Raw genomic sequence first — 72,089 nt, forward strand, 5'->3', positions numbered from 1 at the left:
CAGCGAGAGTAAGTGAAATTCCGCTAAGTGAGCTTAGGCGCGCTAAGAGCAAGAAGAGACAACATCCTCGTTGGGCGGGCTGGCTGCACGCTTAGTGCATAGATCTCTAACTTATCCTCTTCTAAGGTTTCCCATCTGCTAAGCAAGCTGGCTGCCTCGCTAAGCGGATGAGGCTCGCTCAGCCTATCTGCCTCGCTAAGCGAGTTCATCATTAGCTTTTTGCACCTTCTCTTCTTTGGCCTACAAACTGAGTTGAATTCAACATTAGGTCACAAAAATGGAGTTTCTACTCTATAAAATCACACAAGAAAGAAAATATATACAATTTCCACAAAAAGAACTATAAATTGGAGGCACATTGCTATTTTCTTGCAAATTTTCAATACACTAATAACTCATGAATAGCAACTAACAACGACAACCTAGGGTTCATTTGCGGAGGTCACAGTGGTGCACCTAGGGTTCCTTTGCGAAGGTCACGGTGGTGCTCGAGTTGTCAGGGCAGCTAAAGAAGAAGAATTTTGAGTGAGAGGGCTTTTGAGGAATGAGCGCGCATTTGGAAAAAGATGTCTTGCATTATTTATTGTCTAACGTTAACAACGGTGTATATGTAAACCCGTCTTTGTATGTCACGATTTCTATGACGGTGTTTACATATACACCGTCTTAGATAACTTACACTTAATTGCAAAAATGCCCTTGCCCAACCTACTAAGACGGTGTAGCAATCAAACGTCGTTGTAGAAGTTAAATATTTACATAAATGCCACCGTGCAGCCTACTACGATGTTTATAATGCGACCGACCTTGATGGTGTGTTGTAAAAATGCCTTTTTTTAGTAGTGTCCCTAGCAATGAATTATTTAGATGTTCTTTTCCAGTTCTTTAGAAATTGCCATTTCCCAATGTGCAACCCCTAAAACTAATGCATGGATGATCAAGCCATACAATAACAATAAAGCACAGGAAAGAAACAATAAAAATTGGCATTGCATTAAATAGATAGTAAAGAATGACTACATTACAAGGATATTTGGCTGCTAGGCTCCCAACAATAGGGTTTTAGTCTTTCATTGTCATGAGAGGCTTTACACTTTAAGGGCTGATGTGGATAGAAGAAGAGGGATGGATAGAGGAAGAGAAGAGGATAATGGAAATTCATAAAGAGTTTCCCCTATTTAAGATGCTCAGGCTTAGGATGTATGTATTCATTAGAGAGCTTTGAGTATCAGTGTCTCGGTCGGTAGGTGTGTAGGGATTGGTATCCCGATGTGTATTTCTCTTTTGCATCATATTCCTTTTATAGGCCTAAGGTAGCTTAATTTCCACACGACCTCGCGCTTAGCACGAGCTTTCGCACTAAGCACGCCGTTGGGCTTCTTCGTGGGCCTTCTTTGCGCTAAGCGTGAGCTGGCCGATAAGCAAGGAAACATGTTGGGCCTGTCTTGCACGCTAAGCAAACTATCCCAATCTTCAACTTTTTCTTCAAGGTTTTTTCTTCAAGTTTTTGCATCCATTTTCATCCAAAGCACTTGAAATCTTCTTTTAACTTCAACTAATAAAAAACTACAAAGATATTAATTTCTTTATTATTTGATTAACAACAACAATAAAGTAAAGAAATTGCAATCATTCTTGGCCAAAATTGACTATCAAATTAACTCAAATTTTGCAGTTATCAACATGTTATAATTGTCACCAATTAAAAAAAATAAACAAGTCACTAACACCCATACTCCTCCCTAGGATCAAAAGGGTCATTCAACTAGTTTGATGATTTCTTCTCAAGTTCATCCTTTTTCTTCTATTCAATCCAAATATGATATAACCATAATTATAGATTTATCAAAATAGATTCAGACATTCAGCTTTGTAACAATATAACAATATGAAAACATATGAAAACAAAATCCAAGTAATCCTAACAATTTCATGAAGAGTACCATTGAAAAATACAATCTCACCCATACCTAATTCCCTTAGGCTTGTGCCCACCACCACCAAGGGAAAGCTCTAAAAACTTTCTTCTCTCTATCTTTCTCTCTAATCTTTATAACTTCTTTATGATGAACTAATGAATGAAGAGTGATATTTATTGACTAGGTTAAGAGACAAAATGATAAATAGGACTAATGATGAATGAGAACTCATAAGTCCTACGGTAACTAAGCCTTGTCCATTAATCTCACCTCTTTATTTTCTAACTTATTTTATTTTATTTTAATAATTCTATTTTTTTAATTCTACCAACAAATAAACAATTTTTATAACATCCAAAATTCTGCAATTCACACCCATTAGCTTTTATTTTATTGATTTTAGGCCCAAAAACTAACATTTTTACATTCTTGGCCCATAATAACAACACAAAAAATAATTAACAACTAAATTATTCAAACATGTAAAATGTAATCATAAAAAAGTCACACATAATCTAAATATCACAATTCACATAATAAAATATTTTTAAAGAATTACTCGTAATTTCTCGTAATAATTATTCTTTAAAATCAAACAAGTAATACATAGATAGTCTAAAAATTATATTCCATAATACCTAATCCATAATATTTACCTCTATCATTGGCTTTCTAGAATATATTTTTGGCATAAATGATTATGTCAAATAAGGAAAGAGTTGAAGCAGAGCTCACCTTCAATGGCGTCAGTGGCACAACACAAGGTACACATTGAAAAAGAACATACTTCAAAACTATGCAAGGGAAAAGGAATGAGAGGTGTTAGGGTTTTGAATATAGCAAGAGGATGGTAAGTTTGAAGTACTGAAATTTTTAGGGTGGAGGAAGTAAGAAATGGAATGCATGAAGCAACTGCCTAATTATTGATGCTAATGGTTATGGTCATAGATATAAGGGACCTTTAAGATAAGATTTTTTGTCTTATCTATAAGCACTTGGAAGAATAGAAGGAAGAGATCACATATTAAAAAAATTAATTATTAGATAAAAAATTAATAATCACAAAATTTAGTATGCAAATTTATATGTGCATTAAATATACATTAAAAATTTGAGTGTTATATATAACAATATTAATTATTTTATAATATAATTAACTTATTAGCTCGGTTGGTTAGAACATCGTGCTAATAATGCGAAAGTCACAAGTTCCCTACAGTGTGGAGTTGGACCCAGACCATCAAAACATTGGAGCCATTGTGGGAAACTTTAGAGATCGTGCCTAAGGTCCAGGGAAAGTTACTTATTGTTAATCAACATGGGACCCTACAAGCGTTTACTAAGCCAAGTGTTAGTCAATCGAATTTAGCTTTTAGGCAACCGAATTCAACTAGAGGTCTTTTTGTATTAACAATATGCAAATTATATTAAAAACACTATAAGTGCTGGACAGATTACAAAAATGACTAAACGAAACCATCCATGAAAGCATATTGTTTCCATATAGCACTACTATAAGAAATCTTCCAGCCACAGGAACCCAACTTAGGAACAATACAAAATATTAATCCCCCCTTCAACCATCATAAAAATAGAACAAAAACTTTTCTATGTAGATAATTGAATCTTACCCTATATAGCCAAATCTTGCATATGACAAGATACAACTTCTATAAATGTAATTGTGTACATATTGCACCATTGTTCATGTGATAGATAGATACACCCTTGGATCAACTTGCCATTGCTGGTAAGAGATAGCAAAATCACTTTGATATGTATTTAACCACACCTATTGGTCAAAGAGAATTTTGCGGCGTAAATTCTCTTCATCAAATAATTGTTCTTCAAACACCATTTTATTCATTAGCTTCAAAATGTTCCAGATAACCAAACACCAACCACTAGCCCCTGCCATTTCGATTTTGCATTTTGGAATCCATGAGAGTTATGCCAAAAATTCTCAATAGTTGTAGTCAAGGATACTGTTGAAATAGCCAGCAACCCACCATATCTTTTGTGTAAAATTGCATGAAAACATAATGAGATATATCTTCATCATTCACATTACAAAACACACATGAAATATCACCTTCATGAAGTTGGACGTGCCTTGTATGACCTTCGTAGGTAACCTATCATATAATATTTACCAAACTAGGAAAAAGACTTTGTGAGGAATTTTAATTTGACACAAGGATTTAAATACCTCAATAACATGTGACCCAAATCTCAAATTATGCAAGGCAATGCACGTGGACTTCACCGAAAATTTACAAAAGGGATTCACCAACCAAAGCCAACAAACGTCACCTTGGTGTTTAGCATTGGCGTTGTTAACCAAAGCATAGAATTCATCCACCATTTTCTCCCACTCCAACCATCCTCTCCTCCATTTAAACTCCTACTTCCCATCAACCCATCTACCCATCTTATCCACTCTCGATCTCTTCATTTTGTTCCAAATTAAGGAACAATCTGACAAATTTGTTATGGAAACTGTCTTCCCCAATCTATCTATCCCTCCAAAATATAGTATGTGACCCATGATAGGAATGGGCCTAGAGAGGCCCAAATAGCTAGAAAACTTAGATATTATCTTTTGATGTTGTTTAGTTTTATTTTATTTTCTTAAAAATACTACACTATGCCACTTGTATGGTTGGAATTCTTTGTAAACCTTTATATATAATAGTATATGCAATGTGTAAGGAATTATGAATGAATAATATCAATTTTACGTTTATCTCTTAGTTTTGGTAGAATGATAGGAGTACTGATAACCTAAAGTATCTTGTGCCTATCAAATGGTGTTTTCATCAATTTACTCCCTTCCCACCACCACCAACATCTACGCACAACTCTACTACCCTTCCCAAACCTAGCCGCAACAACAAATGTCACCCTAAGAGCCACCCCAAACCCATTCACTACTGGAAAATAGATATTTAACGACGGTTAATAAACTCATTTAATGACGGTTGTCAATCGTCTTTATATCTAACGATGTTAAAAGTCAAGATCAATAACGACGATTCCAAAAAAAACCATCGTAGAAAATTTATACTTTCTAAGACGGTTGTTTCTAAAGAACTATCTTAAAAAGTCTTACAAAGCATAATTTCTAAGATGGTTCTTACATAGAATCGTCTTAGAAAGTATACATTCAATGACAGTTATTAAGAAAGAATTGTCTTAGAATGTGTGCTTTGTAATGCTTTCTAAGACATTTCTTACATAAGAAACGTCTTAAAAAGCCTACAAAACACACATTCTAAGACGGTTGTTACTAAGAACCGTCTTAGATTATGTTCTTTCTAAGATGTTTCTTTCCTAATTAAGAAACATATTGAAAAAATATTTTGCTACATTTTATTTCATCACTCTAGCTTATAATTATATGCCAAAGATTTAATTTCAAATCACCCTCTGTTTGCAATAATAGAAAAATATATAATTTGAAACTTATTCAAACACTTAAGTATTACTTTTATTTATTTGTCATTAAACATTATTAGTAAGTAATTAACAACTTCAAATGCTTTAGGAATTCACAGATCAAAAGAATAATATTTTTTATAAGACTTGAAAGATTTCTAATAACAAATAATATGTTATTTTCAAATGCTATTTTTGCAAAAAGGATTACCTCATACCTTTTTGCATTGCAAGAAGATAATGATGTAGCACCTTTATTCTACTATCAAGCATTTTGATGCCACTGTGTATTCCAGTAAGGTTAGCACCCACTGCAATAAGAAAACATGGAATATTAGATACATGCAATACAAGTAAAAAAACCCACCTTCAAAAGAATAAGCAAGCTAGAGATAAGATACCTATGTAAAAACATCCAAATAGTTATTATTATTTATTATTAATAAATTGTAGACTACAAAGAGTGACTACAATACAATAGGTTCACCTCAGTGCAGTGCTGCAATGGCCGAAAGACCCTTGCAACGAATCAAGCATTTAGACAAGTCAATTCTATCAATCCCCAACTCAAATTCGATAAAGTAAGATGTAAAACTCAATCAATATCAGAGTAATAATTTAGGCACATCACTTTTGGTGTGCATCACTATCATTTACATCATTAGATGTAATGAAGGGTCTACAAGGGGCTAACCGCTGTCTACTGTGCAGGGTTGGTAATGAAAACAACATGTAAAGGAAAAGTGGTGCAACAATTTCCACCCTTTAATTTATCATTAACTACGATTACAAAGTAACGACTATATAGAAACATTTGAGATAATTGATACATTTATCTGATAAAGTACAATGTGGGTAGTGATGCATTTAACTTAACAGCTCAGTCCAAAATCCTAGGTGTTTCATCTGTGGCAAAAAAAAGGTCTCTCGTTCACAAAATTGAATGATTTGAATGAGTCTTTTAGATACCTGAAGCTTGTTCGAGAATGTATCAATCTTCATTTTGATAATATGCATTCCAAGTTGATATTTTATAGTGAAAAATAGCTCTGGGCAAAGGGAAGGATAGCATCTTGATGGTGCAGCTTCTGAAAGAGAAGGACAGCATGAAATTTTATACTGCAAATTAGATCAGAGGAGCGAAAACAAGTGTAATTATTTTGACCCATTGTTTCTACTTCTGCAACATAATTGATGCTTGTATTCTTTTCCTAATAGATGCATTTGTCAATAGCAATTAAAGTTAAATAAAGAATGCTCCAATCGTCACCTTATTCCATTACTCACTACAACCAAAACCAAAATTAGGAACACTAGAGATAATTGAAATTGGAATACAATAAAAGGCCAACAAACCTCTATAGGGCGAGGTGCACCAAAGGTCGCAAATCCAACATTGTCGAGCGAAAATGTAACCTTCCAGGAAGACTGATCCCATGGATTCCCCATTGCCCTGCATAAATCAGTGCTCCAAATTCATCAACTGGACTGACAACAGGCTAAACAAGACCTAAGAAAAAAAAATATAATCTTAAAAGATTATCATTTATTCAAACCAAGGAGAATGATATTAGAAAAAGAAAGAATAAAAAAATGTGTGTAGACAAACGCCATACAAAAACTTTTTTAAGTTGGTATCGCTTAAAAGGTTTTAAGATTATCACATGGGCAATTTGTATATCTCTATTTGTTATGAACATAATAGAAGTAAGTATTGTTATAAAACTTTGAGGGACTAATTGTTTAAATTATACAAGGACTACTAATTTTCAAAGAAAAAAGCACTGAAATTGTCTATTTTAATTTTTTTTTTATTTATGCCGCCAATATAGAACAAAAAACAGTTGTTGAATCTCAATTAATCCCTTAAAGTTTTATGCTAACTCATACATTGCATAACAAGCATAAACAAAAATATATAAAAGGAGACACCAATTTGTCATACTTGACAATGAAAAATGGTTGTTTATAGCATGAAGAGTCCTCATGTCATGATGCATGGGTCTTACTTAGAGCCGCCTAAGTTTTAATGTTCTCACCACCATCACTTTTTCACGACACACATGCAGACCACGTAATATTATGTGTAACAACACTCCCCATAGCCACATAACTAAGGTAGATTTTATTTATACAAACTAATTAATGTACACCAGTGCCTAGAAGGGTCATTATGCATGCAGCCTTACCTTTTTAGCATTACTAGGTACCACCAATCCAGCTCTTTCTCTGCAATCGGTTCTTATTTCTAAATATGGTTAAAGAAAACAAAAAGTAACCTCATAACAAAGCCTATAAACAAAACTTTTGGGTACACTCCTTCACAGAGGAAGGAAAATAACTCTTCTGGTATTTATGCATACCTATCTGAAAATTTACTAGACTAGTAAGATAAAAAAAAAAAAAAAAACTTATGACTAAAAGAACCTATACTAATGCAACACATACTAAAAATGGAAGAGCTCAATAAAAAGTTTGAGATTAAAATAATAGTTCTATTCAAATAACCAGATTTTGTATCTCTGTCAATGCTTCAAACCCTGGGAAGAGGAAGCATACCAACATAACATCAACCATTTATTATTACTTTAATAAACGCTATGAGATTGCTTGATGCAATCAATCAAAGGGTATAGGGAACTACTATAGCTCATAAAAAGTTTTAAAATAATGTGTTAACATACCCTTTTGGATGTTGCTTTTGCTCAATTTCCAAAGTGGCATTTTAGACATATTCAACTCAAATTCCATCATGGTAGCTCTATAAAACTAACACTACTACAAAAAATACTTTCTACATCAGTTAAAATAGGCAGTATATGTCGGTTGTAAACCGTCGTTGTAGGAAACATTGTAGAAAGTTTGCACTTTCTACGACGGTTCAATAGACGATCGTCTTAGAAAAAGGTATCTTTTTAAGACGATTCTTAGTTAAAACCCGTCTTAGAAGAATACACTTTCTAAGATGGTTCTTTAGATAACCGTCTTAGAATCCATTTTTTTTTTTAAAAATAAAAATATATAGAGAATTCTAAGACGGTTTCTTGGAGAACCGTCTAAGAGTATGTTTTTTTTTTAAAAAATATATTTTGAATTATTGTAACTATATAATTACAATAATTCAAAATATTTCTATAAAAAAATATTACTTAATATTATATTGTTACCAACTATATTATTATTATTATTATTATTATTATTATTATTATTGTTGTTATTTAATGTCATATTGACTAGTGGTTAAAATTAGGGTACAAATTTTTACTACGCTTAACGTCCTGTTAAAATTTATTACCTTAAAATTATTTGAGAAATGAATTGAGAAAGATACTTGACGAAGACAGCATCCCCATGGGGAACAGATTCAAAAGCGTTACCACCATGTGTTACACCTACGATAATGAATAAGTAAATATCAAGCTAGGGACAGTAAATCAAAAGTCACGTCTCAAAGAGGAAAATATTTTATTACTAAAATTAAAAAGTTGTGTCTTTTACATTTAAGGTATATTTTTTACACGTGTGCAAAAAATATAAAAATTTAAAAGATAAAAATAATTGGATGTGGTATGAGTATGACAGATTTTTTTTATAATCAAATAATACAACAACATTTCAAAATAGACACTACTAAAATAATAATATTCTACAACGCGCATTCAACATCGGTGGTTCCAAAAACGATGTTATTTTAGAGGCAATGGCATTTTAGTAAATAAGTGATTTATTTTAACAACGTTTTTGCAAGAAATGATGTTATTTGCGCGTTACAACATCATTTTTGGAACACCGTTGTTGAATTGCAAGTAACATGAATTGTGAACAACATCGTTTTTTAACAAAAACGATGTAACTTATTCTATACAACAACGTTTTTAAACAAACCCGTTGTGGTCTTGGGTTTTTTTTGCTTTTTATTTCGATCTAAACTTATTCTTGCTTCTCTCTCTCTCTTTCGGGCAAAGAACTCCTCAAGGAGGCCTTTAGGTCTTCTCCACACGTTTCTCTCTCCTTCGCCCTCGATCCCTTCCTTTTTCCTCAAATTTCACGCCTCCTTCTCCTTGAAGTCCCCGACCTCCACCTTTCGCGCCTTCTCCGACGTCGAGGAGGACGAAGAAGACGATGAAGAAGAAGACCAAGACTAAGACAACATTTCTACCGACGAATACGACGACGTTTCGGGTGAAGCTTCCAACGAGGCTGACGTATTCCCTCAAATTCAACGTCGATGAGCTCGCCTCCGTCTACGACTTCCGCATTGACAAGTTTCAGGTTCGTTCATCGTTTGTTTTTGTTTCTCTTCGTTTTCAAGAAATTCGAAACTTGTGTGTTGAGGTCTTGATTTGTTTTTGTTGAGTTTCAGCGGCAAGCGATACTGGCTTTTTTGAGAGGCTTCTCGGTGGTGGTTTCCGCTCCGACGAGCAGCAGGAAGACGCTGATTGGGGAGGCCACGGCAGAATGTGAGTACTTATTGACGACTGCTTTTCATGCAGTGTTGGTAATGTTTCTTCTAGAAGTGGACTTGTAAATGTTGATGTGATTGTTTTGGACGACGTTGATTACCTTAGTGACATATCTCGTGGTACAGTCTAGGAGGAGATTGTAAGCATTATTTTTTAACTTTGCATGTTACATAGCTTGCTCAACTTCTCCTATTTGTTCATGCATATTAGGACAATTTCTGCAGGTTATTTATTGATAAACTTCATTCACTAATGTAGGCCCCCTGCCCCTGCCTCATGGAATTTATAGTATTTCTGCAGTCTAGGATGTAGCTTTACTATAGATGTAAACGACCTTCTATCTGTTTCTGTGGAAGAAACAACCACTGGTTATAGGAATGAGATTACCATAACCAATGACCAAAAAAGGCTTTCAGCTGAGGAGATTATAAGAATGATTCATGAAGCTGAGAATTATCAGGTTGATGATAGGAAGTTCATGAAGAAGGCTAATACAATGAATGCTTTGGATGACTATGTTTACAAGATGAGGAATGCATTGAATAATAAGAATATCAGTTCAAAGCTTTGTTTACAAGAAAGGGAGAAAATCAAATCTGTAATTTCGAAGGTGACAGATTTGCTAGAGGGTGATAATCAGCCGTATGAAATAGAGGTGTTTGAGGATCATCTGAATGAGCTTGTGAACCTCTTTGATCGTGTCATTGGCAAGTTTGCTTAGATGTTTTTTAAGTTTTTATTTTTTGCAATGCTGAGATCTGTCATTTTGTTTGTATTGAATGCAAACTTTTCTAATTTATGATGTTGTAGTTTAATATATTTGTGCCTGACATGTTTTAAATTGTTATTATTGTTGACTTTGGCTTTTGTTATTGTTATTGAATTCATCTTTGGATCAGTTCACAAGAACAAGCTTTGCTATGCGTTGTTCATCTTTCTCTGAATGGATCTCAGTCAATATTGTTGTGGAAAGAAACATACGTTCAATATTGTTTCTTGTTTGTGCAATTATTTGTGGCTATATATATCAGGTACAAGTTTTTGCTGACATCATAATCATGTTGGAAAGTTATTCAGGAGTCATTAACTTGCAATTTTCTGTGCTTGGCCAATTGTTGTTGCAGTGTCCACCATTTCGGTTAAGCTACCAGGGGCTGGGAGAGCCCTTGAGCTTTGCAGCATTTGGGCCTTTTGCCACTTGTGCTTTTTATTTATTACATGGCAGTTCAAGGTTACCTCAGCTACCTAATTAGAATGTCTTATAATATTTGATTTTTCATGGTTTTGATATGGAATGATTTGGATAGTGTGATGAACCATTTCCCCTTAAGTGGAACGGTTCTTTCAGCATCAATTCTTGTTGGCTTCACAACATCTCTTATCTTGTTTTGCAGTCATTTCCATCAGGTATATTCATTTTTTGAATTTTAATTTCCAATTTTTAGGAAGTTTGATTAGGTGACATGTTTTTATTCACAACACAGGTGGAAGGAGACAGGGAGGTTGGGAAAATGTCACCTTTGGTACCTGCACTTTCTTTAAATTGAACTTTTTTCTAATCCATGTTAATGCTGTGAATCTACCTATGTTACTTATTTTCCATTTCTCTTTCAGGTTAGACTTGGCACTAAAAAAGGTGCAGAGGTAGTGAAAGGGGCAATCTTTATGCTCTATGCTCTTTTGGTTGCTTTTGGTCTAATCAAGGCACTTCCTCTCACTTGTATAGTATGTACTTCTAAACTCAACCAATTTTTTGCATCTCATTCTTTATTTTTTTCCCTTCTTTAAAGGTGTAGCTGTTATTTTGGACCATGTGCTCATGATTTATTCTTTTGGTTATGAATATGATTGTGCTAGTTCCTTTGTGCATTGACCTTGCCGATGGGAAACCTAGTAGTTAGATTTGTCGAAGACAATTACAAGGCAAGTGAATTTTTCTTATAGACTTGTCTGTTGGTGTATTTCTTATAGTTTGCTATTAAACCTAAGTTGTATTCTCACATAACAAAAATAAGATTTTCATGGCTAAGTACTTCTGTGTGAGGCTTCATGCATTGTTTGGAGTTGCACTGGCTTTAGGACTAGTGCTGGCTCGAAAGAGTGTGGATGACCCTGGAAGACCCCCTGGCATTGTTCTTAGTGCTGCCACTTCTTTTTGGCTTCCTGTTCCTCCTAAACGAGTCTTTGACTTCCTCCGTGATGAAAACTCTAGGAATGAGGTATGTGCAACAAAAAGCTAAGTTTAATAACGTTTTAGTGTGAATTATTGTGTGTTCATAGACCCATTATTAATTAATAGACAACCTCATTTGGATTTATTAATTAATAGACAACCGCATACAATAATAATAATATTGTTTAATTCTAAATCATTACTATACAAAATAATGTGTTTTCGCAAGTAAAATCATATAAAAGGAAATGTGATTTTCAAGAAATGTACCAGAAGTACTCATTTGTTCGGAAGGATAATGTAGCACTCTATATAGCATAAACACTTCTTCCCAGCGCTCCTCCGCATATCAGCTGGTATCTTCCATCGTGATATTTTGAAACATGTAAATGTAAACTCAATTATGTCAATAATTATTTTATTACGAAAACTTTTTTCCAACAAATGAAAAAAATAAATAACATTAGTAAACATAAATGTGTGTGTGAGAGATAATATGCAACATTGAAATATAATTGGGAAGAGAGATGCAAGCCTTTAGAAAAATTAAATATGGAATACCATCGTAGTATTCAAGTAAGGTACTGTCAAAATCCTACCTAAATTGAAAATCAAATAAAAATTTATAACTAATTAAAATCAAATAAACTTGGATCTCTTATAAGTTTGATATCATAAAAACTATTTCAATTAAATAATCTTTATTTGATTTTTTAAAGCCAACCTATCCAAATCAACTAATATTACATATGCAGTATGAATCTCTTTTATAAGATTTTAATGCATTTTAGATACGTGTTTAATGATTGTCCTTTTTTTTGTTCCCTGCAGGTACTTTGGTTTTACCCATTATACGTGTTTAGCATAGTTCTTAGCACAATTTGGCAATTAGCATATTTTGCTTTACACTACTATAATAGAAGCCAATTGCGCAATCTTATTTCAAAGTTTCCTATTACTACTTCATTCTTAATTACATAAATGTACAGGTCTTTATTCTTGTGTAAAAGAACATAAATGAACACGTCTCCATTTTTTTGTTCCTTTACTAATTTTTTCTTAATTACATAATTATTAATTTATTTTTAATTTGTTTCTATTAACACAACCTTTTTTTGGTTGGACAAAATTTTGAAAATTAATAAGATAATAATCTTTTTTATATTATTAATTAACCACGTCTGTAGAAGGTTATTAATATTGAAAATATAAAAAATGATCATTAATTAATCAATTTTTAATTGTAGGTTATTAAATATTCAACATCGTTTCTTAACTGAATACCGATGTCGAAAAGTGCTATTTTACATCGTTTCTTATGATAACACTGATGTAGAAGGTTTACCTTCTACATCGTTTCTTAACTAAACACCGATGTCGAAAAGCGTTATTTTACATCGTTTCTTATGATAACACTGATGTAGAACGTTTAACTTCTACATCGTTTCTTAACTGACCAACGATGTGAAAAAACGCTATTTTACATCGTTTTCTATTATAGCACCGATGTAGAAGGTAGACCTTCTACATCTGTTGGTACGTTAGGCCTGATGTAGAAAATGTTGACTTTCTACAACAGTGGTTGGAGGACCGATGTTGAAACTTTTAACTTTCAACAACATTCTATTCAACATTGGTTGACCACCGATGTTAAATGTCGATTTCCACTGATGTTGAAACTTCCTTTTCCAGTAGTGAGAGTGAGCCAAAATAATATTGGTACTTAGTATAATATTGGTATCTAATATTCACCAACTTTCCACAATTAATATTCATTAAAGAATATGACACTCATCTTTAATAGGCCTGAGTTATTTTTTCTCAATTATTTTAATTTGTTCCTAGCTTCCAGAGAATTCAAACCTAAAAACTTAAAAAAATCAAATTTAATGCCACTTAAACTAATAAATTTATCGATATACAATCAAATTTTAAAATGACGTCATAATTTTGTCACTATTCTTTATGTTAAGGAAAATTGTAGACAAAATGTACCTTACATGGGTCACAGCTGTAGTATATTGTGGTTGGGGTAACTTCAAACTCTTTGATTTAATGGCCCCATTTGTTGCCCATTTTTTAATGAACAATAATATTTAGATACTCAATTATTTAAAATTCTTTGAAAAAATTATACTAAATATTATTTAAAGAATTTTAAATAAAATTTAGATAAAATTATTTAATGAACAATAATATTTAGATAAAATTATACTTGTTGATTTCTATCGTATTTTGAATTTTTTTTCCAGTCAGCAGCATTTGTACAATAGTTTTCTTTAGTCACCCTCTCATCATCAAATTTATACCTAATATTCAATCAAAGCATGCAGTGAAGTGCTCAGTAAAGTAGTAAGAAATGCAATACAAAATAACAAAAATAATGTGAAAGGACTCTCAAAAAGTTGCATGTTATATCCAAGTTCATTGATAAACATTATTAGCAATGTAGATTATCAATCTAATGACAAGTGTCAAAAAAACAGATTCAGCATTTCAATTGTTTACCACTACAACTGCCTCATTTAAAATACAAGACACAACATACTCTCATGCAACTAATAATGGGATCGTTTACAAACTACCAATTGTGAATATGATTTTTCAGTTGAAGTTTAGTTCAAAGTTACCATTTAGGAAATATGTTCCTTATCTATGTCATTTTTATCACAAATATTTTATAATTTTATCTGTAGTAAAAAACTTTTATTGACTTTCATTTATTGAGGTTTTAACTTTCATCTATAGATCACCCTTAAAAAATCAGACCTAAAAGCAGAGTAAACATACCACTGCTCAGATAGAGTCGACCTGATAAAAGCATAATAATGTCCACTATGCACACCACCATTGTGAACCAAAACGCTGTGGAAAAAATTTAAATTTGTCAAATAATGAACATTGCAGACAAAAATATGCATTCACATAAAAAGAAATAATTGCACACTAATAGACATCATCAACACTGAGAAAGAAAAATTATAATTTCAATGAATTTTATTGATTAATACTTTTAAAGGGTAACTTTAACATTAACAGTCCAAGTTTATGTTGGATCGAGTCGTCTCAGAATAATTAAGAAGGGGAGTTGAATTAATTATTACTAAATTGTTAAGACAATGAGGAGTAGAAGAGAAACTTAACAGAAAGTAAAAGCGAAAATTAAATGCACGGCGGAAAGTAAAAGAGTAGGGAAGAAGGAAACAAACACACAAGAGTTTTTATACTAGTTCGGCAACAACCCGTGCCTACATCCAGTCCCCAAGCAACCTGCGGTCCTTGAGATTTCTTTCAACCTTGTAAAAATCCTTTTACAAGCAAAGATCCACAAGGGATGTACCCTCCCTTGTTCTCTTTGAAACCCTAGTGGATGTACCCTCCACTAGAACTGATCCACAAGAGATGTACCCTCTCTTGTTCTCAGTCAAACCCAAGTAGATATACCCTCTACTTGTACCACAAAGGATGTACCCTCCAATGTGTTAAGACAAAGATCTCAGGCGGTTAAATCTTTGATACTTTGTGAATGGGGATACAAAAGAATTCTCAGGCGGTTAGTCCTTTGAACAATTTTGTATTAGGGAAAGGGAAGAATCAAAAGAATTCTCAGACTGTGTCATTTTGAATTCTTTGACAAGGGAGAAGAGAGACACAAAAAGAATTCAGGCGGTTAGTCCTTGGCGAATTCTTTTTGGCAAAGGGAGAAGAGAATGAAAAGATGAATAGCACAAATTTTCAAGGTTTGGAAAACCAGAAAACTTCAGAAAGCTTTTGGTACAAAGAAGAAGAAGAAGTTCAAAGAGATTCAAGGCTTGTAAAGGATTGTAAGAGATTGATTGGAAAAGTATTCAAGATTGAAAGAATTAATTGAAATTGCAAAACAAAGCCTTGCTTTTATAGACTCTTCATGTCTGGTCAAGAAGACCATTTAGAAGAGTTATAACTCTTAAAAAAAACTTAAAACCAGTTTGAAAAAGTCAAAAACCTTTTGAAGAGTTACATCTTTTGATTTATTCAGAAACAATCACTGGTAATCGATTACCAAATAACTGTAATCAATTACACAAAGCTTTTATGTGAAAGGATGTAACTCTTCACATTTGAATTTGAATTTCAACGTTCAAAGGCACTGGTAATCGATTACCAAAACATTGTAATCGATTACAACTTTTTGAAATTAATTGGAATGTTGTAAATTCAATTTGAAAACTTTTTCAAAACAATTTTGCTACTGGTAATCAATTACAACAATCTGGTAATCGATTACCAGAGAGTAAAAACTCTTTGGTAAACATGTTTTGAGAAAAATCATGTGCTACTTAATTTTTGAGAAAAACTTTTCATACTTATCTTGATTAAGCCTTCTCTTGATTCTTGAATCTTGAGTCTTGAATCTTGATCTTGATTCTTGAGATCTTGAACCTTGAATCTTGATTCTTGACTCTAAACTTTCTTCTTGAGTCTTGAATTCTTCTTGATTCTTATCTTGAACTCTTGAATTGTTCTTGATTCACTTGAGTTGTTCTTTGATTGATCTTTGAGCTTTTTGTCATCACCTTTGTCATCATCTTTTGTTATCATCAAAACACCTTTGAATCACCTTTGATTCACCATGAAGCTTTGCTTCTACAGTTTACTATACCAAGATTATTCAAAAATACAATCCCCACTTGATTTGGAAAATGCAGAAGGCCAATGAGATGTGTCGTAACCTACCCTTCGGCAGAAGGGCGACACGTGACTCGCGGGTGCATGTTCCAAGAAAGGAATACGCGCGGAGTCGCCACCAACGTTTATTTGAGAAAAACGTCGAAAAAATCGGAAAAGACGTGATCTACGAACTCTAAGTGAAAGGTTCGGGAGTTGTATTTACGCACGGGGAAGGTATTAGCACCCCACACGTCCGTCACAAGGGACGACAGCCTTTAATCAAATGTGCAAATATGACTTCAATTTATGTTATTTTCCCCTTTTTATGTTCTTATGTCTTTTTATGCCTTTTTACATTTTTATCTTTTTATGGTCGACAAGGGTGTTTCCCTTTACTCCTACGAATTCCTCAATTGCGATGAGAAAATCAGACCTACGTAGTTCTTTTGTGAACAAAGCGTTTTGGTTAAGTTATTTTTTATCCTTTTTTTGCAAGATATGTTTTTATTGAATGAAAGGTCATTTAAGGCGTTGGACCATTAGACAATCTTTCGATTCTTTTGAAAAGTGAGAAAACATTAAGGCATTGGACCATTAATGATTTCTTTATTTTTGAAAGAGGTAACAAAGTTACATATTGATTTTAGGCTTTTTAGAAATCTACACTTAACCAATAAAAGCGGAAAAAACCATTTCAAGGCGTTGGACCTTTGAAAATGGCCTTTTTAGGCAATGACAAAAGTTTGGTTTATGAATTGATTTTAGCCTTAGTTTCACTTTGGTTATTAGTCGATTCGATTTAAGAAAGAGAAATCCCAAAGAAAAACGTCCGATTGATTTTTTTGATTTACTTTACTAAAAGATATTTTTTATTATTATATTATTATTTTACCTCTTTTTGGTTTCCAACGTGGTTACGGCATGACCGAACGATCGGATTTCATTTTAACGGAAATTAACGGATGTTACAATTCAAATGATCAGTAGAAATTTATTTTATTTTTGATTAGGCGAGAAAATGACTTAAGTAAATGACTCAAGCACGTCAAAAGGGGGTACGGAAAGTAAATGAAATGAAAATAAAAGCACGTGAAACAAATGAAAACCACTAAGGGTACATAGAATGAATTGAAAAGTTCGATTTCGGGAATTTACCGGTTGAAGACTGAAGAAAGACGAAGAATGTCGAAGAACGGTTGAAAATTTTCATGAAATCACCCACGAAAACGTTACGGAAGCGCCTCGGCTTGGATTTTCTTCACGGAAACAATTTTTCTCACTAATTTTAAGTGAATCTCAGATAACAGGAGGGTTGAACATTTTTCTCCTTCATTCCTCCCCCTATTTATAGGAAAATAGGGGAGGAGCAACTGCCTTCTGGAGGAACATCCTGGAAGGCCCAACTGGGCCTAGTTGCTATTTGAACCCCCATTTTTACTAAATACACCCGTGCCTTTTTTGGTGATTCTTTTTCTGTAAAGTTACGGAAACTTACGAATTTTGTAACGATACTTGTTTTCTTTTCGTAATGTTGCGAAACCTTACGGATTACGTAATCACCCCTTTTTTGCCTTCCGGAACGTTACGGAACTTTACGGATTGCGCACTAACACTTCCTTTTAATTTCCGACATGTCACAGAACTTCACGGATTGTGCTACAATGCTTTTCTTTTGGCTTCCGGCATGTCTCGGAACTTCACAAATTGCCTAACGATGGGTGCCAAATACCTCGAAGTGGTCAAACGAGGGTCACATCCCAACAACGGATGGTCTCCGGACGAAATTAGAGTATGACAGTTGCCCCTCTTAACTTTTCTTTTATTGGAGATAAAAGGGAAGTAAAGATAAGACACTAATTTCGTTCGAGCGAAACACCATTCGGCCAGTGAACCTCCCTGCCAGCAGAACCTGCAAAAATTTGAAAACGATCAGTACCGACACATCATCCTGATACTGTCGAATTTGTTCCTCTTGGTTGATACAAGACGCAGAATGACCATAATTTGTCTCTGCGTTTTGTTGGACACGATCGAGCCTGGGCGGCGAGACACAGAATGACCATAAATTGTCTCTGCGTGCCACCGGACACGATCGCCTCTGGATGGCGAAAAGGTGCACGGAATGACCATAATTTGTCCCCGAATGACAAAGGACACAAAATCTGTCTCTGCGCGTTTATCACTCGACTTGCGAAATCTGAATGACAAAGGGCGCAGAATCTGTCTCTGCGCGTTTACCACCCAACTTGCTCTTCCTGAATGATAAAGGGCGCAGAATTCGTCTATGCGCGTTTATCACCCAATTTGCGAAATTTGAATGGCAAAGGGCGCAGAATCTGTCTCTGCACGTTTACCACCCAACTTGTTGTTCCTGAATGATAAAGGGCACAGAATTCTTCTATGCGCATTTATCACCCAATTTGCGAAATCTGAATGGCAAAGGGCGCAGAATTCGTCTATGTGCGTTTACCACTCGACTCGCTACTCCTGAATGATAAAGGGCACAGAATTTGTCTCTGCGCGTTTACCACTTAACTTGTTGTTCCTGAATGATAAAGGGCGCAGAATTCGTCTATGCGCATTTATCACCCAATTTGCGAAATCTGAATGGCAAAGGGCGCATAATTCGTCTATGCGCGTCTACCACTCGACTTGCTGCTCCTGAATGATAAAGGGCACAGAATCTGTCTCTACGCGTTTACCACCCAACTTGTTGTTCCTGAATGATAAAGGGCGCAGAATTCGTCTATGCGCGTTTATCACCCAATTTGCGAAATCTGAATGGCAAAGGGCGCATAATTCGTCTATGCGCGTCTACCACTCGACTCGCTGCTCCTGAATGATAAAGGGCGCAGAATCTGTCTCTGCGTGTTTACCACCCATCGAGCGTGCGGATAACCGCATGTCATCAGGCCCGCCACCTCTGGATGACAAATGGAGCAGAAGACGAAGTTAGTCTCTACGTGCTATCATGCTTTGAGTCTTACAGATAACAAAAGTATTTTTTAAAAGTGCGGGACCAAATGGTTCCCGCATGTCATCGGGCCCACCTCCTCTGGATGACAAAAGGCGCAGAAGACGACGTTAGTCTCTGTGTGCTATCATGCTTTGAGTCTTATAGATAGCAAAAAGGTGTGGGACCAAATGGTTCTGGCATGTCATTGGGCCCACCGCCTCTGGATGACAAAAGGCGCAGAAGACGACATTAGTCTCAGCGTGCTATCATGCTTTGAGTCTTATAGATAGCAAAAGTAAGTGCGGGACCAAATGGTTCCCGCACGTCATCGGGCCCGCCGCCTCTGGATAACAAAAGGCGCAAAAGACAACTTTAGTCTCTGCGTGCTATCATGCTTTGAGTCTTATAGATAGCAAAAGGTTTATACGGATAACCGCTTAGGTGTTTTCGCTTGTCACATGACTCCAAGGTTAGTATGGCAGAGATTGTGGGGCGGCCGACAAAAACGAGGCTCTTGCTCCTATGTATCCTCAATGAGGAACTCATACCTACGTAGTTCTGGATAACTTGTGAGACTAAAAATAGTCTCGGTGTTTTCTTCACTAAAATGCGAACATGCTTTAGTAAAGAGACAAAACTTCCAACTGATCAGAGCAACATATTTTTTGGATGAAAAACAATGTGTCTACCGGGGAAGGAGAGTATACTGATCAAAATCTTCTCATAACCATAAATGAGATTTTGGATGTCAGCATTTCATTTCTAAATGACCATTTAGAGGAAACACTGGGTTCAACAAAAATAGAAGAAAATCACTCAAAGTGTATTAATCTCACACAGGTAAGTGTTTCATCCTAATTCCGAACCATAGATATGTCATGACTTGATCTTGCAAATCATTTCCTATCAAATCAAAGATTACATGCGTGATCATGGATCAGTAGGACTTTTTCTTGGGAATGGTGTTTTTTTGTGGGAATTTTGGCTTTGAATGTTTTTGGCCTTTTCCTTTTCTGTTTTGGTTTAGTGTGAGGCGAACAAGTCACCGACGCACAGGATTTTTGGTTGGCAATCAAAGGGAGAGGACCACTTCAGGTCGTGGTTTCCTTTCTTTTTATGCTTACTTGATGATAACTCTGTATTTGTTAAGATGTCGTATGGTCTAAAGACCTTTCTGTATATTTCTTCTGTTTTCTTCTGATCTTTGATCGGGAATTTTCTTTCCTTTTTTTGTTTTCTCCCACTCTTCAATTAGGAATTTTCTCTTTTGATTTTCTCTCGCTCTTTTGATTGGGAATTTCCTTTCTTTTTTTGTTTTCTCCTGAGGGCAAGGATTGACATTCTCACCCTGGGTCAAGGTTTATGGTAAATTGGGATTTTGGCTCAAGGCTTGTAGCACGGCTGGACATGATATATGTCAGGGTTTGGTTTGGTTCAAGGATAAAAGGGATGCCCCATATTATTTCCATGACACAAATGCAAAAAATGATGATTTGGAAATTTTATGCAAAACTAGTCATGCATGCACCTATGCGGACACTCAAGTGTCAAACTTTTATGGTCATGTGATGCTAGGGCTCATGATTCATTTGCTCTATTTAAGTCAACCTAGTGTTTCCAAAATATGTTCTTTTATCAATTTGTGCATTCATCTGTGTCTATTTTTGGGTGTTCAGGAAAATTTTCACAGCATTCACCCTTCAGGTGTATACACATTTTTCAAAAGCTGGTTATGATCAGTGAATTTTTTTTCAAAGAAAAGCTGGAAGTCATCTCTTTTCAAAAGCATGTTGGTTTTTCAGCTAGACAACTTATTTTTCTTTTTTCTCTTTTCCTTTTTATCATGTGTTTATTTCTTTTCCTTGTTTGTTTTTGTTTTTTTCTTTTCATGAGGTATTTTGTTACCTAAACATGTGTATATTTTTGTGAGGTATTTTTGCTATATACATGCATATCCAAGGTATCTTGCTACCTAAACATACATATATAAGTTTTGTGGAGTATTTTTTTGTTACATACATGCATATCCAAGGTATCTTTCTACCTAAGCATATATATATATATATATATATATTGTGAGGTATGACTACATTCCTTGTTTGCGCTTGTTTTATTTAAATTCCTAGGATCATGAGCAACTAGGCGTGTCCTACTACAAAAAGTGATCAAATAACAAGCATAGATTCAAAAGGTACTAGGTTGCCTCCTAGTAGCGCTTCTTTAACGTCTTGAGCTGGACGCATGGCGACTTGTCGGTCACGGACCTAGTACTTTGCTTACCTTTGGCCTTGGACTTGGTCACCTATTTGTCGGCTATGTGTCGTAGGCAATACTCTAACCTTTTTGTGGATGAGCTGAGGGGCTCTGGAGGTGGCGGCGGTGCATTTGTTGCCTGTTGCTGGCCATCCCCAGGCTGTTGTGGTGTCTCGTCCTCTGCCTGCCTGGGGGCACAATACTTCTTGATGAAAGCCCGGTTAATAGGGGACTTAATGACCTTGTTGGGGGTGACGGGCACTCCGTAGAACTGACAGAGGCCCGTAATCAGAGCTGGAAACCCCAGGACCCTGTGGGACTTCTTTGGTTCCACTTGGTGTCCTGCGGGCGCGATCCCTGCAAACAATAGATGACATCAGAAATCAGTTTGAACCATATGCATACTTACCTATGTCGCGATGGCATGACCTTACCGGGGAGTACGGGCACCCTGTAGGACTGATAGAGGCCCGTAACCAAAACTGGAAACCCCAGGGCCCTGTTGGACTTCTCCAAGTCCACTAGGTGCCTTATGGGCGCGACCCCAACTGATACTTCCGCAGGGGGAGATCGGCATTACGGTCGCTGGGCAGAATGTTGCTAAGTAACAATGTCATACATATCTGTGTAAGAGTGGTCATGTTGGTGCGCACGATCCGCACTTGTCTCTTTGCAGCGGCATGGGTGAAATCTTGCCCCAGTATGCATAGTAGTTGCGTGATAGCCTCCCTCTCTAGTTGTATTTGCACAGTTGGCGCTCTTAGGCTGCCTTGCAGCGGCGCTTTCCATTTGTCCAGAGCTAGGCAAGGGACGACGACCCATCGGTCGTGACCCTAGCCTCTACTTGCATCCGTCCCTAAGTACCTGAAAGTAGGAAACAACATCGCGTGGTAAACCGTGGCCACGTTACCGTTTTACCTTGATGGGTTTCGGCCTCCAACTTCATCCTGGCATTTGACCACGGCCAGTTGATTCTGCCCCGGTTATAACAAAATATGCATGTGTATGCGTATGCATGAATGTTTTCAAACGCAACAAATTTTTAGTGAAAGCTGGTTTAGGTTCAGTTTTAATTAAGCGCTTTGGGGCATCCCGTGGACTGAGCGAAAAAGGCTCAGGTTACCATAAACTGCACATGGTTTTAAAGCACGAAGTGAGGACTGAAACCTCAAACTCATGTTCTCTTCTTTTAAAAGACTGTGATGAGAAATATACAGTAGACGGGAATCCCTGGTGGAAACCAAGAAGAATACACAAAAAATAAAAGAACATGCAGTGATATCCTCAATTGCCCCAGATTCTAAGCATAATATCGCTTGACAACATCGGAGTTCACAGGTAAAGGCAGCTCCTCGCCATCCATGTTGGTAAGCACCAGGGCCCCTCCGGAAAAAGCCATTTTCACAACGAAAGGTCCTTCGTAGTTCGGGGCCCACTTCCCTCGATTATCTTTAACAACGTGGGACATTTTTTCAGCACAAGGTTCCTATCATGGAACTTACGCAAGCGCACCTTCTTGTCGAATGCATTCTTCATTCTTTGTTGATACAGGCGCCCATGGCTCATGGCTATCAAGCGCTTACATTCGATAAGGTTGAGTTGGTCGTAGCGTGTTTGAGCCCACTCCGATTCTTCTAAACCTGATTCTGCTAGTATCCTCTGAGAAGGGATCTCTACTTCAAATGGGAGTACCGCTTCCGTTCCATAAATCAAGGAATACGGTGTTGCCCCAGTAGAAGTTCGTACCGAAGTTCGGTATCCATGCAAGGCAAAAGGCAGCATCACATGCCAATCTTTGTATGATAATGTCATCTTCTGAATAATTTTCTTAATATTCTTGTTGGCTGCTTCCACGGCTCCGTTCATCTTTGGTCGGTAGGGTGTGGAATTGTGATGCTAGATTTTGAAATCCGCGCACATTTCCTGCATCATCTTGTTATTCAGATTGGTACCATTGTCGGTAATGATCTTCCTAGGGAGTCCATACCGACAAATCTGCTCCCTCTTGATGAATCTGACAACTACACTCCTCGTGACATTGGTGTAGGAAGCCGCTTCGACCCATTTGGTGAAATAATCTATTGCCACGAGAATGAAGCGATGACCGTTCGAAGCCTTGTGTTCGATGGCCCCTATGATGTATATCCCCCACATGGAAAAAGGCCAAGGGGCGGACATGATATTCAGAGGATGTGGCGGAGCATTGACATTGTCCGCGAACGCTTGACATTTATGGCATTTCCTTACATGGATGCAGCAATCACTTTCCATGGTGAGACAGTAATAACCTGCTCTCAGGATCTTTCTGGCCATAGCATGGCCATTGGCGTGTGTTCCAAATGAGCCCGCGTGGACTTCCTCGATCATGTGGTTCACCTCTTTGGCATCCACGGATCGCAGGAGAGTCAAGTCATGGTTTCTTTTATATAGTATGCTCCCACTCATGAAGAAACCGGCCGCTAATCTCCTCAACGTCCTCTTATCATTGTCGGAAGCCTCCAGTGGGTACTCTTTGCTTTCAACATATCGCTTGATATCGGAATACCAAGGCTTACCGTCCCGTTCCTCTTCCACCTGACAACAATGTGCGGGTTTGCCACGACACCAAAACTCAATGTATGGTAGATCCCCGTGCGGTGTTAGCTAGAACATGGACGCCAAAGTAGCAAGCGCATCCGCCATTTGATTTTCCTCCCGGGGAACGTGATGGAAGGAGATCTCATCAAAGGAATCAGCCAACTCCTTGATATAGGCTTTGTAGGGTATCAGCTTGGGGTCTCTATTTTCCCATTCCCCTCTCAGCTGGTGAATCACCAGTGCTGAGTCCCCGTACACTTTGAGCAGTTTGACATTAGAGTCAATTGCCGCCTGGACGGCCAGGGCACACGCTTCATACTCAGCCATATTATTGGTGCAGTCAAACCCCAGCCTGGCTGTGAAAGGTATACATTGATTGTCTGGAGAGACCAATACTGCTCCAATGCCATGGCCTAAAACGTTTGACGCTACATCAAACCATACAGTCCATTTGTCCTGGTCCTCATCTAGTTTTTCCTCAAACAAGGCCATGATGTCCTCATCCGGGAATTCGGGATGCATGGGCTGATAGTTGTTAAGAGGCTGCTGAGCCAAATAATCCGCTAATGCGCTCTCTTTTATCGCCTTTTGGGTGACGTAAACTATATCAAACTTGGATAACAAGACCTGCCATCGGGTGATCCGTCCTGTGAGAGCTGGCTTTTCAAAGATGTACTTAACCGGGTCCATTTTGGATATCAACCAGGTGGTATGGCTCAGCATGTATTGTCTTAGACGATGGGATGCCCAGACTAAAGCACAACACGTTCTTTCGAGCAGGGAGTAATTCATTTCACAGGCCGTGAACTTTTTACTCAAGTAGTAGACAGCGTGCTCTTTCTTCACGGACTCGTCATGTTGCCCCAGCATACATCCCATCGACTCGTCCAAAATCGTCATATACAAAATGAGAGGCCTTCCGGGTACCGGTGGCATAAGCACAGGAGGGTTCATGAGACACTATTTGATCCTTCCAAATGACTCTTGACAATCCTCGTTCCAGCGGATGGTTTGGTTTTTGCGTAAGAGTTTGAACAATGGCTCACAAATAGCGGTGAGCTGTGATATAAACCTGGCAATATAATTCAAACGTCCTAGGAAACCTCGGACTTGCCTCTCGGTATGGGGTTCCGGCATCTCAAGGATGGCTTTCACCTTTTCAGGGTCCACCTCTATCCCTTTCTGGCTTACGATGAAACCTAGCAACTTCCCTGATTTGACCCCAAAAGTGCACTTAGCGGGGTTCAACCTCAATTGATACTTCCTGAGCCTTTCGAACAACTTCCGCAGGTTGACAAGGTGTCCCTCCTCGGTCTTAGATTTGGCAATTATGTCTTCCACGTAGACCTCGATCTCTTGGTGCATCATATCGTGGAACAAAGCCACCATAGCCCATTGATAAGTTGCCCCAACATTCTTGAGTCCAAAGGACATCACCTTGTAGCAGAACGTCCCCCATAGGGTGACAAAGGTAGTCTTTTCCATATCTTCTGACGCCATTTTTATCTGATTGTAACCGGAGAATCTGTCCATAAAGGAAAACAAAGCGAAATTGGTCGTATTATCCACGAGGATATCGATGTGCGGCAAAGGAAAATTGTCTTTGGGACTGGCTCGATTCAAATCCCGATAATCCACACACATTCGCACCTTCCCATCCTTCTTAGGGACTGGTACAATGTTGGCAACCCATTCTGGGTACCGAGCGACAGCCAAAAAACCAACATCAAATTGTTTCTTCACCTCTTCTTTTATTTTCAAGGATGTCTCGGGTTTCATCCTCCTCAGTTTTTGTTTTACCGGGGAACACTCGGGATTTAGGGGTAATCGGTGTTGTACAATATCAGAACTCAAACCGGGCATATCTTGGTACGACCAAGCAAAGATGTCTTGGTAGTCTCTTAGCAGGGCTGTTAATTCTTTACGAATGGATGTGGTCATACCCGTGCCTATCTTTACTTCCTTTTTCCCACTGTCGATTCCTAAGTTCACTAGTTCTATCTCTTCTTAATGAGGCCCCATTTCTTAGTCCTCATGGGCGACTATCCTTTCCAACTCTGGTGGAAGTCCCACATCCTCGTCCTCTTTATCCTCCGTTTGATTTGTTTCTTGCTCGAAATCAATGGTCGGGTCCCAGGTATTAGTACCTTCGAGGGACTCGTCGTCGGATGTGGCGTTAAAAGTAAAGAAATAAACATGCAAATGGATGAGAATGGGTAGAGACGTAGGAACAGATGAAGAAAGATCTTTTATTTTATAATTCTAGGAACAAAAGACATAAAGCCTTAACAAAAGAAAACTCTAAAGCCTAGGCCCAACTGTAGAGTTTAAAAGCCACAAAGGGTTACATTATGCTTGTTGCGTAAATGTCCGGGCGTTCCTCCACTCGCCAATTTCCTAGTCGGAAACCAGGAGGGCATGGTCGTACCAACTCCGACCAACTTGGCGAATCATCTTCACATATTGCAACGACTTGGCCTTCGTGTCCTAGACCCGTGCTTATAAAGCTCCCACTGATGTGGCAGGGCGGGCCTCCTTTGACTTCTTGTCCCAATCGCGAGCCTTGACCTCCGCTCTTCCTTCTTGTAATGCCTTTCTTTATGTTCGCTTGTGTGGGTTTATAGCCTAACCCAAACTTCCCACGGTTTCCTTTAGCGCTTATCAGGCTGGTTATGCCACCGTTGTCCTTGCCTAAACCCATTTCGGGCTCGTAACCATTCCCCAACATCACTCGGGCCATCATTACTGTCGCATCAGACAGGCAAGGTTGCCCAGAGAAGGAATCTACAGAGGCAATGCTAACCACCTCAAAAGACTGGAAGGCCGTTTCTAATGACTCCTCCGCGGCTTCCACATATGGCATAGAGGACGGGAAACTCACCAAGATGTCTTCCTCGCCCGATACAATAACCAAATGCCCTTTCACTACGAACTTCAATTTTTGGTGGAGTGTAGAGGGAACGACTCCCACCGAATGGATCCATGGATGCCCCAACAGGCAACTGTAAGCGGGGTTAATGTCCATTATTTGAAAGGTAACCTGACAGGTATGGGGGCCTATCTGTATAGGGAGGTCGATCTCTCCCCTAACCTCTCAGCGGGTGCCATCGAAGGCACGGACTACCATGGAACTTGGCTTTAGATGGGAAGCATTAAACGGTAATTTCTCCAAAGTGCTTTTGGGAATTACGTTTAAACTGGAATCGTTATCAATAAGCACCTTGGCTACGACGTGGTCCATGCACTTGACTGATACATGTAAAGCGTTGTTATGCCCTCTCCCCTCGGCAGGGATTTCTTCTTCGGCGAAGGCGAGATAATTGTTGGCGGTGATATTATTGACGAGTCCTCCAAAGCCCTCTACAGAGATATCTTGAGCCATATGAGCTTCATTCAAGACCTTTACTAGTAAAGCCCGATGAGGCTCAGAGCTCATGAGTAATTCCAAAAAGAGAGACCCTGGCCGGGGTTTTGTTGAGCTGTTCAATGACCTTGAACTCGCTCTGCTGAATAATGCGGAGAAACTCGCTTGCTTCCTCTAGCGACACTTCCTTCTTGCTGCAGCCATTCCTTTTCTCCGGAAGACCCTTTACCGGAATATCCTCGTTCGGAGTGAGGGTCGTCTTGTCATTTTGTTCCTCCACCATCTTGGCCTTTCCCTTACTGTTTGCAGGTTGTGTTGGCAGGACGGAAGGTGCAAACACGCGACCGCTGCGGGTCACACCGCTCAGCCCCGTGATATTGGTTACCTTGGCCGACAATGAGCTGACGTTGATGGCTTCTTCTTCCCTTTCACTCGGAGGTGTATACCTCCACGGGACTGCGTGGCTGTTTTGGTATGGGAAAGGAACAAGTTTAGTTGTCGGGGGGTATTGGGGCTTTTGTGGAGCTGTGTCCTTGGTGAAATATATCACCAAAGGTTTAGGCCTTCCAAAACTTCTCTCATCCGCGGACTGCATACATATATGCTGCTCTTCCCTCCCCTTATCATCGACTTCCAGTCGGCCTTGATCTATCATTCGCTGCAACAATTCCTCTATTGCCAAACATGTTTCCATGTTATGTAGCTCGCCGGGATGCAACAAACAAGAATCCTCTTTATGCCCACCGTGGGGAATCACACCTCCCTTTTGTAGGGCCTCAAAGATAAACCTCCTAGGGGTTGTCACGTCCTTTAAAGGTTTAGACCTGCGCAGCCTATCTGACTCAATGGCATTAACCGCTCCCCCTCCATGATTGGCGAGCGGGTTGGTTTTCACGTTGGGCCGATCCTCTTGAAATGTCAGCCATCCAGCATTTATCAAATGTTGGACCTTGTATTTAAGGGCCAAGCATTTTTCGATGGAATGCCCCGGGGTATTCCCATGGTACGTGCAAGTTGCGTTAGGATCATACCACTTTGGGAAAGGGGGTTGGTAGATCTTCCCGGGAGTTATTACGGCCATTTGGTTGGCGATAAGGGACGACAAGAGGTCTTCGTACGTCATTGGGAGTGGGGTGAATTTTGGAATTGGCTTTGGGGAAAAGTAGGCATTGCGTTGGAATTGTCGGCCGGGTGAGTCGTGGTTGGAGCCGGAACTTGGGGGGCCTCCCTCTGGATGGGTGCCTTAGGCTGCACGGGTGCTGAATTGGAGGAGTGCCCAGCACGAGCTGAAAAGCTCGGATGATGTTGCGCATATTGATGTGTTCCATGAGAGGTCTGCGGGGGCTTGACCCATGTGGGCGCCGAAGTGACGGCGTGGGCATCTCCCTCCTTCCTTTTTGCCCCAGTTGCTTTGATTCTTTTAGCATTGGCACTTGTGGAGGAAACGTAATTGAACTTCCCTCTTTTCAACCCTACTTCGATTCTTTCCCCGGCGAATACTAGGTCCGCGAAGCTGGACGACATGTAACCTACCAACTTCTCATAGTAAAACACTAGCAAGGTGTCTACCATCATGGTGATCATCTCCCATTCGACCATGGGAGGGGCAACTTGTGCTGCCAGGTCTCTCCACCGCCGTGCGTATTCTTTAAAGCTCTCACCTTCCTTCTTGAACATATTCTATAGCTGAGTGCGATCGGGAGCCATATTGGAATTATACTAATATTGCCTTAGGAAAGCAGTAATCAGGTCCTTCCAAGTACGGATGCGGGAAGCTTCCAGATTAGTGTACCAAACAACCACGGCTCCGGCCAAGCTATCTTGGAAAAAGTGTATTAATAGCTTCTCATCCCTAGAGTGCACGCCCATCTTGCGACAATACATCTTGAGATGGTTCTTGGGACAAGTCGTCCATTTATACTTGTCGAAGTCCGGCACCTTGAATTTTGGGGGGATAACAACATCCGGTACCAAGCAAAGATTCGTCATGTCTGCGAACGGATAGTCACCGAAGCCTTCAACAGCTCTCAATCTCTCCTCGAGGAGATCGAGTTTCCTTCTTTCCTCGGTCGCCGGGGGTGGTCCTTCTGTGGACAAGATTATTGGTTGTGCTGTGAGGTTAGGCTGAGGCAAAGTGTTGGGTGCCGGCCCCTCGACGGGGATCGAGGGGTAGAACTCGACATCCCTTTGGGCATACTCTTGATGATCTTCGTGGACCTCGTCGGGCTGTCGAGGAGGCTCCCCTTCAAGGATGGGGGAAGAGATATGACCCGCATCGTCTTGCATGACTGGCGGCGTGTAATTAGGCGGCAATCCATAAGGGTAAGCCACCCGGTTGTATCCCAAATGGGGGTTGCTGTTGTGCCCCAGTGTGCTCCTTCCTCGTCCTATAGTATTTGGGGGAGGATGGTGCACGGTAGTTAGGAGAGTTGGGTCTGCTTCGGCAGCCAAACTAACGGCGGCAGCGGTGGCCACGTTTTTCTCCATGAGTTGCCTCATTCCTAACATGGCCTCCATCATGGAAGCCATTTGTTCTTTCAGAGCCAACATGTTGGCTTTTATCTGTTCCTGTGTCTCCTCTTGATCACCCATCGTTCTAGATTTGGATCTGGTGCGATAGGGATGCCTTTGGGTGCGTTTAGTTATGGTGTTTTTCCTAGAAAAACCAAACGTGAGGAGTAGGTAAAAATTATGAATGCATGCTAGGGATATAATGCAGGAGTGATTTGATTCGCACTGACTTTTGGAGTAAAAACATGGGATAAACTCATTTTATTCAAAAATTTTATAACTAGTCAAGATCTGAGTGACAATACAAGTTCCCTAGCGGTTTCTAATTATATGGGCCATTAGATCTATCATATGCTGACAATAGCCGAGAAGTCTGTGGATCTCCTCGGGGGCGGAGTAGGTGTCCGCCATTGCCTTGGCCTTAGCTAGCAATCGGGGAAGCTCTTGACTCCCGTTCAAGGTAAGAGAGAATCGGTCCATCCACATCATTGCCTCTTGATGTAGCGAGTCGATCACCCTTCCTCTAGCCTCCTTTTCCGTGTACACTTGGGCATACTCGTCCGCCACTCTATGTTCATGGGCCGTGGCTAGATTTAGTTCTTCTTGGTACTTGGTGATGATAGCTAACATGTTGGTCTCTGTCTCGCATAACCGCTGAGACAAACTTCTCTTGGACCTCGAGCAAGCCTTCAACTCATCTTTCAAGATCAAACTGTCTACTCGTGATTGGTCCCTTTCCTTTCTTCGGAGTTTAAGCTCGTTGTTGCTTCCCCACAGATCCCCTCGGAATTTGTTCCGGCCGTGTTCTTCCCTACAAGCCCTCTTGGTTTCTCGTTCCAAGGCTTTGGTGGTAGCCACATTTACATCTCTCAATTTGGTATTCTCCTTTCGGATTTTCAGAGTTGCTGATTTGAACCTTTCTTTAACTGTTTGGGCTTGCTCGAGTTCCGCCCTAAGGGCATGTACCTCTTCGTCTTCCTCTGGTGCCTCAACTTCCTCTCTTTTAGCGGTTCTCAAACTTGGAAGCCAATCCAAACCTTGCACGTGGGCTTTTAACCACTAACGATAGCCACCGATGGGCCCATTGTTACTGTCCCTGAGTTCCTTGTCCTTCTTTTGCAACACCTCCCATACCTTGCGGACCTTCTAAAGTGTCTCCACGTTGGTCTTATTGAAGCCTCGTGAAATGACAGGCGCGAGCTCATCCTCTAGTGGTGCCCCTCTCATAGGGTAGCCAAGTTGTCTTATAGCAAGAACAGGATTGTAGCTGATGCAACCCCTCGTCCCCATCAAGGGAACATTTGGAAATCCTCCGCATGAAAAGAACTCTGGTTCTTCCTTCCTTCCATCGAGGGAACCAGTTAACAGATGCTCCTTTTTTGCTTGCTAAGAGTTGGTCCCAATTTGCCCCTCCTTTCTCTGTGCATGAACGGTGGCTTTCTAACGGGCAAGCATGCCTCACCTCTTGGCGAAAAAGGTGTGAAACTAACCATACATAAAGAGCTGGAGTACAACAAACAATCCTTGTATTGCTCTTTTCACATCTTCGGTCGAAGGTGTCATATAGGTCGGCTAGCATAGCGACAACCGGGCTTTCCTTGTGGTTATGATAGGTGAGAAAAGCGTCGATCGCTGCCAGGTCCACCAACCCATCCACATTCGGAAAGAGGACTCCTCCGAAAATCAACAGTGCGAGAATATCTATGAATAGGGCACACTCGCCTTTACCTGCCAAGATTCTTGCTTTTGCCTCCAAATATTTTCTTGGTATTCCAACCACCCCATTTTCGACTTGCTTCCTGTGGTCTAATTCCTGCGCCGAGATTTGGACTATCTTGGAAATTCTAGCTAATGAGGGATAGAACCCTGAGAAGAGGTATGGTTTCCTTCCCCCTAGAAGGCATCCTAGGATCTCTTCAAATTCTTCTACCATAGGTGATAGCTGGAAGTCCCCAAAGGTGAAGCACCTCAACGGCTGATCATAATACTGGCAAGGGAGGCAATGGCCTCTATGGAGACTTCTACCATGGCTAAGTCCCAGATTTTACAATAAGCTTTGCGAAAAGCTTGCCGCTAGAGCTGACCCATTAACTGCCCTAACTCCTTTAGACTAGTGGTCCCTAGGCTCTTGACCTTGACTTGATAGAACCTCTTTTTAAGTGAAGGCATTTGACTTGATCCCATGTTTTACTAAAGTGAAACAAAATCTAGTGCGAATCAAAACTCCGACATCTATCATGGGTGAAATTGATGAATGCATGAAGAAATGCATATGACATAGATGCAATTTATGAATACGGGAGCCCGGGAAATTGTCTCCTTCTTAGATACAACGTCTTGGGATAGCAAAGTGTCTGACGCATGTATTTAAGAAGGTGGCACGGACCCTCCGTTGGTTTGCCAAAGAGAGGGGATCAAAACAGAATCCGTGTGTGATGCATATGCGAAAGGCGCAACATGGGAATGTACATAGTATGACAATATTCACAAAATATAAGCAAAAGGGTACATGACACTTATGCATGGCAGTGTGAAAAAATGGCACGCAGCGTATCCGCTTCGTGCCCCTACTCAAGGGACCTATATGGGAGAGAGCTAAAAAGGTTTTTAGTGATAATCCCCAAGGTGGTCATATCTTTCTTGATGGTCTCTAAAGGTATCATCCTCTTCGAAGAACATATTGCAGCAGTAGGGACTACTAGCAACAATATGTTATCAAAGGGAAAAACTCTAGATAAGGGTTCACTGTAATCAAGCAAGTCGGAGACCTAGCATGATCACAGATTCACCTCCACTCCTTATGTTCCCACGAACCCGGGTATAGGGCCCTTTTTCAAATCACCGTGTGTGCAAATAGTGTTGGTGTTTGTGTGCATCAAATGAAAATATTTACCCCATGCATACTTTTTAAAACACACTAAAAGCATAAAAGAGTTATATACACAAGAACATAAGAAAAATAAAGGGAAACCAACAAAGGAGAAAGTCATGATAAAACATTGCACAAGATTAAATGGCCTAACTCTCTAAAAACAAATCCTCAGTGGAGTCGCCAACTTTCGCAACCTACCCTTCGGCGGAAGGGCGATGCGTGACTCGCGGGTGCGTGTTCCAAGAAAGGAATACGCGCGGAGTCGCCACCAACGTTTATTTGAGGAAAACGTCAGAAAAACCGGAAAAGACGTGATCTACGAACTCTAAGTGAAAGGTTCGGGAGTTGTATTTACGCACGGGGAAGGTATTAGCACCCCACACGTCCGTCACAAGGGACGGTAGCCTTTAATCAAATGTGCAAATATGACTTCAATTTATGTTATTTTCCCTTTTTTATGTTCTTATGTCTTTTTATGCCTTTTTACATTTTTATCTTTTTGTGGTCGACAAGGGTGTTTCCCTTTGCTCCTACGTATTCCTCAATTGCGATGGGAAAATCAAACCTACGTAGTTCTTTTGTGAACAAAGCGTTTTGGTTAAGTTATTTTTTATCCTTTTTTTTGCAAGATATGTTTTTATTTTAATGAAAGGTCATTTAAGGCGTTGGACCATTAGACAATTTTTCGATTCTTTTGAAAAGTGAGAAAACATTAAGGCATTGGATCATTAATGATTTCTTTATTTTTGAAAGAGGTAACAAAGTTACATATTGATTTTAGGCTTTTTAGAAATCTACACTTAACCAATAAAAGCGAAAAAGACCATTTCAAGGCGTTGGACCTTTGAAAATAGCTTTTTTAGGCGATGACAAAAGTTTGGTTTATGAATTGATTTTAGCCTTAGTTTCACTTTGGTCATTAGTCGATTCGATTTAAGAAAGAGAAATCCCAAAGAAAAACGTCCGATTGATTTTGATTTATTTTACTAAAAGATATTTTTTATTATTATATTATTATTTTACCTCTTTTTGGTTCCCAACGTGGTTACGGCATGACCGACATTCGGATTTCATTTTAACGGAAATTAACGGATGTTACAATTCAAATAATCAGTGGAAATTTATTTTATTTTTGATTAGGCGAGGAAATGACTTAAGTAAATGACTAAAGCACATCAAAAGGGGTACTGAAAGTAAATGAAATGAAATAAAAGCACGTGAAACAAATGAGAACCACTAAGGGTACATAGAATGAATTGAAAAGTTCGATTTCGTGAACTTACCGGTTGAAGATCGAAGAACGACGAAGAACGAACGAAGAACGTCGAAGAACGGTTGAAAATCTTCACGAAATCACCCACGGAAACATTACGGAAGCGCCTCGGCTTGGATTTTCTTCACGGAAACAATTTTTCTCACTAATTTTAAGTGAATCTCATATACCAGGAGGGTTGAACATTTTTCTCCTTCACTCCTCCCCCTATTTATAGGAAAATAGGGGAGAAGCTTGCCACCCAGCTCGCCTAGGCGAGCTAGGTTGCTTCCTCCAGAAGCAACCGCCTTCTGGAGGAACATCCTGGAAGGCCCAAGTGGGTCTGGTTGATATTTGAACCCCCATTTTTACTAAATATACCCCCTGCCTTTTTTGGTGATTCTTTTTCCGTAAAGTTACGGAAACTTACGAATTTTGTAACGATACTTGTTTTCTTTCCGTAATGTTGCAGAACCTTACGGATTACGTAATCATCCCTTTTTTGCCTTTCGGAACATTACGGAACTTTACGGATTGCGCACTAACACTTCCTTTTAATTTCCGGCATGTCACGGAACTTCACGGATTGTGCTACAATGCTTTTCTTTTGGCTTCCGACATGTCTCAGAACTTCAAAAATTGTCTAACGATGGGTGCCAAATACCTCGAAGTGGTCAAATGAGGGTCGCATCCCAACAACGGATGGTCTCTGGACGAAATTAGGGTATGACAAGATGGCTCTCCCAAAGATAAATTGTTTTCTTCTTTCCATTCAGAGAAGAAAATATGATATAGAGCAATCAGTCTATTGGGCTGCTAACCTTGACCATAGTATCCCACATAAAGTCATATTCAAATCTTTTCAGTTGAATCTGAAGAATATGAGGGAAATCAAAACTATAAGAAACTATATTAAAAAATGTGTAGATTATTGCATTGACAACAACTATAAGAAACTTAAAGGATTCATAACTTGGCAATTGCAAACTAAACAATTTTTGTACACCCAATATAAGAACTAAAAGTTTCAGAACTTCTACAAATGACTTATTACAAGTAGATTCCAAAATAAACAATTTCAGCAAACCTGCAAATCATATTGTTCCACATGATATTTGTTATCCCCTTCAAGACGTTCAACTTCAACATACTTGTCAAAGGAAGCATAAACATCAGGACAGCCATTCACATCAAGCTGAAGGTCTGCAAGTATATGTAAAACTAAATTAGAATCAAGTGGCAAGGTACAATTAAACACATAGCTTCAGTTTGTACATGAAAGTACCATAAAATGACTTCTTTCTAGTTGTTTTATAGTCCACATTGATGCATTCGATATAATTCATATGATTCCCTTCAAATAATTTATGTATAGTTCCCTCAACAACAGTTCCCTAAAGACAAAATGAACATAATCATCATGAATTTGAGACGGTATTCCACAAAAATGTTTTTGTACAAAAGTCCAAAGATAATCCTTTACCTTCATCTTGTCTTCAAGTTTTTCATAGAGGACTCTGTTCAGTTCTTGAACATCATGCTGCATGAAAGAATCATATGTATCCCATCCAAAAGATTTAGTGAACTCCTTTGTTGCAACACTGGTGTCACTATACTGGAGCTTGTAGAATAAAATTTGCAAAGCCAAAGGGATGCTTCTAGAGGGCATGTCATTCTCTGTTGTTGGCATGTGGTATACAGCCTGAAATATGACATCCAAGACCCAAATCCAAACTTCCTCATCACCATCCAGTAAAAAAATAAAACTTCTGAAGGAAAAATAACAATAAGAGAAACAATGCTTGACCTTTCAAAAATAAGGAATATGGTACAAAGTTTGGATTAGAGAATTCATATAAAATGTAGCTCCCTGGTTCTTAAAAGAAACAATGCATGAGCATTATTATGTTCTTCAACTCAAGTGCATAATACAGTATATACATACATGCAAGGAGTTTAACCACAGGTTGCTTCAATCTAAAGGGCAACTTAACTGAGAAATCAATAGAGACAATATCATCCTGCAATTATTTCAACATAATAACTAGAGTTCAAAAAAGCCACTTCCAATAATCAACAGTGTAGATGAGATTTAACCAACAAACCTCCATTCTCTCACATGCAAGATCAAACGCGATCTGATTCAAAGGCTTAACAATGACCAAATCATAGGTTTTCAAAATAGGGTTACCCAAATTGAGGGCTTGAGCCTGGGAAGCACTATCGACGCAGACGGTGAGACGTGTGTACTGACGGAAGGGGGTGGAGAGTGGGACATGGAGTAGGTGGTGGTGGAGGTTGGCGGAGAGGGAGAGAGAGGGAAGGACGTTGAGGAAAGAGGAGAGGATGAGGGGAGAGATGGAGCAACGGTGGTGATCGGACATGATGCCCTTGATCATGCGGTTGTAAGCGATTCCGATGTAGCCTAACTCCATGGCCTTCACTGCCAGCCCCGTACGGTTACCTTGCTCAATGGCCTTGTTGGCAGGGGAAGGTTCGGGGTAAGGGATGTTGAGGTCAAAGTAACCCTGCCCTTAAATTCCAGCAAAGAAATTAGGCAGGAGATTTTGCAAGGAGAGATTTACCAATTTGAAGTCTAGGGTTCCTCCGAGATTTACCTTCTAGAAGTTGAGGCGCCAGCTCCCTCATCTCCCGCAACGTCGCAATGAAGAAGTTGAAGCGATAAGAAGGAATGCGAGATGAGAGAGAGAGGGCCTAGTACACTGCCCGATAAAAGAGAAAGAGATAAATTAATTAAAAATACTAGACATTTAAGACGGTTTTTCGAAGACCATCTTTGTTTTGAAGCATTCCAAAATGGTTTTACAAAAACCATTTTTAAAATGTTAACAATATTTACAAAATTGTCACTGTTATACAAACAAAGACAATTTTCTTACGACCGACGTAAATATTGTGTCGTAAAAAATAGTGTTTTTAGTAGTGTAAAGAGTCGGTATTGCGCAAAACATATTCTAATAAAATGAAGAGGTATTTGACTTAACCTGTATGTTTCCACATTAAAGAGCATCTTCATCAAACCAAGAAAATGTTAATAACTTTAATAATCTTCATTTTTTTTAATGCAATAATTATCAAAACTCACAATAGATAACTTCGAGAAAAAATTGTTATTTTATTAATATTTCTACTACTAGATAAATATGGCACCTGCAAAACCTTGAGCATCTATAGGTAAGAATCTTTCTTTTCTTTTCTTTTCTTTTCTTTATGGTTGACGCTGTTTCGATGTCAATTATAGATAAAGCACAATAAAATCTACAATTTTGTTATTTTATTAATATTTAATGTAGTATTCAAATATAGTAAATTTAGCGTAGATAATAACTGTAGTATTATATTGAAATAAATATAAATTTTCATTAATATTTTTTTATCGATAATAATTAAAGACAATATTAAAAGATTTAAAATCTCCACTCAATCAATTGACCTATATTCTCGGATAAATTTTCAATAATATGATCCGCATAAACGGTTATTATATTAGACCTTGGCTTCAATTGTAATGATCAGTAATATATATATATATAATATATATATCTTTTTGGGTGAAGTACAAATGCAAATGGCATGCTGATATGCATGGCTGCGTTGATACAACCTAAATGCGTAATGGGTGTAAATGAATATACGATTTAATCAAGTTCTTATATTAATATATAGGATTACAATTTATATCATAAGTCTAATTATATAGTTAATTATTAAAATAATAAAAAAGCATTCATTTTAATAAAATTTATCATAAAAATTATTAAAATAAAATAATAATATATTTTAAGTAGTCACAAGTTATTTTTATTAATCCAAATAAATTTGGCACAATTTTTTCTCGATGTTATCTATAAAATGAAGAAAATGTTAAGACAGCAAACCAAGAATCTTAATAAAGGAAGTGATGTGAGAGAATTCACCAAGTAAATAAAAACAAATCACAATTAAAAAAAAAAAAAAAGTTTTTGAGTATATAACAAGAAAAGGAAGTTAAAACACAATGAACTCACCTGTTAATACCAAAGTTGTGTTATATATGCTTTTCCCTTCCTCAAGTATGTGGCCGGAATCCTGTAGGCCAGAAGCCTCGTGAACAGCACTATGTCCCTTCACTTAAATGGTGACCATGCTAGAAGCCTCACCAATCATTTCAACCTTGTACATATCAAATGGAAGCCTTTTCTTTCTTGCTAAGCCGTCAATCAAATAGTCCTCTCTGACTATTGGTATTTTCATCCTCCTATAGATCACTCTTCCAAGTCAGTGATATTAAAATTAATCAAATAAAGTTGAGATTGACAATTTGAGTGCATCATACCTTGCCTTCCGCACCTCAGCTTCATAATTGAGTGATCCACCAACCACCAAGCATTTAGTATCTACAAATAAACAAGTCATGTAAAACATTACAAAAATTGTACACAGGAGACAAAAAAAATGGAATTTTAATTTTCATAAATTGGTAACTGCAGCATATACCTTTATTTACTTTTGCATGAAACATCCCACATATGCCATCAATTTTGCATTTCCATTCCGTCTGTAAAATGTTGGACATTTTAGTGTAATTGATCTCTTTATTATGTTAAAATAAGAGTGCACGCTTGTTTTAATGTAATAACGAGATGTTCGGTTTAGGCAAAAGGTTGGAAGTTACATGGAAGTTACTAACTTCCATCAACGGTTGGAAGTTACATGGAAGTTACTAAAACTTCCATTAACGGCAATTTTTTAAAAATAAATAACTTCCATCAACCGCCAAAAACCACCTGTTCTTTGATTATAAATAATCATCCTGGTTCAGAAAGCATAACATGTGAAAAACTCACAAGACCAAAACAAAACTCTTGAATTATAATCTTCTGATTTTATCCGATTGAACAATTTTGGTTGAACCCCGAAATTTGATTCAATCTGAAAGTGTTTATACACGACTTCAGATTTATCCAGGATTATCTCGATTTTCAAAATTAACCAACAAAAGATTGAATCAAATCTTTCGAGATGACGAACGATAGTTCGAAGATGACAAGCAAGTTTGCGAAGTTGGACAAGTTTGAAGGGCAGGATTTCAGAAGATGGCAGAAGAAGATGCACTTTCTCTTGACAACATTGAATGTGGTGTATGTGCTGAGTACACCGATGCCGATGTATATGGAAGGCGAAACTCTGGATCAAACAAGGAAGCGTTCGAAATGGGAGAACGACGATTACATTTGTCGTGGACACATTCTGAACGGTATGTCTGACTCTCTCTTTGATATTTATCAAAATGTTGAGTCTGCTAAGGAATTATGGGACTCTCTTGAATCCAAGTATATGGCAGAAGATGCCTCAAGTAACAAATTCTTAGTTAGTAATTTATTTAATTACAAAATGATTGATTCGAGGCCTGTTATGGAGCAATATAATGAACTGCTGCGGATTTTGGGTCAGTTTACTCAACATGATTTGAAAATGGATGAATCCATTGCAGTTTCATCTATAATTGATAAATTGCCTTCTTCTTGGAAAGACTTCAAGCATACCTTGAAACATATGAAGGAAGAGTTGACTCTGGTTCAACTCGGCAGTCATTTCATGATTGAGGAGTCGCTGAGGGCTCAGGAAATTGACAAAGTCAATAATAAAACCGTAGCAGGTTCCTCTTCCGTTAATATGGTAGAGGAAAGTGGAATAGTTAAGCAAAATTACAATGCTAAAGGTAACAAACGAAAATTTCAAGGAAATAAGAACAAAGGTCCAAACAAACAGACAAAATTGTCATGTTGGAAGTGTGGGAAACCTGGTCATTTAAAGAGGGATTGCCGGGTGTTCAAAGGAAAGAACAAGGCTGGTCCAAGTGGGTCTAATGATCCTGAAAAGCAACAAGGTCAGATTGTAGTGAATAATTTTAATTCGAATACGAATTCGAATTATGTATCACTAATATCTGATGCATTCTATGTGCAGGATGATGACGTTGCTTGGTGGTTTGATTCGGGAGCAACAAGCCATGTGTGCAAAGATCGTCGTTGGTTCAAGGAATTTAGACCAATCGATGATGGCTCTATTGTGAAGATGGGCAATGTTGCAACTGAACCAATCCTAGGATTAGGTTGTGTTAATTTAGTTTTTACTTCCGGAAAAAGTTTGTATTTGGATAATGTCTTATTTGTACCTGGTATTCGTAAGAACTTATTGTCTGGTATGGTTTTAAATAATTGTGGTTTCAAGCAAGTACTTGAAAGTGACAAGTACATCTTGTCAAGACATGGTTCGTTTGTTGGATTTGGTTATCGTTGTAATGGAATGTTTAAATTAAACATTGATGTTCCTTTTGTTCATGAATCTGTTTGTATGGCCTCGTGTAGTTCTATAACTAATATGACAAAATCAGAAATTTGGCATGCTAGATTAGGACATGTTCATTACAAAAGATTAAAAGATATGTCAAAAACAAGTATGATTCCTCCTTTTGATATGAACATTGAAAAATGCAAAACTTGCATGTTGACCAAGATCACTAGGAAACCTTTTAAGGATGTTAAAAGTGAGACTAAAGTCTTAGACCTTATTCATAGTGATTTGTGTGATTTGCATGCTACTCCATCATTAGGTCATAAAAAATATCTTGTTACTTTTATTGATGATGCATCAAGGTATTGTTATGTATATTTATTAAATACAAAAGATGAAGCTCTTGATAAATTTAAAATTTATAAGAAAGAGGTAGAACTTCATCAAAATGGGCTAATCAAAACTCTTCGTACGGATAGGGGAGGTGAGTATTATGATCCGGTTTATTTTCAATCTACTGGAATAATACATCAAACTACAGCTCCCTATACACCACAACAGAATGGTGTAGCCGAAAGGAAGAATAGAACCTTGAAAGAAATGGTGAATTCCATGTTATCCTATTCGGGTTTAAGTGAAGGATTTTGGGGTGAGGCTATGTTGACAGCCTGTTACTTGTTGAACCGAATTCCTAACAAAAGGAATAAGGTTACCCCATATGAACTTTGGCACAAAAAGACACCAAATTTGAGTTATCTCAAAATTTGGGGATGTAGGGCTGTAGTCAGGCTTACAGAACCTAAAAGGAAAACCATAGGTGAAAGAGGTATAGATTGCATATTTATTGGATATGCTGAACATTCTAAAGTATATAGATTCTATGTGCTAGAATCTAATGATTCTGTTGCTGTGAACTCGGTTATAGAGTCACGGGATGCTATCTTTGATGAACAAAGGTTTACATCTATACCTAGGCCAAAGGACATGAATTCCATGTCGAAAGTCTCAGTTAATATTGAGGATATACTTTTAACTAGTACTGAAACTAGAAAGAGTACGAGAGTAAGAAAAGCTAAGTCATTTGGTGATGACTTTCAACTCTATTTGGTTGAAGGGTCAAGGAATGATATTGAATTTCAATATCAATATTGCCTTAATGTTGAGGAAGACCCAAAGACTTTTAGTGAAGCAATGGCTTCAAGGGATGCTGTATTCTGGAAAGAAGCAATCCAAAGTGAGATGGATTCCATCATGCAAAATAATACATGGAAATTGGTTGACTTACCTCCTGGATGTAAGCCATTAGGATGTAAGATGATCTTTAGGAGAAAGATGAAAGTGGATGGTACTGTTGACAAGTACAAAGCCAGATTGGTTATCCAAGGCTTTAGGCAAAAGGAGGGTATTGATTTTTTCGATACATATGCTCCTGTTGCTAGGATATCCACTATTAGACTGTTGTTAGCACTTGCTGCTATCCACAATCTGATGATTCACCAAATGGATGTGAAAACTGCATTCTTAAATGGTGAATTGGATGAAGAGATATACATGAAACAACCTGAAGGGTTTGTTATGCCAGGAAATGAAAATAAGGTGTGTAAACTGATGAAATCTCTTTATGGCTTGAAACAAGCGCCTAAGCAATGGCATCAAAAATTTGATGAGGTTGTGTTGTCTAGTGGTTTTGTTATAAACCAAGCAGATAAATGTCTATACAGCAAGTTTGATACTCATGGCAAAGGAGTTATCATTTGTCTGTATGTAGACGACATGTTGATCTTTGGTACCGACCAAGATCAAGTTGATGAAACTAAGGCATTTTTGTCTTCTAAGTTTGATATGAAAGATATGGGGGAGGCGGATGTGATCTTAGGAATAAAGATCAAACGTGGAAACAATGGTATTTCCATCTCTCAATCACATTATATTGAGAAGATATTGGAGAAATTTAATTTTAAAGATTGTTCTCCAGTAAGTACTCCCATTGATCCTAACCTGAAGCTATTACCTAATAAAGGTGTAGCAGTGTCTCAACTTGAATACTCAAGGGCGATAGGATCACTCATGTATGCAATGATTAGTACTAGGCCTGATATAGCTTATGCTGTTGCTAAACTCAGTAGGTTTACAAGTAATCCTAGTTCTCATCATTGGCAAGCTATGAATAGAGTATTCAAGTAATTAAAGGGAACCATTGACTATGGTTTGACATATACTGGATTTCCTTTGGTTATTGAAGGTTACTCTGATGCAAGTTGGATAACCAATATGGAGGATTATTCATCCACAAGTGGTTGGGTATTCCTCCTTGGAGGAGGTGCTATCTCTTGGGCATCCAAGAAACAGACCTGCATTACAAATTCAACAATGGAATCTGAATTTGTAGCTTTAGCAGCAGCTGGTAAAGAAGCTGAGTGGCTAAGAAATCTGATCTATGAGATTCCATTGTGGCCCAAACCTATACCTCCCATGTCTATCAGGTGTGATAGTCAGGCAACTTTGGCTAAGGCATATAGTCAAGTGTATAATGGGAAGTCTAGACACTTGGGTGTTAGACACAACATGGTTCGGGAGTTAATCATGCATGGTGTGATATCAGTGGAGTTTGTGAGAACTCAGCATAATTTGGCCGATCATTTAACCAAAGGGTTAAGTAGAGATCTCGTGAAAAGGTCGGCTGTGGGATTAGGATTAAAGTCCATCTGAAATCTCTTATGTTAAGATACCCAATTCCCATCTAATATGACATTAGGTGTTGAATTCAATGTGGAAAGCTTAACATGTAGAGATTGGAACACATCATCGAAAGTATCCCAAAAGGAATGTGTTCGGTTCTGCAAGTTAAGGAGGTTGAAGTATAACTTCTCAATGGTTCTTTTGAAAAATTGCATTTGCAGGTGCAAGAAGGAAAAGGACTACCTATATAAGCATGAAGTTTAGCCGCTTCAAGAAGCTGGGACTTGGCTTTGATATGCTTATGAAGGATAGGGACACAGGCTAGTAAAACTAGTGTCGAGCAAGAGTAATGTTATAAACTATTGTGCAGATTATCTTCATGTATTCATTATGAATAGAAAGGGTTCAATCCTTAGTGACACCCTGATATTCGAATATTTGAAACGTGTAATTTGCTAAGATGAAATTCAATCGTCACGATATTTCATCTATGCAGTAGTTTGTGGTATGTTATGACTTTGGTGATTTGATCGGTAATTACACTAAAATGAGGGAGGTTTGTTGGACATTTTAGTGTAATTGATCTCTTTATTATGTTAAAATAAGAGTGCACGCTTGTTTTAATGTAATAACGAGATGTTCGGTTTAGGCAAAAGGTTGGAAGTTACATGGAAGTTACTAACTTCCATCAACGGTTGGAAGTTACATGGAAGTTACTAAAACTTCCATTAACGGCAATTTTTTAAAAATAAATAACTTCCATCAACCGCCAAAAACCACCTGTTCTTTGATTATAAATAATCATCCTGGTTCAGAAAGCATAACATGTGAAAAACTCACAAGACCAAAACAAAACTCTTGAATTATAATCTTCTGATTTTATCCGATTGAACAATTTTGGTTGAACCCCGAAATTTGATTCAATCTGAAAGTGTTTATACACGACTTCAGATTTATCCAGGATTATCTCGATTTTCAAAATTAACCAACATAAAATCACCTCATAGAAGATGAGTACAAAATACTAGAAATCCAAATCAAACATGACTATTATGAAGAGCATCGATGGAAGTATAATGCTAAAACAGAGTTAAATATTAGTTGCAAACACAAATTTCTCCCTAAAGAAATTCTAGAGAAGTCTCTGTTGGGGATGAATAAAATAATCCTACATTCTTATGTACACATAAAGTTAGCATACCGAGAATGATTCCTTGTGCTTTTCTATAGTAAGAACTGTTTAGAGTCTTGAACCTTTGGTGTCCAGCTGCAATTGATGTAATGTTATTTTAAGTCAATATACCACTTAAATTAGTCATTTTGGTCAACGAATAACCACAACACCATCAGAGACATTTTATTGTATCTATTTGAATCACATGCTGCTGGGATTGAATCATTGAACAAAAGGTCTAATTTTAATTAAGAACTGAAAGCACAAGATTTTGACTCTATATTACCAGTATCCCAAATCATCAATTTCAATCTCTTGCCACCGATTGTGAGCTTTTTTTATCTTAAAATCAACACCTACATATCATAGAAATGACATCAGATCATATCAAAACTCAAGTCAGACAAACAGCATAGACAATACAAGAGGAACATAAATTCAATTGTTGGTTAGTTCTAGTGGCATAAAAGAACCATAACAAAAGACCAGTTAAATCCTACACAAGTCCTAGGCAGACTCAATAACCAAAGACCAAGACATTCAATCATGAAACCAAAGTAAAACATAGAAGAACTTGGATGAGCCTGAAATGTAAAACAACTTTTAAACTGGTCTACACATAATAGTGGGTAGAATATTGAGAATTAGTTCTACACATCAGGGTCTAATTTTTTTATTTTATTTTTTTTAACTCTTAACTATGGTAATGTAGTAACTTCTCTCAATTCAGGTTGCCTTGCTAGACTATGGACAAGTGAAGGATCTCCCAGATCAGTTGAGGCTTGCCTATGCTAATCTAGTTCTTGCGATTGCTAATGGTGACCCATTAAGAGCTGCAGAGAGCTATAGGTACTGAAACATGCATTTAATTCTTATCTATATAATGCTATCTTGTTTGTTGAAAATAAGAACATAAATAGATATCTTTGCTAATACCAAGTTACAAACTGAACTAGCAGTGCTACTGGGAGTAGATAATGAAAGCAAGGATTAATTGATGCAGAATATAATATGACTTTGGTTACAAATAGATTCCAGAGTTAAGGAGAGAAAAAGAAGACTAGAGAGGAGAAAAACAATTAAGGGAATATTGGAAAAAATGAAAAATCTATTTTGCTTATTTCTTCATTTTTTTTTCAAGGGTGGATTCTCCCATAATTTCTCACTTTGTTGTGGAGCCAAATCCTACAAAATGTGACTTGAATCTCAATTTGTCTGGACTAAAATTGAATCCTCAAACGCTGAATGTATATGAAATATAGTAAACATTAATCACAAAGTGCCCATATACCTTGGTATCCTTTCCTAAAGTTCTTTTTTTCTTATTTTATCTTTCACTAGTAAGCTTTTTTATTGTTTTAAAAATTAAACTAATTGATAAAGTGGATATCAATGGGGTGCCTATCTTCATGAGCTAAGGTAGTGTATAATACTAGCCTCTGAAAGAAATAGATGAAAAAGGTGCACAAAATTAAAAATATCTGATAGCTCCAAAGGAAAATCTTTCATTACATCATCATATGCAGCATCCTTACTTTCAGACCTACATTATCCAAACCATGCAGGGGATGCTTCCAATGAGAGGCTAATAAAAATAACAAAAACTTTATATGAACATAGTTGCTTTTTTAAGTTTCTGAGCTTCAGTTTCCAATACATGATCAGCTACCCAAACTTGTAAAAATATATCAAATCCCCAATTTTAACTAACTTAATCTTCAAAGCATTCCATATGGACCCAAGAGTTATAAAAACCCAAAATTTATAGAACTGAAAAATGTTTTGAAGACAACGTGCATGTCCAACAAGCTTCATACTCATAAGCTATAATACACAAACAATAATATACATTCAAAGGAACAATTACCAAACGACCTCAGTGAGTGACGACGTGAGTGAGACCTTGACGGAGGAGAACTTTGACCGACCTTGAGGGAGAGACTTACGATATCGCACGCCGGAGCAGAGTGAATAAGTGCGCGAGGGAGGGTAGAGTGGTGAGGAACTTGGAGAGAGGTCGAGGGAGAATGAGAACGAAGAACAACTGTAGAGAGGTAGGGCAGAGTGGTGGGGAACTTGGAGAAAGGTTGAGGGAGAATGAGAACAAAGAACAGTTGTAGAGAGGTATGTAGGGCACTTTAATTTTGGGAATGAGAATGAAAATGGTTTTTAAGTAAAACTCGTCGTAATTCTCATTCCATAAAATTACAGGATTGCCACCAACATACATTCTAAGACGGTTTTTAATAACCGCCTTAGAATGTGAGTCATAAAAAACATATTTCCTTTCACTTACAAAATTGTCACCGCGATACTTTCTAAGACAGTTCCATAGAGAATCGCCTTAGAAACAGTGTCATAAAAAATAACATTTGTAGTAGTGATTCCCTCCATTGCATGCTTATCATTTCCATCCTACATCATCATTTTGTCAACAAACACAATTTCCAGTATGAATATCTCACTCTAACGATGGTTAACTTCACCAGCCAAAACCATTCAATAGGTATTTCTCTTCCAACACCATTGCAAGCCTGTTCTCAATCTTTTCTTTTTCCCCAACCCTTCACAATACTCAGATTCCCTCATCCAATTTTTTCCACAGTCTCCAAATTCCTCGTACCCCAAATCCTTACCATTAACTTGTTCCCCTCCTCAAAACCCCAACACCATGGAAGACACCATACAAACCCTTATAGCAAGACTAAGAACCTTACAAATCCCAACACCATGGAAAACACCATACAAACCCTTATAGAAAGACTGAGAGCCTTACAAACCCTAACTGATGTTCCCGACCCTTTTTCCCTCCTCTCAAAACTAAAAGCCACCACCCAATTTGCAATACCCAAATTCCCTTCATTCACAATTATACACTGGTCCAAAAATCCAAACCTAACCTCAAATTTGAACAACTTCTGTCACACAAACAGTTATAAAAACAATTCAAAATCCCCTGCCTCCATCACCAGAGCATTTGTAGCATAATCGAGATCATCGAAGCCATGATATTCAACATCGGTGTCATCATCCTTCTCCTCTAACGCTTCCACATTGTCCTTAGCAACTACCATAGACCCATTCGTGTCACTGTCACTGCCTTCTACATGCTTATCCGCATTGTCATCATTATTCTCCCCACGGTTGTCCAAGACACTGCCAGGGTCAATTTTGGAAGTTCCTCGTCTTCATGAAGATCACACTTCCCCTATGTGCACCTTTTGAGCTAGTGCAACCCCGAAGCTCAATCCTCTTATCGTGCGTGTATGAGAATCAACCATGGATGTCACTGCATTTATTGTCGTCATCGTCTGTGTCGTTGTCATCTTGTCAAAGCCAACCCATGACGCCAACAAGATTGTTTATGCATTATTTCTTGTGTTTGTGGGAGTCACATCTATCATTGATTTCCTTGTGCTCGAATGCACTTTTGCCGAGCATGTAGAGGAAACCACCATGGTCGCGACCGCAATCTTTGTCGTCATCGGGTCATTCCATCTCCACAAAGTCCCCCTCAACTCATTCATATTTGTTCCGATTTGCACAAAAATGTTTTTTTATGTTGGGTTGGCTTTGTAAAAGTGACGCCTAGTACCCCTATAGCATTCTCCACTATTCCAAATTGGTGTATCTATTCTCACCATTGGTTTTCAAATTAATTTCAATCTCCATTGTCCAATATTTTCCCAAAACTTTCCAAACCTCTACAACCAGACACATGTCTTGCCTTATGCCTCTTCACCTACTATTTTGTTTCCATCTGGTTCCAAATCCACACTTATAGCACCTTTCACACCCCTCATGACCCCTTAACTCCTCAACTTTTTGGATGTTACCCCTCATAACTACTTGCAATTTAATTTTAACTCTTTCTTATTTTTCAATGTCCATCCCAAGCATAATTTTAGGAGAGGAACTTTGTAAAACTCAATGATAAAATAATTTTAAACTTAACATTGGAATCCGTGCCTCTAGACAAAGTTACCTTATGATTATTTATTTTGGAACTCTTGATTTAATTGCTATACTATTGTTGAGATAAATTGCAAAATTTAATGATTGATGCATGCTTTGGAATTGTGGTGATCTTCTACTGATAGAATTTCTAAGATACATGTATATTATTTTATTATTATGAAATGGTAAGACCGGCAAAGTGTGAGCTTTGACAAATTATATATGTGGCATGCAAATTTACTTTCTGCTATGTGTGTGTGTGTGTGTGTGTGTGTGTGTGTGTGTGTGTGTGGTGTGTGTGTGTGTGTGTGTGTGTGTGTGTGTGTGTGTGTGTGTGTGTGTGTGTGTGTGTGTGTGTGTGTGTGTGTGTGTGTGTGTGTGCATTATGGTTTGGGTCCTGGGTTGTCCGACCCTCAGCCAATTGTTTGTTATGATTATTAGATGGATGAAATCATAGTCATTATGTTGTTCGATTATTTGTGTGATAAGTGATTTCTATCGCTTAAGGGGGCACAATTGGTTCTTTGAGAGTAGTACATAGGCTTGAGCCTCATCTCTCTTGCTTGTTTGTTTGAACGTACACGTTTGTTGATGTATGTGGCATGGGGGCTTTGCACACGATGCAGTGATAGAAGTAAAGAGGATTAAAGGGAGAGAGTAAGGAACCAATGGTTCTATTTTCTTCTGTGAGATTACATTGAGGAAGTGGATGATGGATAGAGATACATTTGGTTATAATGGGCAGAGAGGTTCAAAGAACCTGGTGGAATTAGCGAGTGGTGACCATCCAACATTTGGTGCACTCATTTGGCGCAAGTAACTCACAAGCCTCACTTTACTACTCCTGACGGGCTACGAGACTGTGCTTTTTGAGTCGAGAGCTTGAGGATCAGTGTACGTTGTATATGTATGTGGCGATCACTCCATACTGCCATCCACATCAATGTATAAGACCATTAAGACCTGGGAGGATTGGAGGTAAAGGTTGGGCCCTAATAGGTGACAAGTGTATTAGTGTCACGCTTAGGATCTTGAGAAAGTTGGTTGCTTAGAAAAATCACACTTAGTGGTTAATTAGGTTATATGTTTGCTTTATTAGATTATTGTATGCTTGTGGCTTTTGAGGAGCGGAGGACTCACCCATACAACCAATAACTTTTAGTTACTGACGATGCCAAGGACATTGAGGTATTTGTGGGCTTGGCATAGCTCGTAGAGAGAGTAGGCATGGTTTATGCAGTATTGCGAACTACGTGTTACACCTGTCATACCCGAGTCCACTTCATGCCAACAAAAACTTCGGATGCAGTGCTTGTTATCGTAGACCACACGTTACCTGCCATAACCCATGGGGATCTACATCTCTCTCAAAGCTCAACTATTATGAGGACTTTCATGTGTATCTTGGACTAGAAGAGCTTCGCTATGATCAGGAATTCTTGTGGACTTTAGTGGAGTATGATGGATAGGGCAACATTCTCATATATAACGTGGAGCTACTATACCCAATTGAAGTTACAAAGGATTGAGGAGACCATTCAGACATGTCATCTGAGGAGATTAAGGAATACATGAAACTTCTGTGGCAATTAAAGTTGGCATTCAAGGAGGATAATGATGACCTTTCTGAGGATACGTCTTAGATAGTTTAGTACTTCTAGCATGGTAGTGTTTTGCTCTGGTGCTAGTTTCTTTTATTGATTTTGATGTATTTTATGAAATATTTTCTCCATGGGCATGTATTTTGTTGTATCGAGGATGTAAAATTTATTTTGCTTACTTTCAAACTGTTATGGGTTGTATCCATCTTATTTCTCCTGTAACAATACTAATGTTATTTAATTATGTATGAAGACTAAGTTATTCTATATCCACGTTTATTTTAATTCAATGTAAAGGTTTATTGTTTTTTGATTGATGCATTTGTTTTTAAAAAATATAAGAGGTTTTACTAATTGTAATTAGTAGTTAAAAATTATGGCGTGTATTTCTAAAATAAATTAAATAAAAGTTTTTTTAAGTAATATTTTCAGTCTAAAATTTGAGGTGTTACAATGAAGATATTAGTTTTAATTATTTGATATTTTTGAAGTTTGAAATAATTGAAACGTACTAGAAGAGAAGGTGAATAATGTGTATATGTAAACTTAAAACCTTTTTCTCAAAGATAGTAGTTTACTTAACACAAATTTCACAAAGGACTTAGAAAACAAGATCTACAAAAGATCATCCAGCGTTGAAAATAACAATTTCATAGAAATTGAGTTTTGACAGATATTGTCCAATAGCTTAAAATAATTTTTACAAACACATCTTTATAAAAGACTAGTGCATCCAAGGTGTGTAGGAATGAACACAAGAGAAAACAAGTATAATTTGAAAATAGAGTACAAAAGCTTGATTTATACTAGTTCACTCAAAATTTTGATATACATCTAGTTCTCCTTCAAATTCTTGAAGGGTTCCACTAATCAAAATATGATTACAAAGCATGTATTTTATCTTGTCTCTCTAGGTCACTTCTAACACACCTTTAATTTTTTTCAAAGATTAAAGAACACCTTAGTATTCTTTGTCACTAATCACTCATGGCTTTCCAAACACAATTTGAATGAATACAAGTGATTCAACTTACAAAGAGAGGATATACAATTAAGCACATTACAAAGAGCCTTGCTGAGGAAATAATAACTCTCTAAGTTCTTTGTATTTGACCACCCAATGATTTCAACAGAGTTTCAACACTTAGGAAAATTTTTGAATACTTTACTATTGATTGTAGTGCCTTTATACTTTATTTATAGGCTATAGAAAAGTATCCGTTACGATTTTGAGCCTCCTCAAAAAGTTTTCATTATCACACAACTATCAGTATCGCTGACATGACAACTTAAGGTGGAGGGAGAAATGAGACTATAGTAAAGTCCTTTTCTATGCAACGAAAATCATGTCTCCATTACTTGTACAAAAAGGTTGGCAGAGAATATGCTCCTCTTTTCTGTCTCCTTGGTACACACTTGAAATTCAAATATTAGCAATTTCAAATATCAAGAGGAAAATACAAATAATTCAGAGTTTCTAGAACGGGTACCAATCTTGTTGTGTGCACAATTATTCAAACTCATAATTGGACGTTAACTAACTTAGATATAAGACTTTAGTGCAAGTTAGTTAGCTCCTTTTGGATGTTTAAACAAAACACAACATATTGGATGCTGATTTTCTCAATGGTTTGGACGCTTGTTCATATACAGCACATTGGATGTTGGTTTGTCCTTTTGATAAAATAAGTTTTGGTTCATTGGATGCTTAGAGATATGACTACAAAGCATAAAGCATATTTCATTAACAAACTTTTGATAAAATAAGTTCTAGTTCATTTGAGATGTTATGGTGGTAGGCATATTTGGCTTGTTGGAGAAAACAAATGTCGCCATCAGAAATTGCTCCCGACAACAATGAAATGTGTCTGGAAGGGGAGAGGCAGAAATATGGTGTGAGCAATCCTATGATGATCAAATTAATCTGATGGTTAAAAATAATGGTTCACTGTGGACCACCTAGGTGGTCCACCCTAGCCTTGGCCTTAATGAATAATAGAAAATTTGATAAACTATAAATTTCATCACCATTTGATAAAAACCTTTAGCAACATGGGCTATACACAATATTTAAGATTTAATTTAATACTTTATGTCTGAGAATCATTTTGCAAGAATTGTATCATAAGACATTTTCCTAGGATCTTTTTGAATCCTATGAAGAACAAATGTAAGTTTTGTGGAGTTGTCAAACAACATCAAAAGACATGCATTGCTATTACAAATCTACTTTGACTCAAAGGAAGTGATTTCTTACTGTAGTGCTCGATACGAAAACCAACCAAAGAGATTTTTCAGCATGCAAAATGATATGCCCTTAATGCAAGTACTAAATGCTCCAATGATCACAAGCTTTAGACACGAGTTCAATTGAAGATTTCTATTCGTTTAGAGACAACAAACACTTGAAGATGAAAACCTATAAATACTAGAAGCTTTGAAGAAATGAGACACGAAGCTACATGTTAACATTCAAATTGTTGCTGTAAAAAACTTTATGTATATATCATGTAAAGTTGATAGCTCCCAAAACACCTTAACGACTAAGTATTTAGTTTGTATATTTGTCTGTTAGATGATTAAGAACTAGTCAATGAAAAAACAACAACAAATACTTTTTTATTTGTATTAGAGCTAATAGTGACTTAATAGGATAAAGAATATTAACTAGTTCTTAATCATCTAATAGACAAGTATATAAATTAAGTACTTGGTCGTTTCTCTCAAGATATTAAAGAATATTGATTGTTGAAACTTTCTGATAAGCTTTGTTCTTTGTTTGTAGAGCAATGTGGTAGTAATTAATATTTGTAACTTTAAAAAATTAGTGAAATTTGATCTCCTATATTTATCTAAAATTAATTGTAAAATTAAAATTTTGATGAACGACTAAAAGTACTTTAAGTCTCTTATATATAGTTCATCAAAACATATCAATCCATCAAAATTCAATAGTATTTTTTTCACCAAAACTATGAAATTATTGAGAAATTAGATTTCATGTTTTTGGTTCTAACACTTACTAGTCTATGGTACAGTGTATTATACTTTAAACACAAACTAAATTAACTATAATTGGTTATATATTCTTTTTACTCGAACTAATCTAATAACTTTATTATCTTTTTAAGTTTTTTTAAAGAGTATTTTTTTTATTTTTTAACAGATATATATTTTAAATTTTAGTATTTAGATATTTCTTCGATTGTTTCCTTTTTCTTTTATTTTAATATTATTATTTTTGACATTATTAAATACCTCTGGTTGTGTTTACTATTAAATATTATTTAATTATGATTAAAAAAATTAAAAAAGAAAATAGAAAAACTAAACTAATTTGATTAAAATTAATCTGTTTAAATTTTATTTTTTATACATTGTTTAAATCTTATTTTACTTTATAGTCAAACTGTCTCAAGCTACCGTAAAAAATACGTAAAAAAAAACTGTCTCAAACTAGGCTTTTTGAATAAAAGGGGTAATTTTATTTTTAATTTATCAAAATGTGAGGAATTTTTAAATTAATTTTCAAATAAAAATAAGTCGTATTACTTTTCACGACTTTAAGACCATATATTTTTAGGAGACTTCTATTTTTTATTCTTTTAAATGAGGTGGTAAGAAATTACACAACTTTATTGATTTATATTATTTTTATTGTTCAACATAAAAGTCGTAGATTTCTACACACTTCAAAGTCAATATTATACACGACATAGAAGTTGTACCTTTGAACCTTTTTTATGTTAAAACAAATCCCTCACTCATTAAGAAATTAATTATATTATTTAAATCTATGAGAACTTTAACGTAAATTGAAAATGGAATGAAATCATAGAATAAATAAATATCATAAGATTCTCGTATTTTATTATACGGTTTGTACTATCCACTCATGACATATTAATAAATTATGGATATATTAAATATATAAAAAATTAATAATAAATCCAAGAAGTAATATTATTCATCTTCTATCCCCTAAAATTATGAGAGAGAAAATAATATGAAAATAAAAATGGTTACTATAGTAATTTTAAGTTTTACATGGAACTAAAATAATAAAAAAAATCTAAAAAATATAAGTAAAATTAATAATAAAAAAAAGACCTAAGACTTTGAAGTCGTGCATAGTATTAAGACTTTGAAGATGTGTAGAAATTTATGACCTTTATGTGTGGAACAATTAAAAAAATAATATAACTCAATAAACTCGTATGATTTCTTATTATTTCATTAAAAATAGAAATTAAAAAATCATTTTGATTAAAAACTAACTTGTAAACATAGATATTCTTTACTCATGAAATATTGACACGTCATTGACGCCGTTGACGCTTACGTAGAGCAACGAACCAAAAAATGCGTGGCCACAACGGCATGCCAAAACCTATTTATCGCATCAGAGAGAACAGCAGCATCACACAACATGTGAGGCCGGTAAACCAACAAGTATCATGCCCAAATGCCCTTCAAAAATTAGGTTTTCTTTTTCAGGTAGGAGAATTTCCCGTTTCAATTTCATTTTCTGGTTAATTATTTCCTTAAGAATATTGATTATAAATTAATACTGTACATGAAAAATTTTCAATTAGATAAATAAGATAAGATTGTATTATAAATCACGGCGGTAAGAATATTTTGACGATGTGTAAAAGCCACTTGTTATTATCATTTTTTTTTATAAATAATATATTATGTACTAAAAGTGTAAAATTATAATATATAAAAAAAATTGTTAATTTTAATAATAATTATTTTCAATGTCATACTAAAATGACTTCTTATAGTAAGGTTTAATAATTTATTAATTAATATATTATATTATTTGATAATTTTATCATCAATGTATTAAAACTTAATAAATGAGTTATAAATATAGAGATAAATGATAGTAATATGTATATGTACTATATTAGAAATACATTAATATTAATATTTACAACTATATTTAGTTTTCGAGATCAAAATATAAGATTTGAGTTGTTTTTTAGACTCAGTCTATAAATTTTAAGTTTAACCCAAACTTTGTGTAAATTTTACTGTAAATAAAAAGCGTGTAAATTTTAATACAAAATACAATAGAGAGAAAAATCTCAGCTGCAGTCAACAAAGAAAAATGTCACCTATATTTACATCTCAAACTCTTACCATCACAATTTTATAATGATTGACTTGTGGACAAGAAGGGGTAAAAACAATCAAGGTAGTACATGCAATGCAAGTTGAGCCAACCATTTCTTCAAAATAAATAAAGTAAAAAAGACACTTTTCGGATTTTTCGAACAATTTTTAATTTATGGTTAATTTCGAACGTTAAGTACTTATCAGTGTGTCCTCGTCCTATCTTTCATTATTATAAGACTTAAATATACTTTCTGTTTGTACAATTTAATAATTTTTTTCTTATAAATATTTTATATTCATTTTAATTCATGTAAATTATATTTATTTTATTTTTATTATTAATATTCATTAAAAATGAAATAATGACATTATTATCCTATCACGTTAATTATCATTAATTAGCAAAAACTAAAGTCAAAACAAATATAATTAATAAGAATTAAAATAAAAAATTAAACCACTTAATAATACGAATGTTATAACAGTACTCTAAAAAAATTGCAGGAACTAAGAGAATTTTTTTATGAAAAAATATTAAATTTTAAAAATGAAAAATATATTTTATAAATATAAAAAAGAATGTTCTATGGTACAAATACATTAAGCACCAAACACATACGTGTCACAATATTACTTGTCTTAAGATTAAAAAAAGTAAATAAAAATTAAAAAAATATATAAAACACTCAATTTATAAAATACTTGGTCTACTTTGCGAAAACAGTTTGGTACTATTACTAGTATTTTACTCGTGTATCCACACGAAAGTCCTTTATATTTACACATATGCATATTTTTTATTATTATCCATGTAATACTTTTGAGAATTTAATCAAATTAATTGATAATAATAATAATATATATAGCGCCTTTAACTCAATTCAATTGTCTTTTTAAGTTAGATGTAGAATCATATTTTTTATTTGAAAAGAATATATTATATATTAAGGAAGTTCGCGACAAGAATAAGAGAATTGTCAATAACTTATCCAAACCTAAAACAGTGTACACGCTAAGGTAGTAAAAGATAAGAACAAGAGGGTTGCTGATAATTGATCCAAATCAAAGACATTATACCATAACTTATATAACTTATAATCATTATATGTATGTCATTGTAAGTAAGACATGTTGACATTTTAGAAAAATAATTTTAGCAATGGCAAACCAAAAGAGATACAACGATAATAAACACAAAATGTTATAATAAGTTAAACTATTGTTGTAAAACAAAACATTAACCAAACCCAATAACTCTTAGTTAACTTTTGTCACTCTAACCACCTTTCCCATTGCAGCATCAAAGGTAAAGAGAATTTTTTCTGTCTTCTGTAGTTTGTTATATTTGTAATAACGCTTCCAACCTTTTCCAATCTTCATTGTGTTCTTGTGAAGTTGATGGATCAGACCTTTGCATTCAGTAATAACTCCACCCAAGAACTCAAGAATAACTAAATCAAATTTAGCTTGCCTTAAGAAATTCGCAACATGGAAGGGTAAATTCTGGCAAAAATGAAATATAATAACCACCAAAATTTTTGGGTATGCAAAGAATTGAAATAATTGTATTCCAAATTATAAGTGAAAATAAAATAAGCGAAATACAAAAAAATTAACCATATGAATTGGCTTCCTATTGCTTTGTACTTGGTCAAGGTTGCTTCAAATAAGAACTCTTCTTAGTTGGTTGCATCAAGTGACTCAGATTTGAGAAACTGATCACATTCTCCACCATCTTGAGGTTGAAGTCATTCATTTTTTAAAACAGTAATTAGGAACAGTGAGTGAAAAGATATACAACAAAATAAAAGATTGAACCCCAATAGTTGTTCTATTATGAAAATATAACCCAAAAAATTAATCATTGGTAGTCTCGTGTTTTGATTTCCTAACCTGCAAATTCAATTACCTAATTGAGTAAATCATTGTATTGATCAGATTCATAAAATCTTATGAGTAATTCTTTTAGTGGTAGTTCAAGATGAAAACTAAAATTAAATTTAATTAAACGAAATAGAATTGGAAGTTGCAATAGATGTTTAGAACAATTTACATTTCCAGAAGAGTGTGAAACTGATGAATTGGACAAAATATCTCCAAAATCATTCAAAACAGTATGACCATTGTCTCTTCGCCTCTAGATCGGATAACCATCTTGATCAACAATGGTTGAATTCTAGAACTTCTTAGGATAATACCTAGAACACTTTCCACCTTTCATGCATGGTGATGATTTGTTGGATGAACCACAAGGACCATGAATCATGTGAGCTTTCACTAAATTGTATAACTTAGGTTCATCTTGTTCACTTGGAATTTCAGCTGATATAATTCGGTCTATATCTACAGGAGTTGGGTATTTGGTATGTGGATGTAGGAAGATAAGCAAGTGAGCATGTGGTAACCCTCACTTTTGGAATTCAATTGTGTACATATCTGTAAACAAAGAAAAATTAAACATATTTCAGTAACTTATAATTCTATTGTTAAAAGGTCAATGGATAATTTTTAATTTGTATTGAAAAAGAAAATATGACGTACATGCAACCACTTTCCCAAAATATGTTTCTTTGTTAAGTCTGCCAAGATTTTGAATACCCTTGACACTATATTAGGTTGGTCAGGTGCTTTCAAATCCATAGACTTCAACAACCTTTCAATTTTTGGACATCATGGATTACATGTAAAGGTAACAAAAAAATTTGGAAATCCAACATGACTACATATAGCCATTCCATCAAAATAAAGTTGATCCATGTAGCGTCGACCTCCTATGAATGATGAAGGTAAAATCACTCTTTTTCCTCTGCTTGAACCTTCAGTTTGGACACCTTGCTGTGATTCGGTCAAGTTACAATATTTGTCAACTCTTAGTTTTGCTTGATTCCTTCTAATGAAATTAAGTCTCTCTGCCTCTAGTATTGTACTATTGCAGAGTTTGTGCCTTATTTGCTCGAGTTTGGATTCTAAAACACAGCCACTCCCTAGTTGTAAGTCGAATCCTTTTTTGAGAGTATATGTTGATTGGTGAAGAACATTGTGTCTGTAACCATCTTCACGATAAGGAAACAAAAGAGGGTATTGAAAACTTAAATAGCTAGTATGCAATTCATCAATTTGTTGAAGTTTTCCACTATGCGTCTCCATAATAATATCTCTCTTTAAACCTGTATCAACATCCCCAACAGTTAGGGCAACAACTTGATATATAGATGGTATGTTATATATTCTACCATCTTTATTTATGTTAGAAATTAGCACTATTTTTAGATTATGAACAAGTTCAGTTTTTAGCCTTTCCTTCGCCATTCTAAAGGACTTTGCATGTACATTGTATTCATCTAGCACGGCTGATAACTTTGACACAATTTCAGCATCTATGTTCTTTTGGTTCCTACATTAATTAAAGTATCATTAAGGCATTACTAGTATAGTATCTGACACTAAGATAATAGAATAAACTACATTAAAATTTTAATTACTATTATCAGAAGGTTTATACATATCCCATTGATTGAATCCGATTATGTATCTCATTTTCTGTATCATAAATGTAAAGTTGTGAAAACTTAGGCGTATGGCTAGGAAGAGGTAACAAACTCCCTATTCGGTGACATGATTAACCTTGTATCCTTATGGTTGGTGGTCCTGCACCATTGTTAATAGATTTATCAAGCTTAGCCCCCAGTGATGTAAATGCAAACATCATATTATAGATTCTAATATGATGTTTTATAATTTTTGCTATCATTAGCATTATTATCAAATAAAAGATGTTGGAGCAGAGGAGGTGGATCTTTCAAAAGAGGGAGTTGAACTTTGCCATCACCAAAACAAAGATAAATTTGGGGGATTGTGGTGTGCCTTGTGTTTTTGTGTTCTTCTTGATACCACATATAAGCTTGGCAATGTGTACATTGGATTACTAGATTCCCAATATCAAAATATCCTACAATGAATAAAATTGATATTAGATATTGAGACTCAAGTTAAATTGATAACTAATATACAATATACAATACCTTCTAGTAGGTCATCAACAAAAACTATTGTGGGATTGGTAAATAGGTCATCTTCCTCAGAATCAAAATTATTTTCAGAAATTAAGTCTGCATTATGAAGAAAAAAATTGTTTATAACATGGATAAACTAATCAGGTGACTAAAAGCATACCAAAGCTCTTAATTATTTTTAATATTTTACCTTGTATCTATTCCAATTGAGGAGAATATCTGATATATTCTAAATTGTTATCTGCATCAAGATCAGTGTTTTCATCTAAAAAAAATGGTATTTGTTGTACCTTCAAAAGATCGCAGTGTTGATGTTGAATAGTTCAAATTTGACAAATCTTCCACCAGATTGCAAGATTTCTCAGTGTAATCAGTAATGGAGTTAGTCACATTGGAAGCATCAAACCTTGACATTAAATTGACCCTTGTCAAGTGCATCACAATTGTGCATCGATGACTTTGAAAATAATTATAAGTGTGACTTAGTTGAGTGCACACTTGATCAATATGATTATTAATTTTAGACTGTTGGCTGATTATGTTTGGTGTTATATCACCTAGTGGTGTCCTTCTTCTAGAATGTGTCTCAACACATAACTTTTTGCTTTTTTCTCCCGTTGAAGGTTTACAAACACGTTTGTCATGTAATATAATCTTCCTTTTCAGTCGTGCTTGAGTTGCATCATTGTTCCTGGAATTGTTCTCTTTATCCATTATCCTAGACAATAAAAGTATATTAGTTCACTTGGTTTAGTTTATTTTCACATATGTTCAATCTTAATTTTGAAATGCAGGTTCTTAGTCTTATAAACAATGAAAAAGAATAAGGATATAAATCGAAAGGATGAAATAGAAACAAAGCTCAAAACTTAGTATTAAGTATATCATATGCCACTAAACTAAGCATTATAATACCACGTGACATTTTGTTAAACCTAAATTAAAATAAATATTTAAATGTTTCAAGAAGCATCAACCAAAATAAGAACAGAAAATTACCCAAAAAAATGAAACACAACAAATCAGCAAGCTAGTGTGTTTCATCATAGAAAAGAAAGAAAAGAAAAACTTTTACAGGAAAAGGATTTTTGTTGTTAAACAATATATATATATATATATATAACCAAAATGGTGTATAAACACCTAAAATCATAAGCAAGCAAAAAAATGAACATCTATACAGACCAATGACTTTTTTAGGTAAAAATAAATTTCATGTTTGAAACAAACCGGTGTGAAGTCTGAAAAAAATTATTGTGAATAAGCTTCTCGGGTCCTTCAAGCTTAATAAGATCGTGTTCAAATGAAACACATAAATGCAACCTAGTGAAGCCTTATACCAAAAAAGGAACAATATACAAAAACTGAAACTAAAAAATTAAACAAAAAAAGACCTTGATTCTATTATAAACATTTTGTCAAACACCTCATAAGCAAAACAAATTTCAACAATTAAAATAAGCAAAAGAAGAACTAATTTTAGGTAAAAATAAATTTCATGTTTGAAACAAACCAATATGAAGTCTGAAAGAAACTATTGTGAAGAAGCTTCTCGAGTCCTTCAAGCTTAATAAGATCATGTTCAAACGAAACACATAAATGCAACCTAGTCAAGCCTTATACTAAAAAAAGGAACAATATACAAAAATCGAAACTAAAAAATTAAATCAAAAAAGACCTTGATTCTATTAGAAACATTTTGTCAAACACTTCATAAGCAAAACAAATTTCAACAATTAAAGTAAGTAAAAGCAAGACTAAAAACACCAGAAAAATATGAAACATATATCAAATAAAAATCTCATAACGAAGGTGGTAGCGCAACGGCGGAGTGGGATCGACGAAGAGGGGGGAGGAGATGGTTTTGGTTGGAGATAATGCATTACGACGATAGTGGTGCAACAATGCTATTTGTTGGTGGTCGAAAGTTGGTCACGGTGGAGAGTTGGTGGTTATGATAATGCAATGACTTTTAAGGGAGGTTGTGGTGGGGGGTGATGTTGGTAGAGAATTTTGAATTTTAAATTGAACACAAAAAGGATGTAGAAGAAGCTGAAAAGACTTAAAAAACTCAAAAATTTAACATTTGTCGGCCAACCAAAAGAGGATAGAATTGAAAATTAAAATAAAAAATTAATAAGAATTAAAATAAAAATTAAACTACTTAATAATACGAATGTTATAACAGTACTCTACAAAAATGGTAGGAACTAAGAGAATTTTTTTATGAAAAAAATATTAAATTATAAAAACGAAAAATATATTTTACAAATATTAAAGAGTTTTTTATGTTACAAATAACATTCAACACGAAACACATAAGTGTCACGATATTACTTGTCTTAAGATAAAAATTAAATAAAAGTTAAAACAAATATAAAACGCTCAATTTATAAAATACCCTGTCTAGTGTCTACTTTGCGAAAACAGTTTCGTACTATTAAAGGCATCGCTATTTTTTTCTAAGGCAATTAATTATTTCAATTTAAAGCCAACCAAAAAATTTCCCATCGTTCAAAAATTGAAGAAATTCTCACACCTGAGTTACATGGCTCACGTTTAAACAATAAAGAATTCATTTTTTTTTTCTTTCAAAAAATAGCTCTCCACCTTGGTCCTTGGCTCCTTCTGCGCACACTAAGCACTTCATTGAGTTCATTTTACTGTTCGTATTCGTACCAAAATCACAACCACCACTACGAGTTTCTCTCTCTAGAACCGCCGAAGCGAAGAAGAGAGAAGAGAGAAGAGAGAAGAGAATCACGGTTGGCTCCGCCATGGACGCGGCATCGCAGCTCGTCTCCTGCGGAATCGATCCCTTCCCTCGCGCCACCTCTCCTTCCCCGCGCCACCGCCGCAAAAGCAACCTTCTCAACCTCCGCCAACGCTCCAGCCGCGTCTTCGCCGTATCCGCCGAGCCGAAACCCGCGCCGCCGAAGACCGCTGTCAACGGAGCAAATTCGAGGCCGCCTCCGACAAGAGCTGTCAACGGCGTCTCCACGGTAGCTTCTTCTTCCGATTCCGGTTTCGTTGCGCGGAATTGATTCAAATTCAACTGGTTATTGTTTAATTGAAGAAAACATAGTTAAATCTCGCGTGGTGTTGTTGTTCTTTGTGGTGATTTGCAGAGAATTGGAGATGTTTCGAAGGAGATTAAGAGAGTGAGGGCGCAAATGGAAGAGGACGAACAGTTAGCGACGCTCATGAGAGGTCTTCGAGGCCAGAATTTGAGGGATTCGCTATTCGCTGAGGACGATGTTGAACTTCGTCTCGTTGAGGTGTTGAAATTGGAATTTTCGAGAATGAATATTTTTTTCCTGACATTTCTGTGAATTTCATGACATATTTTCATTGCACGTGGATATTATCTATGATTTTAATTTAATAATAATGCGTTGTCACTTAAGATTCTTAAGATAGTTATTATTATTAAGGTAAACAACTTGTAAATGATTATATTGTTAAAAATCTTTTGCAATGCCACAACACTCTTTAACTTATTATCCATGAATAATATTTAATATATATTTTTAATTTAAAAAATATGATGTTTTCTTTTCTTTTCTTGTATTTTTTTTTTATTTTAGTTTTTGCATATAATAAGAATGATATTATTTTAGTTCTTTACCTTAGATTAAAACCACTTAATTTTACAATTTTGTAGAAATGAATGAGTTTTTTTTAATAAAAACTAAAATAAAAGAAAATTGCTTAATATTTGAACTTGTTTTGCACGAAAAGTGGCAGAAATCATTGATATGCTATTATTTCTGTCAACTAAATTTTTAACCAATAAGAATTAAACTTGTTTGGACGTCATTTTTGATGAGGAGTTTAACAGAGTTTGGTGTTTTGTAATGTAATGGTGTAGGTAGATGAGAGTAGTGAGTTTTTACCTTTGGTGTATGATCCTGCCAGCATTTCTGCGTATTGGGGAAAACGTCCACGCTCCGTTGCAACTCGCATTGTTCAGTTGTTATCCGTTGCAGGAGGTTTTCTATCTCGTATTGCCTGGGATGTGATTAACAAGAAGGTTAAAGAGGTAATTCTCCAATGTCTTAAGGGACTAAAATGGCTTACCTGCATTCTTAAGATGGTGGTTGATGTTGCCTTTTTTTTTTTCCTTTGCCTGAATTATGATTGTTGTGTTTTGTCAGTTCCTCTGTTTTGGAGAGACTTCTTATATGTTAAAAAAATCATAATATAGGTTTTTAGAGATTTTTTCTCCTGTGGAATTTACTATTTTCATCTTCTAAGAAAGCATTAAAATATATTTTTTTGAAGAATTTTCATAATGACTATAAATTCTTTAAACATATTTTTTTATTTAAAGTAATTTGTTTTTTATTTTTAAAAATACTAACAAACTAGCCCTAAATCAAGCACACTTCTGAATTAGTTATTATTTTTTGACAGAAAGAGAAGTTTTATTATAAGAAATCCTCCAAAGTAAAGGATCTAAAAACAAGAAACGGACAAGAAAAAAAAAGTGTTAATATACTAAGAAATTATCTAGTTTTTGAATAGTGACGGATGGGCTCTGACAAAAGTATTTTTTATTCTGTATACAATAACCATAAATATGCAGTAACAACATTGAAAGCCTTTTTCTACTAGGTGGATTGGTGGAATGGATCAAACAATGCTATAATGTATTATCATAAATCATGTGATTCATGACTAATGACTTTGCATACAGTAAATATATAAATCAACTATATTACAATACTATTAATGAATTATGTAAGTATTATTGTAAATTTTTGTTATATATCTAAATAATGAATAAATAGGGCTGTATACAGAAGTGTTCTAGTTCTGTACTGAAGAGCTTATGGCTTGAGCTTTTGTTATGTATGGACTATAGATAAATATTTAAGCTTCTCTGAAAATAGTAACAGTTTCTTTATATTTCATAGTCTTTGTTCAAAAATGCAAATTTTGAGATTACATTTTGGTTATTCTTTTGTCCTCTTTCCATAACCAGAATGAAGTTGCTAGGGCTATTGAGTTACGTGAAATTGTGACATCTTTGGGTCCAGCATACATAAAACTTGGGCAAGCATTGAGCATTCGACCTGATATACTGTCACCTGTAGCAATGACGGAGCTGCAGAAGCTTTGTGATAAAGTAAGCTTGTTGCTCCTTAACCTTTATTTTTCTCTTCTCCACATCATTGTTTCTATTTTAAAATAAATATAAATTGCCATACATAGCTATGTTGGCAGAATAGTGATTCAGAGAACTTTTTAACAATTTGATTTGTTAGACAAATGTGATTTATTTCTACAGTCAATTTGAGCAGCTTAAAAGCAAAATACCTATTCTTCATTTCAGAAAAATGAAACATAGTTGGACTGGTAGCATATTCAATATTTATGTTCTAATTTCTCAAACAACTTACCATATTACTTCTGTTAGCTTATTTAATTAGGTAGAACCAAGATCACTAAATATAAGAATTATTGTCTAAGTACTGTACATAGTGAAAAATATTAGTGATCACACAATTACATTTTGTTGTTATTCCTTTTGCTGAGATTCCTTTGTTCTTGATGGGGGTGTGGGGGGGATACCATAAAATGCGAAGGTTCCTTCATTTGCAGATGATGTGGCTATGGCTCTAATTGAGGAGGAGCTTGGTCAGCCATGGCAAAACATCTATTCTGAACTATCATCTTCTCCCATTGCAGCTGGTAGCTCTCCAGACAACCAGTTAGATATATTACTTTCTTAGTAGAAAAGTACAGTCTCTCAGAGCTGATTTTTTATGTTAATTAATCAACATGTATTTATCTTTTTGTGAAACCTATGCAGCATCTCTTGGACAGGTATATAAGGGTCGCCTAATAGAAAATGGGGATTTGGTGGCTGTTAAAGTGCAAAGACCTTTTGTTCTTGAGACAGTTACAATTGATTTATTCATTATTAGGAACCTGGGTTTGGCTCTTCGGAAGTTTCCTCAGGCAAGTTAAATTCTTGTGAGCAGAGACTTAAAGTAATATCTGATTATCTGTTTATTTGTTTCATAAAAATGACACTTGGTAGCAGAAAATTGGTGATACTAAATTAATTCATCATTACAAATGTCTGTTTCTCAACAAACAAATTTTTACCTAACATTTTGCAGGTCTCCATTGATGTGGTTGGGTTGGTTGATGAGTGGGCTGCTCGATTTTTTGAGGAGTTAGACTATGTAAATGAAGGTGAAAATGGAAACCGTTTTGCTGAAATGATGAGGAAAGACCTACCACAGGCAAGTCTGTTAATTTTTAATTTGTTTTCTTTTTTTACCACTTTTAAATTTTAATCACGTATAAGTCATGCTTGTTTTATTTCAACCTCAATATATGGTGAATCAGATGGTGGTAGTGGTAGGAGATGCAACCATTCTCTTTGCTAGGCTTGTACATTACAACAAACATCTTAATTCACTGGATCATCTTCCTTACTATAACCTGCTGCCGTCCAAGGGAAATTCCACATAATTATTTGACATCCCCTAGCTACTCCTACTTTCGCTCAGAAAAAGGGAGAATAAAGATATGTAATCTAGATGGATGACCTTTAATACGATTAATTTGACTTAATGACCAAATGAGGCCTCGATATCTACTAATGGCCAAGGCACTGGTTGTATATGCTTAATGACTATGTTCAAACTGAGAATGTTAACGCTATATTTTCTGGCCATTAAGTTACAAAATTATTGTACCTAATAGATGTTCAGCTCATAAACAATTGTTAACATGTTACATCTTTTCACCACCAATAATCAGTATATGGCTAACTCTAAATAGTGTATGATGACATTTGAAGAAACAACTTAATTAAAAATTGTCAGGACAACATGCTTGTCAAAACTTTGTTTATTATCTCTTAGAATTGTTCCTATAACAGTGTTATTTACTATGTAATGTTGTGTGTCAATGTAGACCACACCTCGTGCTATTTAAAATATGGAAAAGGGAATCAATATTGATTACAAGATCAATCAATTACTGATTAATAAGGAAACTAAATAATGAGTAATAAGGGAAATAATCCCATACTAAACTGTTGTAATTAAAACATATTAAAACATATATTTCACAATTCCCAAATAATAAGAGTGGTCACAAAGAGAATTTTCTTGCTTCTTCTGACAGTTTTAGTTTCAGGTTGTCATACCAAGAACCTACCATAAATATACATCAAGGAGGGTTCTTACGACAGAATGGATTGACGGAGAGAAGCTGTCACAGAGCACAGAAAATGATGTTGGAGAACTGGTTAATGTTGGAGTCATCTGCTATCTAAAACAGGTAATTTTGGTGCTTTTAGTTTGCATTAGGCATTAGAATCACTGAGCTTTCAGCTAACATTTTTTTAAATGCAGTCATTGTGTATCATCCATCTTTTATATCTGAGTGTTTTTCCTTACAATAGGTCGTTTACTAAAATTTCTACACATTTAGTTGACCATTGTATAGTTTAATGGGATGGAATACCTAAACTTTGGTCCATGTATATATCACTATATCGTATAGATTATGTTTGCAAGCTTGGCAGACAGTATTGTATTCCAAAAAAATATTGATATATAATAAGTAAATTCTGGATAAACTATTCTATTTTTTGTATTGATTTATTTTCATTTTATTTCAGCTTCTTGATACTGGATTTTTTCATGCTGATCCACACCCGGGGAATTTGATCCGCACTCCTGATGGAAAACTTGCAATACTTGACTTTGGTAAAAATCATTTTTGTTATAGTTGGTAGTGAAATATTGTATATTTGTAGAGTACTTTTTTCTCGTGATTAGGAGAGACAAATGCAGCTTCTTGTTCTTTAAATGTTAGGTTTACTGTCCTAAGTCTGATAATATTTGTCAGCAAATGAGTTTTTCTAAGAAACTATATATTTTCTTCATATATCAATATATAGTTATGAGTATATGTTTATAGCACCTTTTATCTTCATGGTTCTCTTAATTTTCTATTTCTTATCCTGAAATGAAAATATCCACTCTCTGTTCTTTCTATATATGAAAAAGGAAATACCCATTCCTGACCAGACAAAGAATGCAAAAAGTATCTGGTTGAAATGGTTAAACCATTAGTTAGATAAGATTTAGAATAATATTAAAAAAAATTACATGAGATTAAATCTTTAAAGATTCTTGGTACGGGATAAAGCATGATATCTTATTTATTGATAATATATATTAAATTATAAATATATTATAATTCTAGTAAAATTAATGTGTAAATATATGTTAATATCTGTCAGATTTTGTTTGTGGCTTATCTTTAAACTATTAGACAAGTGTGCTTTATTTGCAACTGTGCCTGGGTATTGTTCTTCAGAGTGGTTCTGTTGACATGAACAACTATATTTCTTAGTTTAAATACTTCCGTTCCAAGATCATCCTAATCATTGTGATAAATGATGGAAGTTTTATGTTGCAACCAGGGCTTGTTACAAAACTGACTGATGATCAAAAGTATGGAATGATCGAAGCAATTGCTCATCTCATCCATCGGGATTATCCAGCCATAGTAAAAGACTTTGTTAAACTTGGTTTCATTCCAGATGGTGTCAATTTGGAGCCTATCTTGCCAGTTCTTGCCAAGGTTTTTGATCAGGCCTTAGAAGGTGGAGGGGCAAAAAACATCAATTTTCAGGAGCTGGCATCGGATTTAGCTCAAATTACCTTTGATTATCCTTTTAGGATACCCCCATACTTTGCCCTTATAATTAGAGCCATTGGGGTTCTGGAAGGGATAGCTTTAGTAGGAAATTCTGAATTTGCCATTGTTGATGAGGCCTATCCTTATATTGCGCAGGTATAATGGTGTGTGGATGTTTTGGTTGCTTGTTTCATTCTTTAAATATTGGCTTATATTATTTACCAATGGATTTCTGTATAATTAATCACTGAATTTGCTTGAAAATTTGAGTTGTACTAGGCACAGATAAGATTATCCATTGGTTTTGATTTCAATGAACATAATCATTAACTTCCCAAAAGGGATAATTAGCAAGATTTTATTGGGTTATCATAGTTAAGATTGTATCATTCAATGGAAAAAAGAATGAAGCCAATGGCATGTGGATTGGATGGAAAATTTTCTGTTTAGTGTCTGGAAATAAAGGGTGAACATTGTTTAAATTTGAAATGTTCCTGGTTTAGAAGAAGGCATTTGAGGTAGGAATAACAATTTTGTACAGAATGTATGAGAGGAAAAACAACTTTTGAATTTTGAACTCAATAAATCTCTGACTTTCAGTTTTGTGAAATATGGCAAACTCTTCATTGAAATTTTCTACAACTATGATTCTTGACTAACTTTATATTGTTTCCACTTGACACGAGAATGGATTTTGACAGTCTGGTTAGTTGCTTTGAACACTGAACCACTGATTTTGCCTGACCACACTTGTAACTGGCTTCTGCTATTATATGACACTCTTTTGATTCTTCTGAGTAATCTGAATTGATATTTATTCATCACGTTCTCTTATAGAGGCTCCTCACGGATGAATCTCCTCGGCTAAGGGATGCTCTACGTTACACTATATATGGTAAATCTGGAGTTTTTGATGCTGAAAGATTTATTGATGTCATGCAAGCCTTTGAAAATTTTATTACTGCTGCCAAAAGTGGTGGTGGAGAGGATATGAATGGCAATATGGCAGAGCTTGGGATTCTTACTACTAGTCAGTCAGAATATTTGTTGTCAGGATTCCAATCTGTTATGCCTCAATCACCGCAGCCAGTGCAAACAAGAGCAGCTTTAGCATTTTTGTTGTCCGATAGGGGGAATTTTTTCCGAGAATTTCTTTTGGATGAGGTACTTTCTAGAAGCATTAGAGAAACTTTTATATTGTTATTGTTAGAATATATGGAAATATCCAAAAATGTCTTATGATATCATAGATTATCCTCTAAGAATAGTTACCATATTTCTTTATCTTATCACAATTTGTTTCTATAATTAGTTAGAATTATGATTGGTATAAACAAGGGTTAGTGCTCTAGGTTTTATAAACACAAAGTGCATCGTCACATTGTAATACATTTTATTTAATCTATAACTATTAATAAAAGCAATTACCCCTTTTGGTGTACACATTTCTTATTCCTAAATTATCCTTCAATATATATCACTGTTTTTATTTCTTTCATAAACCTTCAAAATGTAACTGCTGTCACTTTCCCTAAAAAAAACTGCTACCACTACTTTTTCAACTTTTTTTTTTTAAATAAAGATAGAGGCATGAAGTGTCTCGCTTTCAACTAGTAACAATAATAACAATTCTGTCTTTTTCATTCTACTTCATCTCTTTTCCTCCCTCTATATCTAAAATCACATATTTTCAACTGGTAATTGTTAATGTTTCTAAATACATCTTCCTATCTTGCTTACTTTGAATCTTTCTAAATACAAAGAAATTTAGTAGGTGTGCAAGTATGAATCTAAGATTTATAATTCAGCCTTTCAATATGTTTATCTAATAACTATATGTAAGAAAGAGATGAATGAGTTGATTCTTATTATCCTACTTGAAGGATATGCCTATCAAGAGCAAAGGCATTCATTTATCCTAATAGGTGTTCTCTGTTCTCTATCTTTATTTCAATAATTGGTAAAAGTGAGTATGGCTCCCCTTTGACACTGGTGGTGATCAGTCTGGGTGGATTGAATCCAACTGTTTGTTCAAATAATTCTTTACGTTCAATTCACTCACTGTTTTATGCTATTTTACTATGCGTATTTTCAATTGAATTGAACTCAGCAACTCCCCATTAGTGAAGTATTTTTTTATTGTTTTTTTATCTTCTTGTATTTGTATCTCTCCTTTTTCTTGATACGTAGTAAATTCTTTTGTTTTGCCAAAAACACAAAAGAAATCATATTAATATGAAATGTGTTTCAGTAGTTATTGTCAATAGTGAGATTTCATAAATTGATGGAGAATAGTGTTATTACAACTTTCTCTTCAACTATTGCGTATTATGTTTCATATCATGTCTTACATTCGATTACTCAAGGTATTTGATACTTTTTAGTTTTTAATTCATAAGATGTTGTATTATTGAAAGCTTTATGTGCAAAATAGTGGTGTTGGTATAAATGCATACATGTAGTACTTACAACCATATCAATTTAAAATTTCTTGGCTGATCTGGTGACAATTTTAGCCCTAGTATGTTTCATAGTGTGTACTATAGTCTTATTGTCATAAGGAAACGAATTGAAAATAAATGAAACAAGAAAACTTGGGGGATTATTTTTGTTCTTGATTCCTGATAGGTTCTTCAACAAGTGGCTACATCATACACCTACATGGATTCAGTGGTTCTTGGAAAAAAGAAAAACACTAGAATACATTAAATATGTAAATATTTTTAAGATATTTAATTGGATTATGTAAATTTTATAGTGAAATCTAAGTATGGCTGTTGCAAATATGTTTCATAGTATGTACTATAGTATTCCTCGCTTCTGTTCAATTGTGGAGTTTGTGGTTTCTAAATATTTGACCAACATTATTGCTGGTGGAATGCAGATTGTTAAGGGCATTGATGCAGTAACAAGGGAACAACTGGTAAGAACAATGTCCTTACTAGGAGTTCAGAATGCAACCCCTGTTTTCAGTATGGTACCTACTGTGGGACCCTTTAAGCCTGCGGCTCTTATACCCACCATAACTGAAGAAGATGAAGTTATATTGAACAATGTCCGGATGGTGGTGGAGTTCTTGACCGCAGGAAGTTCCCTATCAAGAACATCTGATCAGGTAATGAAGAATTCACTGCTGAAAGTAATGATTTTTATCTTTGTACTCTTTGTAGTGGTTCTTTTCAACAAGAGAAATATCAACAACACCCCTTTTAACATACTCTTTCAGATACACTCTTTATTGCTGAGCAAAAAAAAAAGATACACTCTTTATTACAGGTCAAAATTTATTGAAAATCACAAATTTCTGAGTTTTACTGCTTGTTTAATGAGCTTCTTACTCATAATTGTGTAGTTTTCAATAAATTTTAATCAATAATAAAAAGGATTAGAAAGAATATGTTAAATGTAAGTTGCTTCTTTTTTTTTTGTAAGCTAAAAAGGTTAGACATACTTATTTATCCATCTATTTGTTTGTGGGTGGCCATAGGCGCTGAATATTCCTCAGATTATCCAAGAGCTTCTCCCAGTGTTACCAGGCATCTCTGTTAAAGTGCTTCCTGAGGTTGTTAGCAGATTATCTTCTCGGGTTTTAGCCCGATTAATTCGTGACACATTTTTGTAAGAGAAATCATCCTACTTTACTGCCTTAGGCCACACAATTGTTACACGTGTATTATATATTTAAACTAATCGGTAACCCGTGCGTACGCACGGGTCTTTGTCTAAATGATTTTCGATGGAAGAATAAAAAAAAAGATTGTAAAAAGATAAAAGAACTAACATTCATATTAAATAGTTCTAAATAGTAGAGTTGATAAATTGTCAAATTGTTTGAGTCACTTGATTAACCAAATTTCAAAGGTTGATGTTCATGTGAATTTGAAATCCGTGCATACGTATGAGTCACTTGATTAAGGGACTTCAAAGGTTGATGTTTATGCGAATTTAAAACCTGTGTATACGCATGGATCACTTGATTAAGGAAACTTGATGTCCATGCAAAACAATTGTTTCAGATCACAAAATTAACAAATTATATTAAGATGAATTTCATAAGGCTTAAACATAATAAACAAAATAAATGTTTAAAACTAAAAGGGTTAAAAAGTAAAAAAAAGAAAGTGTAATTAAATTGAG

General features: G+C 35.8%; 3 protein-coding genes across 5 annotated transcripts; 2 read left to right on the forward strand and 1 right to left on the reverse strand.

Annotated features, from left to right (window-relative positions):
• The first annotated feature begins 10,668 nt into the window (after positions 1–10,668).
• On the forward strand, positions 10,669–31,213 carry LOC100788238 (2-carboxy-1,4-naphthoquinone phytyltransferase, chloroplastic). Its single transcript, XM_041006200.1, has 8 exons — positions 10,669–10,851; positions 10,945–11,051; positions 11,128–11,227; positions 11,305–11,343; positions 11,435–11,545; positions 11,678–11,744; positions 11,825–12,039; positions 31,082–31,213. The coding sequence occupies exons 1-8, from the start codon at positions 10,741–10,743 to the stop codon at positions 31,211–31,213; spliced, it is 882 nt and encodes a 293-aa protein (XP_040862134.1). The 5' UTR covers positions 10,669–10,740.
• Positions 31,214–35,437: 4,224 nt separating this feature from the next.
• Positions 35,438–37,171, reverse strand: LOC121172931 (ubiquitin C-terminal hydrolase 13-like). 3 transcript variants are annotated; one of them, XM_041006106.1, is made up of 5 exons: positions 37,047–37,171; positions 36,534–36,956; positions 35,912–36,130; positions 35,714–35,822; positions 35,438–35,631 (listed from the first exon to the last, which is right to left on the reverse strand). In XM_041006106.1, exons 2-5 carry the CDS (start codon positions 36,861–36,863, stop codon positions 35,507–35,509), a joined length of 783 nt encoding a protein of 260 aa, XP_040862040.1. In that variant the 5' UTR covers positions 36,864–36,956; positions 37,047–37,171; the 3' UTR covers positions 35,438–35,506. The 3 variants fall into 3 exon arrangements, with proteins under 3 accessions (XP_040862040.1, XP_040862039.1, XP_040862041.1); XM_041006105.1 differs by having other exon boundaries at positions 36,534–36,961; positions 37,047–37,152; XM_041006107.1 differs by lacking the exon at positions 35,714–35,822 and having other exon boundaries at positions 35,515–35,631; positions 36,534–36,961; positions 37,047–37,152.
• Positions 37,172–61,750: 24,579 nt separating this feature from the next.
• On the forward strand, positions 61,751–71,679 carry LOC100779687 (uncharacterized protein sll0005). Its single transcript, XM_003535907.5, has 13 exons — positions 61,751–62,278; positions 62,405–62,554; positions 63,148–63,318; positions 64,264–64,407; positions 64,868–64,973; positions 65,095–65,243; positions 65,408–65,533; positions 66,438–66,581; positions 66,925–67,012; positions 67,735–68,108; positions 68,790–69,116; positions 70,837–71,067; positions 71,440–71,679. The coding sequence occupies exons 1-13, from the start codon at positions 62,054–62,056 to the stop codon at positions 71,572–71,574; spliced, it is 2,370 nt and encodes a 789-aa protein (XP_003535955.1). The 5' UTR covers positions 61,751–62,053; the 3' UTR covers positions 71,575–71,679.
• The last annotated feature ends 410 nt before the right edge of the window (positions 71,680–72,089 follow it).

This window comes from Glycine max, chromosome 10 (assembly GCF_000004515.6).
Source record: "Glycine max cultivar Williams 82 chromosome 10, Glycine_max_v4.0, whole genome shotgun sequence".
NCBI classification, from domain to species: Eukaryota; Viridiplantae; Streptophyta; class Magnoliopsida; order Fabales; family Fabaceae; genus Glycine; species Glycine max.

Bases quoted from the DNA above. Each gene is read 5' to 3' on its own strand.
- LOC121172931 (XM_041006105.1), bottom strand. From the start codon at position 37,077: ATGAGGGAGCTGGCGCCTCAACTTCTAGAAG. The intron at 36,962-37,046 runs GTAAATCTCGGA...CTGGAATTTAAG, and splicing joins GGCGCCTCAACTTCTAGAAG to GGCAGGGTTACTTTGACCTC. The intron at 36,131-36,533 runs GTTTGTTGGTTA...GTCATATTTCAG, and splicing joins TTGCATGTGAGAGAATGGAG to GCTGTATACCACATGCCAAC.
- LOC100788238 (XM_041006200.1), top strand. From the start codon at position 10,741: ATGCGTTGTTCATCTTTCTCTGAATGGATCTCAGTCAATATTGTTGTG. The intron at 11,052-11,127 runs GTTACCTCAGCT...TGATTTGGATAG, and splicing joins TTATTACATGGCAGTTCAAG to TGTGATGAACCATTTCCCCT. The intron at 11,344-11,434 runs GTACCTGCACTT...TTTCTCTTTCAG, and splicing joins TTGGGAAAATGTCACCTTTG to GTTAGACTTGGCACTAAAAA.
- LOC100779687 (XM_003535907.5), top strand. From the start codon at position 62,054: ATGGACGCGGCATCGCAGCTCGTCTCCTGCGGAATCGATCCCTTCCCT. The intron at 63,319-64,263 runs GTAATTCTCCAA...TTCCATAACCAG, and splicing joins TTAACAAGAAGGTTAAAGAG to AATGAAGTTGCTAGGGCTAT. The intron at 65,244-65,407 runs GCAAGTTAAATT...AACATTTTGCAG, and splicing joins CTCTTCGGAAGTTTCCTCAG to GTCTCCATTGATGTGGTTGG.